General features: G+C 38.2%; 3 protein-coding genes across 5 annotated transcripts in view; 2 read left to right on the forward strand and 1 right to left on the reverse strand.

Annotated features, from left to right (window-relative positions):
• Nudt4 (nudix hydrolase 4) overlaps window positions 1-11229 on the forward strand; it is an 18608-nt gene extending 7379 nt beyond the window's left edge. Inside the window, exons 2-5 of one of the 2 annotated variants that reach the window (XM_047549270.1) lie at window positions 4649-4759; window positions 5962-6006; window positions 8176-8263; window positions 8446-11229. In XM_047549270.1, the coding sequence (XP_047405226.1) occupies window positions 4649-4759; window positions 5962-6006; window positions 8176-8263; window positions 8446-8648 (447 nt within the window). In that variant the 3' untranslated portion in view covers window positions 8649-11229. The remainder of the gene's footprint in view (window positions 1-4648; window positions 4760-5961; window positions 6007-8175; window positions 8264-8445) is intronic. The other variant, XM_047549272.1, reaches the window with a different exon arrangement.
• Window positions 11230-17470: 6241 nt separating this feature from the next.
• Ube2n (ubiquitin conjugating enzyme E2 N) lies at window positions 17471-52713 on the reverse strand. 2 transcript variants are annotated; one of them, XM_047550683.1, is made up of 4 exons: window positions 52536-52713; window positions 19322-19568; window positions 19000-19140; window positions 17471-18238 (listed from the first exon to the last, which is right to left on the reverse strand). In XM_047550683.1, the coding sequence occupies exons 1-4, from the start codon at window positions 52563-52565 to the stop codon at window positions 18198-18200; spliced, it is 459 nt and encodes a 152-aa protein (XP_047406639.1). In that variant the 5' UTR covers window positions 52566-52713; the 3' UTR covers window positions 17471-18197. The 2 variants fall into 2 exon arrangements, with proteins under 2 accessions (XP_047406639.1, XP_047406638.1); XM_047550682.1 differs by lacking the exon at window positions 52536-52713 and adding an exon at window positions 36397-36474.
• A 14416-nt stretch (window positions 52714-67129) lies between these two features.
• Window positions 67130-72089, forward strand: part of Mrpl42 (mitochondrial ribosomal protein L42) — an 18082-nt gene continuing 13122 nt past the window's right edge. Inside the window, exons 1-3 of the mRNA XM_047551729.1 lie at window positions 67130-67149; window positions 67262-67406; window positions 69269-69429. Coding sequence (XP_047407685.1) covers window positions 69360-69429 — 70 coding nt within the window. The 5' untranslated portion in view covers window positions 67130-67149; window positions 67262-67406; window positions 69269-69359. The remainder of the gene's footprint in view (window positions 67150-67261; window positions 67407-69268; window positions 69430-72089) is intronic.

The raw sequence follows: 72089 nt of genomic DNA on the forward strand, positions 1-72089 counted from the left end.
CTAACCTCTTGCCTATGGACCATCTGTGGGAGACTCTGTTTCAAAACAAGATAAAATATAAAATATTCTGATAGAGTGCTTGCCTAGCATGTGTGAGGCCCTGGGTTCAATATTTAGTAGTAGGAGAAAAAATAAAAAACTACTTTCTCCAGAGTGTTTTTCCTTAAACTCAAGAATATATGTATACTTACTATATTTGACAGGAGGTAGTTTATTCTATCCATCTAAAGATGAAAGATTATAAAGATAAAAAGTAAATGGATTTAGGTTGATGCCATGTATACATTTCCTAGGAAGAACTAGGCCATTTTCACGATTTTGATTTTCTTTTGGAAAGAACTTTATAAAGGAAATATTTTTGATGGAAATTATAAGTAGATAAGTAACATGTTTTCCTTGGTCTGAAATGAATGTGCCTTTAAGGTGCCATAGATCTTGTCCAATTCACGGGCCTTGGAATATTACTAGTGGACCGAGAAACTGAATTTTAGTTTTATTTCATCTTAAAAGAGCCATAAGATGCTGCTGGCAACTGTGACAGTTCATGCTCAAAATGGCCTGACTAGGTCAGAAGTAGCAGCTGGGAATAGTTGGCAGATCAAGGGCATGTCAGTCCATGTTTAGTTCCATTTTAGGGTTTGTCAGTCAAGAAGAGTAGAGAATGACTTGATGGGTTTCCACTCTATCACCATCAGAGATGGATCTTAACAAGTCTTTCTTAAGTTAGTGGTTTAGATGTTGATCTTTCCTATACCAGAGATGGTAAGCATATTCATTTAAATTGATCAGCGTTTTTTGGGGATGTCTTTTTGGAAAGATAAACTTGAAGTTTGATCAAACTTAATCTTTTTTAGAATATCAAGGGACTCATTCTTTGATTAGGCTAAGTCACTTGTCCAGAATTTATGTAGATATGTTTTATGTAGATACGTTTACGTTTTCTAAATAATTTATGAAAGGGAGATGTTGACCCACTCAGGGGTTCATGGAGTTGCTGACTTTTGGATGAAAACCTAATCATATGTAGATGTCCTATAGATGACACAGGTTTGGTTTCAAAATCTGAGACTAAAATGTTAGTTTAGAAAAGCAGGTACAGTCTATACTAGTGGGGTTTTCCAACATTAATAATCTTATATAATTTAGCTATTAAAGACAGTCTTGGATAATAGAGAACATATAGTCATTGACCTAGATATGTGACACTTTGAATTTTATTCTTTTAGTACTCAAATATCAGTGGTTTTTAGACTCCTTTACTAAATGAGGATGTATATTTTTTGGTGGCATCCTGTTCCATTATGAAGGTAATCAAAGAAGTTGCTTAGTCAGGCCTGGTGACATATGCCTGTAATCCCAGCCACTTGGGAGACTGAGGCAGGAGGATTGTGAGTTCAAGGTCAGCCTCAGCAACTTAACGAGACACTCTATCCAATAAAATTTAAAAAAAAAAAAAAAAAAAAAAAAAAAAAAGGGCTGGGGATGTGACTCAGTGGTTAAATGCCCCTGGGTTCAATCCCCAGTGCCAAAAAAAAAAAGTTGCTTAGATTAAGCGTGGATCACATAGTAAGAATTTCATCCAGCAAGTAGAATCAGTTTATATCTAACTCACACCTGTGACTAGAAAAAGAAGCCTCTAACCCTGCAGTCAGAACCAGTAGTTGCCATTTACTTTCCCAGTAGCATAAGATATACCTTAAATATTTTTAGTTTAGCATTTAATTTGCAAAACTTAATATAGGACCAAGACCTTGGATTGCCCTAGATCCTCAATACGCACTCCCCCCCCCCCTTTTGCAGTGCTTAGGAGTAAACTTGAAGCTCTAACACTGAGAGATGTCCCCAGCCCAGACCTCTCTTTTGAATAAAATACAAAGGTTTTGAAATTTGATTTGCAGTTTTAAGAATTTGAACATAGCGACTTTTGTAGGATCTTAATGGATTTTACTTCCTTTCTCCCATTCTTTTCTATACTGGGGATTGAACCCAAGGGCACTTTACCACTGAGCTACATCTCCAGTCCTTTTCTTTATTTTGAGACAGGTTCTCTTAAGTTGCTTAAGGCCTTGCTAAGTTGCTGAGACTGGCCTCAAATTTACAATCTTCCTGCCTCAGACTCCCTAATTAGTAGGATTAAGGGGCATATACCACTGCTTCCGGAGTCCACAGTAGTTTTAATAGCCCTCCTTTAATGAATCTGTACAGTCTTTTTGATATCTCTTTCTGCCCTGATACCACTGTTATTTCTCAGTAACTTAAAACAAGTAGAACTAGAACTATTGGGGGATGAACCTAATTCTTGGTAAGCTGATTCAAGGCAATAAGTGGGGAGAACAAAGAACTAGTAGTGGCCAACAGTGACTGCCCAGGCCAGGATCTAAATGGTAGAGTGCTTGCCTTGCAAGCACAAGGCCCTGGCACTGCACAAAAGATATTCTTTCTTTCTTTCTTTTTTTTTTTTTTTTTTTTTTTTTTTTTTTTTTTTTTGAGTACTGGGGATTAAACCTAGGGGTGCTTTCCCATTGAGCCATATTCCCAGCCCTTTTTTAATATTTTATCTAGAGATAGGGCCTTAGTAAGTTGCTGAGACTGGTTTTGAACTTGCAATCCTCCTGCCTCAACCTCTGGAGCCACTGGGATTACAGGTGTGCACCACCATGCCTGGCTTTATGATATGTAATTCTCATTAACATTAGTCCTACAAGTATAGTTATTTCTCCTTACAGACAAGGAAACCAGTGCACTGAAAGGTTGCTTATTAGCAACCATGCCTTAAGTGTATCAAGGAATGAAACACCTTGGTTATAATCTTCTGCGCAGTCACAGACACTTTTGGATTCAAACCTGTGTCTTCTGAGACTTGCTACATTTCATTAGCTATGGCTCATTAGTTTCTGATTTTGCTACTTAACTCCTATTTACTATTATTTAAATTTAAGGCTGTCATACATTTCATTTTACCAAAATTGCTAGGTTTGGGCTTGCTGCCTTCAATGATAGGCATCCGTATTTCAGCTAAGGCCTAGTTTTTAGTGCTTTATCTGGATTTGCCACTGTTACACCAGTTACTTGCTTCAGGAATGATGCTGGTGGAAGCAATAGAGCCTGCCCAGATCTAAAGTGAGAGAAGTACTGCTGACCCCCTTGTATTAATTGATCACTGTCTGCGGTCAAGGTGTGTCCGTAGACAAAGGTGTACTCTTTTCCAGTAAGGGAATAGACACTCTCTTGTCTTCCAGTTTAGCAATATGGGGATTTAGGGGGAATGAACTACTGCCAGTCTGAACTTTCTAGTTGGGAAAGGTCAAGTTCCTGTTAACCTACCTCAAGTAGAAGGGGGCAGCTGTACTGGCTGTGAACTAGGGATGGAGCTAGGGTCTTAAGAACTGCTGGTGTGCATGTCAAAAAAAAAAAAAAAAAAAATCAGTACCCACATTGGGGTTTAAATTTTGTTTAAAACTTGGTGTGTTTTTCCAAGGAAAACTTTAAATTTACTTGAAGGCAAAATGCTATGATTTTGTAACGTTTTTGTTTTGGTTAAAACATGTTACCTTTGTAACATCATTTGACTTTGACTAAAATTTTATCATAGTCTTTTCTTTTAAAACTTGAGCGAATTTCAACTAACCTAGCCCACAGATTTTCATTTATAAGATTGGTATGTAATACTGTTCCAGGTACTATTAAATAGTTAACATCTAGGATACCTGTCTTGATAATATAGTACGGGTTTGTTGTTTTGAAGGATTTATATAGTTTGGGTTTAATGATGTTCTTGATCAGAGTTCTGTAGAGTGTTCCTGTAAAAGGCCAGATAAGTATTTTAGATTTTATAGGCTATACAGTCTCTGTCATAACAATTCATCTCTGCTTTTAGAGGACAAATGAGCCAGATGGCTATGTACAAGTAAATGATTGTGACTAGGTTCTAATAAAATTTTACGTATGGATTCTGAAATCTAAATTTTAAAAATAGAAAAACCCTTATTAGCTCACAGACTGTACCAAACTGGTGGTGACTATAGTTTGCTAAAACTGTTTTAGACCATAAGTTACAGCTGTCTGTTATCAAAAAGAAGCAAACTTTGACTTGTTATATATGGGTTTAGAATATGAAATGCACCTTTTTCTATCTAATGATGAGCATAAAAGTAACAATTCTATGTACCAAGCATTGATTCTACATGCATTTCCCTGTTCCTTTTTCACAGCATCTGTGGTCTTCCAAGTACGCTTTACATTTTATGTGAGGGAACAAAGTAACATGCCTATGATCATATCCTTATATGGAAAAGTAAAGATTCCCTAACTAAAGACTAACTAATAGGACTGCAAACCCCAGGGCATTCAACTCTAGGGTTAGTAAATGAAGTCTCTGCTTTTATCTTTTGTTAGTATCCAAAAACTGGAAAATTTTACTAATTGAATCTAGTAGTTTAAATTATCTCAGAATGATTTAGTAATGTGGTCATATTGTTGGATTTTTAGCCTTTGGGAACACAAAACCTAGTATAAGGTGTACTCTTAGTAATTTTAATGAAATTAAAGAATTTAGGAATGCGCTACAACCTTGCAAAGGTTTGAGAATGTTGTTTGTATCCGTAGTGCTTCTCAGGCTGGAAATACATGGTCCCGGTGGGTCTTGCAGGTGCTGTTGGTGAGCAGCAGTCGGTACCCAGACCAGTGGATTGTCCCAGGAGGAGGAATGGAGCCTGAGGAGGAGCCCGGCGGTGCTGCTGTGAGGGAAGTGTATGAGGAGGTGAGAGGGGTGGGTCTTTGTTCTCCTTCCACACACACCGTACTTCAGGGTTTTACAGCAGGTCTTCTGTGCAGGGGGTACAAACAAGGCATTTTGCTCAGCAACACTGAGGAGTAGGCAGGATTATCAGGTCCCAGTAGTGCTTTTTCATGTTGTCTGATAGAACACTTCTAAGCCTGTGACTGTCGTTAGCATTTTGCTAAACCGCTGTTTTTTCTACCTGATAAAATTGAGCTAACATCAGTGTGGAAGTTGCTCAGAATCATATTCATATGTAATTCCTGATTATCAGACTAATTATTCGATCAGTGATCAATGTGTAACATGATGGCCTTGGTTCAGCAAGGTTAGGATTACATGGAACAGGACTGCACGGAGGCATGAATCATACGCTGTAATTCTGTCTCAGATGAGTAAGAAGCAATTGCTTTTGTTTCACTATTTTTGGTATCGAGTTCAGTAAAATGTGACACTTCCTCATGCATAAAAGTGCGCATGGCCTGCTTCTTTCAGTTGATGACAGAACTTAACTTTTACTCACAGGCAAAACAACGAAGTGAGCAGTGGTGCTGTCTGTTGAAGTGGGGAGCGAGTGCAGAAGCCCACCTCTCAGGCTTTGGTGTACCTTAGGAAGGGTTTCACAGACAGCAGCGGGTCAGGCCAGCCTCCTGAAGGAAGGACACCTTAACAGAGGAAACAGCATGTCCAGTGTATTCATGTGTAGCATGAAATGGGGAACAAACTGAGGTTGTAGTCAGTTGGTCACAATGCTGGGGGTGTAATGAGGACCCTGTAGTAGAAGGGTAGTGTATAGGAAGAACATACCTCCGGGCCATGGGAAAAGAAGAAAGGAGAAAGACGGGTCTTTAAGGGGAAGAGTCTATTTACAGAAGTCTGTTTTCATTCATGTTTGACCCAAATTGGTAGAAAATCTAATTTTTATCAATTCTTGCCTCTTCTTATAAAATAATAATCCAATCAGTAAGGAGTTGCATGTGGAAAAAATGAACCCATTATTTTATAGCAAACCACAGGTCCTGAATTTTGGTGTGGCCAAAAAACTTCACAGAATTAGGAAGATAGTGATTTGGTATGGGAAGGTCTATGGTGTTTAGATTCAAAAATTGAAAGAGCCAAAATAACTTATATAAATTACAGTATTATGAAAACAAATATTTTGCATTTCATCTTTTTTTAAATAGGCTGGAGTCAAAGGAAAACTAGGAAGACTCCTGGGTATATTTGAGGTGAGTTACAAAAGTAATCCTCACCTTGCTGATAATATCATTTATTTCTTCTGAAGATCAGCCAGATAATCTGGCAGCAAGCTGAACCAGATATTTCTCTAACACTGTCTGTAGTCATAAGGATCAGGAAGGAAGGAGGTAAGTAGAAGCCATTTCACTGTTTTTTATATTCCATCCATTTTATACAGCATTGTTATGGTAGTAATTACTCCCGTTGGCAGTACAGTGGAATCAATGCTTTTACAGACCTAGAAACATGGGGACATTAGCTTTTTCAAGATAATTTTTAAGGGTTAGCTCAGTCTTTATGATAGAACCATATAATTTTATTTTTATGCATTTAGGAAATTCAGCACTTGAGAGAATTGATGATTCCTATAAGTATACAGAGGTTGAAGAATAAAGGCCTAAAAGCATTCAGACTTTTCCAGAATTCAGCACTTGTTTTACCCAGTTTCATAGCACCATCTCCTGGTTAAAATGGAAAAACATAGGTTTTCTGTAATTCAGATTTCATGGTTCAAGTAACATTTGTCAATATGCTGACAAGGTCTTTGAAGAAAACTCACATTATAAAGCTGAAAATATTGGAAGACAACAGTATTGTTTTCAAAATACTATTTAACAGAAAATGTCAATCAATACATCTTTTCCCTTAGAAAATAAAATGGATAGTTAGAATTGTCTTGCCGTTAAGCCCCAGTGATTTCAATGAATTTATTAATGTAGTATAATAAATAAATGTATTATTTGCTGGGCATAGAAATAAGAAAAATGATGTTTAAAAATAAAGAAAAATAGGACTGGGATGTGGTTTAGTGTTAGAACACTCTTCTAGTTTGTGTGAGGCCCCAGGTTTTATCCCCCAGCACTGAAAAGTAGCAGATGATGATGATGAAGAAATAATAGTAATAATGAAAACTAATGTTATAAGCAACACGTTATGCCTCTAATTTGCTGTTCCTATTCCGTCCCAAAGACACAGTACACTAATTGGATTATTCCAGTTATTTGTGGTAGGAAAAAAATGTAGTCTTAGACTACAGCAAACATCTAATTTAATTGGACTGAAGGTGAGTCTGTTCATCTTAAAACCACCTTGTATTCAATTTTTAGAGACAAGACTAGGTGCCAGTTTTAGTAAGGATAAAATTGAGTTTCAGCATATAAAACTAAAAGATACTTTTTGAGAAGGGCATTAAGCCAGGTATTCTCAGACCCGGATGTGTATATTTCATCTGGGAGCTTATAAAATTTCAACACTTAGGCTTTATCCCCAACAAATTGAATCTGTCTCTTAAAACAATTTTTTCCCCATTCTGAGAAATCAGATATATCCAAGTTCAAGAAACCCCAGTCTGGGTTGGTAGGCTGTGCTTTTCTGTGCATCTGGGTAAACTCCAGAGTATTCTATAGGAACTGGGATCTTTTGCTCTACATAGATGCGATGGAAGCAGTTTTCTATAGCACTGAATGGTTGTCAGGATCAGCACCAGGGAATAGGACCTAGTGTAAAAAGAATATGGTTGTTTTAATATAGGTTCCATTCAAATTATAAGGTTTTCTTTAAGAAAACAATGTTGAATATATGTACATCAGAATGTTAAAAGTTTACTTTAGGGCTGGGGAGATAGCTCAGTTGGTAGAGTGCTTGCCTTGCAAGCACAAAGCCTTGGGTTCAATCCCCAGCACCCCCCCAAAAAAAAAAAAAAAAAGTTTACTTTAGGCCAAGTGAGGTGGTGATGCACAACTATAATTCCAGGTACTCAAGAGGATGAGGCAGGAGGGTCACAAGTTTTCCAGGTCAGCATGGGTGACTTAATGAAAGCCTCTCAAAAAAAAAAAAAAAAAAAAAAAAAAAACAGGACTGGCGATATAGCTCAGTGGTAGAGCACCCATGGGTTCAATCTTAAGTACCAAAAAAAGAAAAGTTTAATATTAGGAGCTAGTTTCACCACTGGTGAAGCTCCAATTCTCATCATTTAAATTTTTTAATTTTTTTTTCCATTCATAAACAACTCCTGCTGGACTGTACAACTGAGAATAGTTGACTCTGTTGGGAAATATACTGTGCTAGTCAGCACTATGCCGGAACTGTTTATTTTTCCCCTGAAAATACATCCATGGCTTGTTCCTGTAGATTAAAATGCCTTTTCTTTTATATTCAAGCAGAACCAAGACCGAAAGCATAGAACATATGTTTATGTTCTTACAGTCACTGAAATATTGGAAGACTGGGAAGATTCTGTTAATATAGGTAAGGTCCCATTCCTTTTTGCTGTCTGGTTTTTTGAATTATCTTAAAACTCTTTCCCAACGCATTATTGTTTAAGCTATTTCTAAAAAAATTTATTCTGGGGGGAGTAAGAGGCCATTGTTAGGGTGCAGCTTGCTATTTAAAATTGACTGTGTAGTAACCATTGTCATACTATTCTCTAGGGAGGAAGAGAGAGTGGTTCAAAGTAGAAGATGCAATCAGAGTTCTCCAGTGTCATAAACCTGTTCATGCAGAGTATCTGGAAAAGCTTAAGCTGGGTTGTTCCCCAACCAATGGAAATTCCACAGTCCCTTCCCTTCCAGATAATAATGCCTTGTTTGTGACTGCCGCACAGACCTCTGGGTTGCCATCTAGTGTAAGATAGAGAGAATTGGGAAGACCTCCCCCACCAATTGTGTGATCTCCTGGGGAGAGGCTTCTTCACTTTCCTTGGCAAACATCTGAATGATGCTCACAAACTGTCTGAATTTGCCATGCAGGGATTTCAAACAATTTGCATGTTTTTCAGATGCTTTCAAATCTTCTTTAAAAAAAAAAAAAAAATGTAAAATATTTTAATAAGCCAAAGCCATGTGGAATTTTTTTTAGATGCCTTAACTGTGCCCCCTCATGTTATTTTTATCATTTTTTTTCACAGCATTTTTTTAGATTTTGTTTTGTTTTGTTTTGTCCATTTGGCATCAGTCTTTTGTCAGATCAAATTACTTGTGGGTATATTCCCCCTAAATTGTTTTCTCATTTGCAGCATTAACATATTCAACAAATCTTTCTGTGGTGGGAATTAATGGAAAATATTCTTAGTATTAAAGAAATCCATCCATTCTAGAACTTGCTTTGTAGGGTCAGAATTTTAAAATATAAATTGCACATTTGGGCTGTCTCTGTATGGTCCTTAACTGTTTGAACAAAGGACTTCAATTTGATATTTTAGGAATTTGCCAACTCTTGTCTGAATTTGCATAACTGGTATTATGTCACTGTCAACCTAAAATGGCTATTTTCCCTAAAATTCAATAGTAATTTAACACAAATATTACTCTGAGTTAGATTTTTTAGGGAAATATTGGCAAAATTCATGATGTAGTAAGTATGTCTTATCATGAAGACAGTGTTCACGGAATTTATTTAGCATGCTCACTTGCCAGTTCCCTCTATCTATGATCTCACTTTACATAGAATACCTCAGAAGCATATTTCCCTCAATGTAAATTGCTCTTAAAACACTTTATAGTAGGGACCCATCTTCTGTTAAATTTGCGTGCTTACCAAAACAACAGGATTGGAGTCTTACCTTTGGGGCCAGTCAGTGATAGCCGCACCACAGTGAAGTGTAACGGTCACCTTGCTGTTCAGCTGTTGTGGGCTTAAGATTGTTAAGGCACCTTCAAATGTATCATCATTTCTAGGTTGTCAGTAATTACTGCTTGTCACATAACTTTTGGGGCACTGGAACACACCTGAATTAAGAATTATTCATCTTACCCTTTATACTTAAATCAGGCATCCCATCTAAAACACATAAGTACCTGAATTAAAACTCCTGTACTTCCCCCAAGAAGATCAGAAATAAGGGGGGAGGGAAAAAAAAACAGTGACTAAGATGTGGAGTTGGGAGAGTGAAGAAAGATCACTTTTTATGTAGACAGTAGATTGTTGTAAATATTATAACTGGTGAGTATGAAGTAGAAAAGGTATAGTTAAAATATTGCTATGTAAAACTGCTAACCTTTAAAAATATAATTGCTGCTAAAAATAGAGTTCTTGTATTTCAGGAAAATTGGTGCCATTTTGAAAATGAGATCTTGTGCCATAAATGCAGCTGAACTAAATGTAAACATTAGTTCACAAATTAATGCTGTCAATGGAAGGAGTAAAATGGAAGAAGGCAGAAAAACTTAACCAGTGACATTTTATCCTAAATTATGTAGTATAATAAAATGTGATCATCCAGAATTTTTATATTTTTCTTTGTACAGAGGTTATGTATTCTGGGTGTTTTTAAAAAGGAAACATTTTAAATCCCACAAATTGACACTTTGTATCAATCACCAATGGACTAAGATTTTTTTCTCAGTAATCTCTGAAATTTGTTTAAATTAAATACTTAACACAGCAGACAAACTGGATTGTTTTTGTATATAAGACTGCTTCCACCTGAAATGCTGTCACAAGTACTGGGGGGTTTATCTTGTACATGATATTCTTAGAGGTAATAATGCATGAACTTATTTTATAAACTCTTGGACTATGTATTTGACATGTAAAAAATGTACAGTATTAATGTCAACCATCTCTTAAAAGTCAGCCTATAAATATTGTTGTATGATTTCCTTTGGTCAGAAACATTTGGTCTAAGTAGTGCTGTCAGGATTTTCTTCAGTGCCATTTAGCAAAAACATCTTTAGCCTATGCAACTAGCAAAAATTTGTATACTACAGTACCTTACAGTTTTCACTTTTAAAATTTCTTCACTATTCTTGTGGAACCTGATCTAGCAAAATTAGAAGAAAGGCCCAAGGAAATTTACTTGAAAAGCCAACATTTCCAGGTTAAGTAGTGGAATAATGTCTACCATCTCAACCCTCCAAAGTTTGCCAAGTGTTGAGGCTCTTATTTGTGCTTACTTGTGGGGTAGCTGAGTAAAATTGGGCACTTAATTTTTCGGTTCCATGTCCCTCATGAAAAAGAAGCAGTTACTGTAAATTGACTTGAAGACAAAGTAGAATCTGCCCTGCATGTTTTTATAAAGATGACATTTTTTCCATCCAAGCACATGCGATCCAATTTCCTGTCTATCACACTATTGTATAAAGAGCTGCAAAAACTGAAGGGGAGAAGTGACTGCTGTACACACTGAATTGCTCTGCATGGTCTTATTTGAGATAATTGGTGTAAGAATCTTGACTTTTTTATATTTGGAAACATCAAATAAAAATGGAACAATCCGTTTGTGTGTGTGTGTGTGTTTTTAATAAATATAAAATTTACAAATGATCGGCTTTCTGAAGCTTAGAGTCAGGTAAATGCTCTTGACTTTGAAATGGGTAAAGTACATTTTTTTGCCTTAATGTTAAGTGACTACCCAGAAGAAACCTACATCTCATTTATTTAGGGATAATTTTTTACTTAAGGATTCAGCAAAAGAGAAGCTGTCCTCAAGTTACAGTTCTTTGAACATTTTGTAAGACAGTCGCATCTGTCTAGGTAATCACTAATCGTTTATTAAAGTATGATTTTGTAATTAGTATGGAGAAATTTCCTCAATCAATGAGTTTACATTCTGGTGTGGTAGAGAAAGTGAATTAGCTTATAAGTTCCTAAAACGTCTTGAGGCTTTATAGCTTTTTATGTACACTTCAATATAGGTTTTTTTTTTGTTTTTTTTTTTTTGTTTATTTTTTCGTACCAGGGATTGAACCCAGGGGCACTTAACCACTGAGGCACATGCCCAGCCCTTTTTAAATTTTGAGACAGGATTTCACTGAGTTGCTGAGGCTGGCTTTTGAACTCAAGATTCTCCTGCTTCAGCCTCCGAAGCCACTGGGATTACAGGTCTGCAGCACAGTGCTCAGTTCAGTATAGCTTTAAAAGCAATAAATTTGTAAAACATCTCCCACCAAGTACCAACATTTAACATGGAACTTTACAGCAAGTGCTCTTCTACTGAGCTACAACCCCATCTCCTCCCCTCTTCAATACCACCCTGACTGACACCATTAGCTATATTCTAGAAGCATGACCAGTTTCCCCAATTCATACCTTAGCAAAATAATTACATGGCAAATAAGCAAGGCTCTATTTTTTGGTGGAGGAAAGGGTAGGAATTTGTCTTAAATTCTCTGATTTAAACATTATGATCCCATAAGCTACTTTACTGGAATTTATTACTTGACATGTCCTAGTACCTACCACCCTCTGGATATCACACTTTCAGGTACTTGTCAATGACAGTGTCGGGCATTAACAGGATAAATCTTCCAGCTTTTGTTTTTACTCAAATTCATTCCTTAGTCAAAATAGTGAAATATTTTAGCCACATTTTACTATCAGTGTGTATGAGCCTTAAACACAAGTTTTTACCAATACTAGGAATTCAACATTTATGGTATGTGGACAAAGATTGTACGTACCACAATAAGGCAGTAAAATATTCAATAACTTATGGAAGTAAAATGCCCAGCTACAAAGGAGTAATGGTTAACTTGCAATATATTCATATTATGAGCACTACACAAACATCAAAAATGATGTGCAAAGAAGAATATGGGTGTGTAAAACATCCTCTTTGGGGAATCGAGTCAAATATTCAGATAAACCTCACAGCTGATGCCTTGGTGAACACCTGTATTCCCAACAGCTCAGGAGGATAAGGCAGCGGGGTCACAAATTCAAAGCCACCCTCAGCAACTTATTGAGACTCAGTCTCTAAAGAATACATAAAGGGCTGGGGATGTGGTTCACTGGTTAACTGCCCCTGGGTTCAATCCCCTGTACCAAAAAAAAAAGTATGGTCACAGATTTGTGTTGCAGAACACAAATTGGTATGAATGTGCAAATGGAATTAAATTATGGCAGTCTGTGCTGTTCCCATGGAGAGGTACAGCCACATGAACAGTTGTTCAACAGGTGCTAACTGAAAAGAAGTCACAGCATGTTTTGTACAAATCTGATTATATTGGAAAAGCCTAACAAAATGAAAGGTCATTTTAAAAAGGAGGTTGTACAGATTTCAGATTTTCTATAAAAACCTAGATTTTCAAAACCATTTTGAGAAATGTCGATGTGACACACTTTTGGTACTGGAGCTTGACCCCAAGGCCTTGCATGTTAGGGATATTCTCTACCAGTCAGCTACATTCTTTGCCTTTATTTATTTATTTATTTTTGAGAGAATCTTGCTAGTTGCACTGACCGGCCCTGGAATCTCTTCCTTCTGCCTCAATCTCCCAAGCAGCTGAGATTACAGGTGAATTCTTAAAAAAAACTTGATAAATGCTTGATCTGCACACATCATTCACGAAAACATGCATTAAAAAAATCACTATTACCTGAGTAATAGTAATGTGCCACTTTAGAAGGGAAGGACATATTTGGTTCTAACACAAGAGCAGTAATCACTGTAGAGGGTTCCACACCACACCTAAGTTAATTTTAGTTCAGATCCCAGTTTTGTAGCAAGTGGGAACTATAGCAAAGCCAATTCTGCAACTACTATTCTTAGCCTCAGTTATAAAAATAGAAAATGCAAGAATGAGTGTATAGTTGAGGAAATAGGTCATTTGGTTGAACCACTGCGACAGCCTACTGGTCAAATCCAGTCTACCACGTGTATCTGTGTAGTCTACATACTTAGAAATGAGGGGCTTGGGTTTTTTGTTTTTATTTTAGGTGGCTGGAAAAAACCCCTTTTTGACAGGTGAAAAAGTTTTATGAGGAGCCCAGCATTCCCAGCTGTTTACAAAATGTCTACGGGTTCTTCCTCAATACAACGGCAGAATTGAGCAGTTGAGACCGAACTGTGGCTCACAGATCCCAAAATATTTAGTTTTATTAGGGGCAGAAAAGAATTGCAAAAATCTGGCCCTACTCCCTTAGTCAGGCTTATCCCTTCCTGCTAAAACTCAAGAAAAACAGCATCAAGTTCAAATCTGGTGTAACCAGGGCGAAGGGTATAATAGCTCAGTGGCAATATGCATGAAACATGAGACGACCCTGGATTCGATCCCTAGAATTGCAAAAGGAAAAGAAAAAAATTGGTGCAATCATCTTGCTTTGCCACGGCTGTCTTGAGTAGCTTACTCCAGAACTAAAGCTGGAAGACCTTGCAAACTTGCAAGGTTATACTAAAATTTAAGTACTACTAGCATTTACTAATCAAGATCATATTTCAAAAGCAGTCCTGTGGGCATATCAGAAGTATCAAGATTATGTAAAAAAAAAGGAGATATGCTAGTTAATCTGATAAGATGCAGGAGGTTATTCATCTTTTCTAATTTTTAAAACATTGTCCCATACACAAAATGATTAGCAGAGGGAAAATGCTGCAGCTCCTCAATGAGCACCATAAAACTGTACTTACCCAAAGAAAGATTTCAATTGATGCTGTTAGGAGACACTAAGGTCTAGGTATTAGGGTAGTTAATCTACATCCACAACCACAGAGTCAAGGTTGCCCCAAGATGAACAAATGAAATGAGATCAACTCAAGATGGCAAAGACAGAATTGGAGTAAAGGGAGAAAATGAATTCTTCACGTTGAGTTCCACACCTAAATTAATTTTGGTTCAGATACCAGTTTTGCAGCCAGTGGGAACTTGCCCAGTTGGTGTCATAAAACTATAGCAAAGACAATACAATTTTTAGCCTGAATGATGAAAACAGGACATAATGCAGGAAGAGGTGTATAACTGAGGAAATAGACAAAGTATGACCAGTTCAGTTGGTGGATTACAGATTTTTATTATATTCAAATTATTACATTCAACATGTTTTTGCTTTTGTGTTGTCATATAAACCCTGATAGAACTCCTTAAGATAGGCAGCATGCTAAATAGCTAAATGAAATGTTACTCAGTCCCAGAATACATTATTTGAGGAAATATTACATTATTCTTAAATAGATCAATGTACGAGATGCCCTAATTTTCATTGCATCTGGATTTTTGGGATAGCTTTTCTAGATAAGGTAATGGATATGGCTAGAGTAGCCAGAAAACATTCCTAACCATCAAATAGAAAAATACAGTTTCTGTTGTCCCCATGACACCACTTAGTGCTACTACTGGCTGTTTATAAGGTCTTGTAGGACCAGATTTTCTTCCCCATTCTTACATGCTAAACCACAGCACCTGTGGCTTTTACAAACTGATTTGTATTTAATCTTTAAATGCATCTTCTGAAATTTACAAGTACATTCCTGGTTTAGAGTAATGTTTAAGTTCTATATACATCAGGTCTAAGAACTTATTAGGTAGACTCTAACAAGACAAAGGATAACTGCTCCTCTCAGTAGAAGCAAATCACAGCAAAGTAAACTAAAACAAAACAGTCAAATAAAAAGCAAAAGCCCACATCAACACCTTAGGATTTCAGAAAAACCCCAAGTGGTGGAGCAGATTTTCAAGAAGTCACTTCTAGATAGCTTCAGATCCTTTGCTTCTCTCCTGGAGTTTTGCATACGCTGTTCCCTCTGCCTGGGGGTGTTCATCTGGCTTGAATCTGAGAATGCCCTCTCCAAATACTTCCCTTCTCCTTGACAGAGCTGTGACCCCTTCCTTGTTAGGATCATAAGGTCCTCAAAAGGAAATCCCTATGCCATTCCACCTAATCACCTAATCATCCTCAACTTGTAGTAGGTACATATTAAAATACTTTTGTCAAACTGTTTTCTTTGGCTTGGGCTACAAAGTCAAAGACTTACAGGAGAACAGGAATACAAAAGGATCAAGTGGGCTCTGGGAGGGATTCTAGGACAGGAGAAGCAAATGGGTAAGAAGAAAATGACATGCTCTTCCTTGTAATGACTGCCACCCAATTCCTCTCAATAGGTGTCAGGCACAAAGTGGGTCAGCTCTGCTAGTGCCAGATCTTCAGGTCATTCAAAAATTACAAATTCTGTATTTCCAAGGGAATTCCTGGAGTTAGCGGGGGCCGCGGGGGAAGGCCAACCACTTGGCATGGGCCAATGGAAATAGGCCCATAGGCCAAATATAGCTGCCAGTTTTCAGCATTTGCCTAGGCCTCTCCCAGATCACTAAGTCCTAAGAAATCTTCGTTATGCACTGGTTCTTGCTTCCCCCCACTGGATGAGAAGATAAGTTTTAGCAAAGCAATGGTGGGGAGGGGCTCTTAACTTTAGACAGGTTTTATAGTGCAACAAATTTAAATCTGGAATTTTATAACTTGAAAATCACTGCGTGACACTAGCTACAACCATGAACAATGCTACCTGTAATTCCAATGCCGATCTTTAATTACCTGTTAAGTCTTTTGGAGTTCAATCATTTTCTAGAAATGAGATTGTTTCCTTAGCCAAGATGTCCTCAGCCCAAAAACTGTTGTGACAACTATTAATAATTTCTAAATTTATATTAGTTATCAATAATTTTATTATTCTGAATTTAACATTCATTACCAAGCAATGCCTTTATTCGGAAGGATACCAGTTATCAGTCATAGAAAGCTTTTGTATGTTGAAAACGTAATTTTAATAGATAATTCTTCATCTTACATAGGAGCACAATAAAATACACCACATTCTGAAGAAACTCCAGAAATTATGAGAATAAGAGTGAGGAAAATTCAAAATGGGCTACAATATCCATTACCTTAAACTGCAAGAGACAAAAGATTCCAACCTGAAGGTTAACATTTACATATTTATGACTTGGCTACATTTATGACTTAAAAATAAGAATCAGGAATTAGATGTGGAGAGAGATGGAAAACAACAGTTTTGTGAGGGGAGGAAACTGTCAGTAAAGAAAAATCTACTAATACCAAATTAAAGAATAAAAGGAGCTCCCACAGCAAATACTAGGAGGTGAAAGCAACACATTAACTTAAGATTTGATGCTCTCAAAGGAAGAAACCTTTCTGGTGACACTTCTGCAAGCTGGTTGCTTGAGATACACTCTTAGGTCTATAAGGAAGACTCAAATGCATCAGCAAACCCCAAATGAATATCAGATTGGTGTTTCCTAATAATACACACCAGTGGCCACATAGGAAGTTTAAAGATAGGAACCAAGTAAAAGGTCATAATCCACATTTGAGGTAAAAATGTGGCACAACATGTGAAAGTCCTACATGTCAGTCACTAATGCTTTCTTTGCTGTGACTGTCCCTGTACAGTAATTTTTAAAACATTGTGGCAAGACACCAACAATAGCCTAACTAATCAGACAACACACATTTATTTTGTATTTCTAGGAGGTTAAAAAAAAAACAAAAAGGTCAGATACTGATGCTTTATGCATGCTCAGGGCCAATTTATAAATACTCCATTCAGTAATATCTTCACATAAGTTTGCATCAGTGAAAAGAAACTGGCAAACTCTCTTGCCATTCAATTTGTCAGATGGTGAAGACCAAAACAGAATGTTTCATCAGTTTTAATTTTTAAATACGATTGTCACATTGGGAAAATGAAATAAACACAGTAAAATAAACTGTACAAAGGCAAAGTAGAATAACAAAAAATATTTTACTAAAACATAAGATTTACAGAAGTTTTCAGACAAGCCATACAAAATGGTCACAAGTTTTTGCTTTTCTTTTTTTTTTTTTGAAGGGGGGAATCTACACCTGACAGTAAAGTCACAATGTTATTAGTGAGGGCTGTGATGTTTGTTTAATGTTCCCATTTTGATTCAAACAATCAAGCTTGTCCATCTAGAGTCTAAATAAAGTTAGACATGGCTAGAGAGCATATTCTGAAGAACTGGTTAGCTGCTTTTAACCAATGCAATTAGATCACCATAAAGGGGGGGAGAAAGGAGCCCATAAAATTAAAATAAAACTACCTTTCCCCTCAAAAAAAAAAAAAAAAAAAAAAAAAACCCACAAAATAAAAACACCCATACCCCTGGCAGCTAACCCTGACAACTACCTTCATTCACAGTGCTTTATACTTAAACCATGATGGGGGAAATGAATAAAAGCAGAGAGCCACTGCTTTTAAACGTTCCGCAACAATCCAGATGATACTTCTAGCCTCGGCTCATGCTTTACAACAGTAAATCAGGACAAGACATAGATTTGCTAATGTGCATTTAATCACCAAAGGACTGAAGATGTCTGGGCTTTTATTCTGTAATGTTTCTATTAAGACTGTGTCCATTAAATGCAAACAAAAAAGGAAGAAGTCTTGGCAGAACAGGAGAAGTGATGCACACTTGATGATCGGATCGATTTAAATATTATTCATGGCATATAGCCTAGTCCATGCTCTAGCTGCAGACAAAAACAAACATACATGATTAAGTCAACTGTGGAAATGTCATGCCTTAATCTTTAATTTATGTCATCTCCTATAAACTGAATCAAGGCTGAAAGATTTTCTATATGTCTAATTACATTAGATTACAATAAAAATAAAAGTTTTAGAAAATTCACCAGTATGAAAACACTTGTGTCCCCTTTATTTCTGGATATATAACTTTCCTCACTAATTTTTCCCACTAACAGGGAGAAGCCTGTTGATTAAAGTATCTAACTAAAAATTGCTGTGCACTTTAATCAAATGGATTAGAAAAACAGCATAAAAGAGTTCAAGTTTTCCAGATGAATCATGCATAATCATTCAGTAGTGGTTAAATTCACTGTTGTTAACTCCAGAGTCCAATATCTCCCAATTACAGGTTGTGTTTAAATTTGGGGGTTCCATAACAGACCATGAGATGGAGCTTGAACATCATATTTGCGTACTGAAAACAGTATCTAATTTAATATAACTCTTCCCCCTTACCCTTGCCAAGAACTTTAAAAAAAAATTTTAAATGGTAGCACAGATTTGTTTTAAAAAGTGGAATCAGGGCCTGGGACTGTATGTAGCTCAGTGGTAGAGCGTTTGTTTGCCTCACACATGTGAAGCACTGGGTTCAATCCTCAGCACCACATAAAAATAAATAAAGATACTGTTTGTCCATCTACAACTAAAAAATTATTTTTTTAAAAAAGCAGAAGCAATATAAAGGAGAATGAATATTAAATACCTGTTTCTATGGCTTGGGCTTCGTTGGTCTTCCACTGCTCCGCTACATCATTTGCTAATGGATCATCTGGATTAGGAGCACTTAACAAAGCCTGGATCGATAGCAGAACTGTGCGGATCTGCAGTGCTGGGGACCACTTATCTATGAAGGCAACAGGCCCAGTATGATATATGATATGATATATGATATAATAAAGCATGAAAAACAGGCCCAGAACTGCTGCACTGCCCTCCCACACACCACTGTGGTCTTAATATTAGGCAAGATTACAATATTTACATTCTAAATATGGAATGCTTAAGAAAGAAATCATACTACTTACCTTTCAATATATCTAAACATATTCTTCCCAACTTGTCTACATTAGGATGATAAATTTTGGTCATGAAACGTACTTTAGGTGCTGCCATTGGGTATTCTTCTGGAAGAAATAGTTCGAGTTTAAAAGTCCCTCCCTCAAAGGGGGAATCCTGGGGGCCAGCAATGACCACATGAAAATAACGGGCGTTGCTCTCATCTGGTTCTGCTTTAATGCCAGGAACTGGTTCTGCCAGCAAACGCTGGGTTTCCTAAAACAGAAAAACACATTTGTGAAACAAGTGTCCTGTCACTGGACACCAAAAAGTTAGAAAGTTCATCTCTTGGACTTAGACATAACAGAACCTCTCCAATCTCCTGATGGGTTATTTGGTGTTTATAAAATACAAAATTCAAAGAAAAAACCATATTAGTCATTACAACCAAAAAATGTAACTGCAAGACAACATAGATGGCTTATACATTTTAGCTAGAAATATGCAGATAATAAAATTAGGTTAATGAAACTGATTTTATACATCAGTAAAAGAAACACTAGGACTACCATATAGGTGAGGCAACTCTACCAAAATCAAGGTGTTTACAAGGTAAAATTAGTTTTCAAAGTATTAAAATCTCCCTTTTGAAAAATAAATGGTTATTCCTCAATATATGAAGGAGGACTGGGTCCAAGACCCTCAAGGATACCAAAATTCTTGGATGCTCATGTCCCTTATATAAAATAGCACAGTAATTGCTCATCCTCTCATATACTGTAAACTGCTAAATTCCTTATAATGCCTAATACAATGTAAATGCTAAATGAACAGTTTACTACATTGTTTGGGAAATAAGACAAGAAAAGTCTGTATATGTTCAGTACAAACCATCTTTTAGCAATTATTTTTTCCTTTTGCAGTAGTGGTTTGAACCCAGGGCCTTGTGCATGGTAGGCAAGTGTTCTAACACTGAGTTACACACTTCCTGCCTCCCCAATATTTTCCATCTGCATTTGCTGGAACCCACAAATATGGAGGGCCAACTGTAATGGAATAAAGGAAAGAGATAAGAACAAATGAAGACCAGTGCTAGAGGGAAAATACACATCTCCATGCTCACTGGTCTCTAAATTGACAAACCTCAAAAGGACCCTTAATAATTCCCAATATAATCATAGCATAGTTCCAATTTTCATCATTTTCCTGCTCTCCTAAATAACTCTTATCATTCTTTCTCTTCAAATCTCTAAAATTCTCCATCCTCACCCTCACTTCTGGCTGAGGTCTTGCTACCTGTCATGAGACAAAAACTTCCCCGAGTTCCCAAGGCAGCATTTGGGCCTCTACTTGCATCTGCATCCAAATAGTCTGCTATGGACACACTCTTTGTTTTGTGGTGCAGGGGATTGAACCCAGGGCCTTGTGCTTGCAAGGCAAGTACTCTACCAACTGAGCTATATATCCCCAGCTCTGGACACACTCTTGACTAAGGTCAACCTCTCCTCTTAAGCACTAGATCTTGTCTCCTCACCTTCTCAAGGATGTTATTCCAGCATCTCTCTCGTCTAATAAATTATCAGCTTTCCTCTCTTTACTGAATCTTTTCCTAAGCCATATAAACTCCCTATTTCGCCAAATAAGAGGAGGAAATGACCATGACCCACTGCTCCTCCCACCCGCCCAACATACCAGCCCCACTGCTTTCCTTTTCTTTCAGAGTGATGTATAATTGATTGCTTGTTTTCCATTTCTCTCCTCCCCTCCTGTGTTGAACACTCTCTAACTGGGGTGCAGCTACTAACCTGCTTAAGGTGACCAATGATTCCCACAATGGTTAGATCAAATGGCCAATATGTAAACTTTATTTTACTTGACCTAAATGCAATCTCTTATCCAGCTGGTCTGCCTTTCTTTCTTTCAACCACTGAACTACATCCCTAGCCTTGAATCTCTTTTCTAAGTATCCAGCTTCAGATATTTTGCTACAGCAACAGAAAATGGACTAATACAGCAGCCTAAATTTAACATGACCAAAACTGAACTTCTCCCCCATCCCATCTCTAAATTTTTCCTTCTCTAAAGTCTTCCCCATATTAGTTAACCCCATTTCATCCAACTGAACCACCTTTTTTTTAATATGCCACACATCTAATGTGATCAGCAAATTCTGTTCTGAAAAACTTCAAACTCCTGCTGGGGTACAGCTCTGGAGAACTTGTCTTCAGGTCCTGGGTTGAAACCCCAGCACCAAAAAGAAGGGGTTTGGGAGAGGAAAGAATGAAGAAGGGTGGATTTTAAAATCTACCCAATTCTCACCACTCTATTACAACACCCCTGACCCAAGCCACCATCAACTCTACCTGGCATACTGCAATAACCTAACTTGTTCTCCTTGATCTGATGTTGCTACCTGCTACCTCCTGAATCTATTTCCTACACATATTTAAAAAGTCAAGACCCTTATCATAGACACCCCCCAAAGAGGTTTAAGATGATTGCCTCACTGTCTACCTCTCTCTAACTCATCTTCACCTATTCTCCTCCCATCCCCTTTGTTCCAAATTAGTTTCCTTTTAGTTCTTTGACCTACTAGACATACTTCCATCTCAAAGGCTTTGCACTTGCTCTCTTCCCCCAATTTTCTACATGGCTTTTTCCCTCAGATGCTAAAGATCTTCAATTAATTGTTTTTCTCAGTAAGCTGCCATAACTGAAACTGCAGACCCCATTCCACCTTAACCCCCACACTCCCTGTCCCAACTCTACAGTGTGACTAACAGATTATATCTCACTTTTATTGGCTCAGAAGAGAGAACTATAAGAGGAGGATCTGAATATATTCACTGCTATATCCTCAGCATTTGAAATGATGCCTGTTAGTGACCATAATGGATGTCAATAAATATGTTTAATTTTGAATAAATGAGTGAAGAATAAACTATCAGAATTGCACCTTTACTCAATAAAGCGACAGGAAAAAAAAAAAAAAAAAGAAAAGAATCACATCTTTAATAAAGCAGGGTTTTTTCCAAAGCAGGCTGTGTACAACATGAGAGGAAAATAAAAAAGTTCATTCAGGTGTGAGAAGCAACAGTCTAATTTCTATTTATATCTAACCAGAAACACATTAATACTTAAAATGCAAGCTGTTCAATCCCCAGCATCACCAAATAATAATAATAATAAAATGCAAGCTGAAAATAGTATACAACATATATTAGTAATGTATTTTCAACATTTTTTTTTTTTTTTTTTTTTTGCGGTACTAAGGATTGAACCCAGGGCCTCTGCCATCTGAGCTATATCCCCAGCCCTATTTTCAACATTCTTAAAGACACATGTAAACTACACTATTATACTCAAGTTTTTATGTATGAAAACCAATGAATAAAAATATTTTATTTACAATGCTTTCACTTAAGAAAAATTATACACCTTACCCTTTTGTTTTGCAACTCTGTACACACACACACAGCTTTTCCCTCAACATAATAACATACTAAGATAGCTATCAGATGTAAACACAAATCATTCTTCCCTCAAATGTAAGAGACCTGTAGTCATTGAAAGTAATGCCTTTGGTATTTCCATTCAAGACTTGTTTTTGTTATCATGATGGCAATGCAAGGACAATGAGAACTCAAATGTGAACCACTTTCAGCAAAGTATTTATTCTTTAGGTTCAAAGTGAAACACCTTCGGGGCATTAAAAAGTTCAAGAGGCTGGGCATGGTAGTGCACACCTATAATCCCAGCAGCTAGGGAGGCTGAGGAAGGAGGATCACCTTCAAAGCCACCCTCAGCAAAAGTGAGGTACTAAGCTACTCAGTGAGACCTGTCTCTAAATAAAATACAAAATAGGGCTGGGGAGTGCCCCTGAGTTCAATCCCCACAAAAAGCTCAAGAGACGATAAAGAAGCCCCCCCCCCCCCACTGAGAAGTCAACATATAAGTAGAAAAGGGGAAAAAGTACAAATATTTAGAAAGGAGTACAAGAATAGAAAAAGAACTAGATAGGAAGATTTACTGAATTCTGGGGCCTACTTCTCACCTCCATCCTCCTTTATTTTACCTCCAGTTTCTAAGGAGGGGGCGGGTTCCAAGAATCCCAAACTATTCCTCCCTGGTTATACAAAGTACAGCATTTCTATTTAAAGCTATAAAAAGCTACCAGAAGGGCCTCCAAGATCAGATCCCAAAATAGCTTCAAAATCACTCTGAGTACACACTGGCAGAGAGAGATTCAACACTCATTAGTTTATCCTCAAAGTCAGATATTCTTCCTGAAGAATGCAAACTAAATATATAACTTGATCAATCTTAAGATTTTACTGGAACACATTCTAGGATACACTTTTAGGTGTGGAAAACATTTTGAAACAGTTTTTATATGCACCCTCCTTCCAATGGATTTGACACAGTGAACAGATATATAACTGAATAAACACTGTTGATTTTCCAAACCCACAGCATAAACTGTGGGAGGAGAAAAGAATAAAATCTAAACCAAATGGAACCAGACAACCCTATGTTAAAGTCTTAGCCACAGAAGTTAAAGGCAACTTTTTCCCTAAAAAGGGAAAGACTAGGTAGGAAATAAAATTCTTTCTAGCAGATTTAACCAGTTAACTGTGAAATAAAGAAAGTTTTATATTATTCTTTGGCAGAAAGACAGAAAAAGTGTAGTATGATTTCTTTAAGTTCAAAGGTAAAAAGGTCTCAAAAATTCCTACTGCTTCACTTATTTAATTATTTTTCAGCAAGCTTACTCTTGGGTCAGAGCTTCATCACCTCTCATGCAGGGTTACAACAGTCCCCACAACACAATTTGTCCTTTCATAGTTCTAGTTGCCCTGGAATGTCAATCTTAGTCAAAAGAGTAAATGGAAAATTCTAGAAATAGAAAATTTTAAGTTTTAAATTGTGCAACATTCAGAGTAACACGATGAAATCTCATCGCTTCACTTGGATGTCAATCATCCCTCCTTGCCCAGCCAATCCACAAAGAATGCACTCCTGGCCTGTTAAGATATTTAGTAACCACTTACCAGCAGTCTCAGTTACCAGATCAACTAATACTTGTCAATCCACCAATACTTGCATTTATGTAACCTTCATCTTACTTACTAATGGTCTCAAAGTGTATCAATAGCTTAAGAGTAGTGATGGTGGCAATTAGGACATCTCAAAGAGAAGTCACATAAAGTGTTTCCTATAATATAGCAAAAGGTTCACTACTTAAGTGGGGGGGGCCCAGAATCAAATGCTGAGGTTGCCAAGATTTAGAGTAAGAACTAATCTTCCATCCACAAAATTGTGAAGGAAAAAGAATCTGTACTAGTTTTCCTGTCACACTCCAAACTACAAAAGTTATGGTGCTTCATTAAGACAGTGCATATTAAGTTCTTAGTTAAGATAGAAAGGGTAATAAGCGTGTGTGTGTGCACACACACGCATGGGGGGGCATTAAATTTGTGTGGATAAAGAAACAGCATATATGCAGAATTGGGTACTATTTGTAGTTTCAGGCATCCATAAAGGAGAACACTGCAAGTATTGAATACATTAAAAGGACATCATAGAAAAAGGCCACAGTCAGACACAAGCAACTCAACAGAAGTATAGGGTACAAACAAAGCACAACAACAACCTTAAAGATCTGTTAGATATTCTTTGTTTTTAAAGAAAACAGAATAAGGTCAGGTATGGTGGTGAACACCTGTAATACCACTCACTCAGGAGGTTGAGGCAGGAGGAAAGTTTGAGGTTAACCTGGGCAAGAGCATGTCTTTCAAAATGAAAAAAAAAAAAAAAAAAGAATAAAATAAAATAAATAAAAAGAACTGGGGATGTAGCTTAGTGATAAATTGCCCCAGGTTCAATTCCCAATACAAACAACAACAAAAATCCAATCAGAATGCCCATTGGCTGTACTTTGTGATCCACTATGTTTAAAAGCAATCCAAGGGTGAGCCTGGGTAGAACTTAAGCTTAGGGCCATGAATAACAGGACTGCAGAAATTCAGGAAATTAGTTACTAAAAAGTAGAGAAGCAAATATGCAAAAGAGCAGAGTATGAACTTAAATGGCAATAAGATTCAAAGGAAAATATCTCATCTTACAAAATGTATACACAACAGTACATGTCACAAATATTTTTAAAAGGAGTTGAATACTGCATCAAATTGATCTGATAATCAATACATCTATTAGGACTTCAAAAGCAAATCCTAGTATCACACCATCACACAACAATAAATCCAAACACATGACATTCTGTCAACCAATTTCTTTCTTTCATTTATCACAGTACTGGAAATTGAACCCAGGCTCTCATGCATGCAAGGCAAGTAAGTACTCTACCACTGAGCTACACCCCCAGTCCTTTTTTATTTTATTTCGGGATAAGGTTTCACTAAACTGTCAACCAATTTCTATTAAACAAAATTGTTCTCATTTTTAAAGTTCAATAATACTTTGGGCTCACTATGAAGTGATATGAAGTCTTATAAGTTCTGTGAGGCAATGATTAAAAGATGAAACATTAAATACTACTGTAGAAAAGGAGGTAAGTTTGTGTGAGAAATGGTGAAATTTGTTAATGAACATCTATTTAAAATATTATTCCAATATGTAATCAACATAAAAATTATTGACATACCTTATCTTTTTTTTTTTTTTACCTTTTTTCATACTAAGTCTTTGAAGTTCACTATGTTGTTCACACTTCTAAGACATATCAAAAACCTAGCCACATTTCAACTATTCAACATGGCTAGCAGCTACTATGAGAGTGAACCACAAGACAATCATACAATGATGTTACTGACAGACCATTAAGAATAATTTAATTTACATCATAAAGTGGGCAAATTTTTATAGAGAAACTTAGACCACAAGTTTGGGGCCAACCTGAACAACTTAGAAATACCTTGTTCAATAACAAATAAAAAGGGCTTGATGCTCAGTGGTAGTGCATCTCTGGGTTCAAATCCCAGTATCACATGCATACACAAAGTAATGCTGCAACACTTGGAATCACTAACAGGAATACATGTCTGAGTTACTGTTTGCTACAGTCAAAAAGACTCAAAATGTTTTATAGTAATTTAAAAGAAACAGAATGACAAAAATTAATTTCAAACAAGGCAACTGCATGATTAAATAATGGCTAATTATCCAGAAATAATTTTAATTTTTACAGTGCACAGTACCCTCTAGTGGACACAAGGACTTTCTACTTCAAATTTTACGCCTTACGATCCTTCCTACAAAACCAAAACAAAGCTTAGCATTCATCTGAACGTCCTTGAAAAAGCGCTATCCTGATATAAATTCCAAAAGCAAACAAAACAGAAATAGCTTACAAAAGTTGACACAAGCAGCAAACCAGGCAAAATTGAGTTAATTTTGTATTTCTTTCTGCTTTAGCTCTTTCGTGGCACTTTGTCACTAACCACTTACAATCCCCACACAAGCTACTGGGGCCATGAGAATTTCTTGAAGTACTCAGACATCTATCCTGAAGTTGAATGAGAAGAATGGTTCAACACACATACGTTCTCTACTGTCAAATACTTAAACCTCACATTGGGAGGCTGAGGCAGGAGGATCATGAGTTCAAAGCCAGTTTCAGCAACTTGGCAAGGCACTTAGCAACTCAGCAAGACCCTGTCTCTAATAAAATATTTTAAAAGGGTTAGGGATGTGGCCCAGTGGTTAAGCACCCCTGGGTTCAATTCCCAGTACAAAAAAAAAAAAACCCTTAAATCTCACAATTTTTCAGGTGGCAGATTCAACAAAAAAAAAAAAAAAAAAAAAAAAAAGAAGGGGGGGGGAGGCTGTCTGCAGAGACACACACCAGCTACTTAGAGGGGGCAGGAGGATTTCAGTTCAAGGTCAGTTTGTAATTTAGCAAAACCCTGTATCAAAATAAAATTAAAAGGGCTTGGGGATATGGCTCAGTAGTACCACACAAGCTTAGCATGTGCAAGGCCCTGGACTGAATCCCCACAGAGGGGAGGAGAGAAAGAAGGGGAAGAAGTGAGGGGGGAAAATAGAAGCTATTTTAACCCATCTCAAGCTTTCAATTCTGCAAGTATTTCAATGAAATCAACACAGGTACATCAGATTGTAAATGACAATTGAAAGCTTACAGATATTATATTAACATTAATGTCAATATTACAATTACAATATTATATAATTATATACTATATATGTTTTTATACATGTTCCACACATCTAGGATGATGGGACAAAAATAGGTTAGACTATGGGAAACAAGTACCAAATCTTGGGAAGATTTTTGGACCAGGAAGGGTATTCCTGTGTTGAAAAGCTTTATTTCCAGAATGACAGGTTAACAAGTGGGAAAGTACTCTCTATTCCGCTTAGAATAATTAAGAGATGGGTCAAGGTAAGTTGGATTAGAAATTCATACCCTAACTTTTCTCCTCAATGAAAAACCAAACCAATACTTATATGAAGTTTAGGAGAAAGGAATGAAGACTGGGGAGCCAGAAGAACTTCTGAAAGGCTGAAGATACATGTGACCAGGTTTTTTCTTCTGGGGTCTAAATTAGTACTTCCAGTTTCCTGTTCATTATCACCACTCCACTTATAACTAGTATAATAATTGGTTTACTTCTCAGACATTAAACTATCTGAAGACAGGAATCCCACCTAGGAAAAGATACTAAGTGTTGAAGTAAATGTTTGTTCCAAATACCACACAGAACTGATCAGGAGGATGATTATTCTTGCTGTGTTAGTTGGTATCCTCCACCTCAAGAAAAGTATTTAAGATCAATGTAATCACTAACAATGGATAAAAATTGGAAAATACTAATAACAAATTGCCCTCCCAGCAAGAACAGTTAGGCTGAATTCCTTGACTTTTTTGTCTACTATCTCCCAATTCTTTTCCCCCAGCTGAACACAAACAAACCTAAACTAAGCACACCTAAACACACCAGGGCTCTGTTTATACCAAGCCCAATAGCCTGCAAGCTCCATAAGGGCAAGGACTTTATGTAGTTATCAAGCATTATTCCCAAACATTGCAGAAAATTCATATAATTTCAAGTCATAATATAAAGAACTGCCAAATACTTATCTAAGCACTCTATGTATGTGTTAACTTATTTAATCCTTGTACTAATTTTATAAATGAGGTAGTAAGAGTAACCAGTTACTAAAGCCAGCAAAGGCAGAGTAAAGATTCAAATTCAGGCTGTTAGGCTCTCCTTCCTCTGGCTTTAGAGCCTGCTTTTTTATCTCAAAGACAAATATATGGGCTGTAAATGTCAAATATTGGGCCAGGGACAGTAAGTAGCATGAGTTAATAAGAAAGGGCTATTTTTACCCCTTCATAATCATGAAGAAGTATGTCATAAGATGTAAATTTAACACACACACCCCCAAAAAACAAATAATCCAATCAACAAATGGGTTAAGAAACTGAACGAACACTTCACAGAAGAAATACAATCGATCAACAAACGAAAAAATGTTCATCATCTCTTGCAATTAGAGAAATGCAAATCAAAACTGCTCTAAGATTTCATCTACTATCAAGAATACAAGCAATAATAAGTGTTGGTGAGGATGTGGGGGAAAAGGTACACTCATACATTGTTGGTGGGACTATAGATTAGCGAAACCACTTTGGAAAGCAGTATGGAGATTCCTCAGAAAACTTGGAATGGAACCACCATTTGACCCAGCTATCCCACTCCTCAGTTTATACCCAAAGGACTTAAAATCAGCATACTACGGTGATGCGGTCACGTCAATGTTTATAGCAACTCAATTTACAATAGCAAAACTACGGAACCAACCCAGAAGCCCTTCAATAGATGAGTGGATAAAGAAAATGTGGCACATATACACAATGGAATACTATTCAGCCTTAAAGAAGAATGAAATTATGGCATTTGCAGGTAAAAGGATGGAAATGGAGAGTACTGTGCTATGTGAAATAAGCCAATCCCAAAAAACCAAAGGCTGAATGTTTTCTCTGAAAAGCGAATGCTGATCCATAGTGGGGGACCCTAGGGAAGAAACTCTGGACTGGGCGGGGGGGGGGGGTTTATAAGGATGGTAGATTAGGGGACAGACATTATTACCCTATATACATGTATGAAGACGGTTTTTTAAAAAATATTCATTACTGTCAAAAAAGTTAATAAAAATAAGTTTAAGTCATAATGTCACTTTTTCTTTTAGATTGGGAACTAAAAAAGTATAGTCTTAAGGCAAATAAAGCAGAAAAAATTTGCTTCAATTGAACAACTAATATGTATCATATTGACCTGGAATTGTGTTATACACCCAAAATGACAAACCATTTTGCCCATCTTCGATACTTATCAAAACCATTACACTCTTCTGAAATGTTCCTATGACTGACTCACAAATTTATTAATAAATATTGTGTATATCAAAAGTCAGTCTTTGAAAGATGTATTTTAGAATTGGTATGGAGAAGGTAAGAGGTGTGATGAGGATAATATATGAATAGCAAGACTAGATTGGGGGCCTATTCTTGTTTATTTCTAAAGACATTTTAACTGAGTGATACAGCATTTGTCTAACATGTGCCCTGGATTAAATCCCCAGTACAAAAAAAAAAAGTTTTTCTGGAAAGATATCTTTAAGGTGGGTACAGTGGTGCACACCTGTAATTCCAGCAACTGAGGAGGCTGAGGCAGCAGGATTTCAATTTCAAGGCCCTCGCAACTTAGCAAGACCCTGTCCCAAACTAAACTATAAAAACGACTGGAGATGTGGCTCAGTGGTTAAGCAGCCCTGGGTTCAATTCTGGCACCCAAACAAACAAAAACAACAAAAAAACCTTTAAATCCCTCCATCTTTTTGCTTTTGTTTTTCTGAAATATTTCCAAATACTGACAGTTAAAGACAGTGTAAACTACTTCATAAAACACTTAAACACTTAAATTTTTGGGGGGGGAGGGGAGGAATTGAACTCAGGGGCATCTGACCACTGAGCCGCATCCCCAGCCCTATTTTGTATTTTATTTAGAGACAGGGTCTCACCGAGTTGCTTATTGCCTTGCTGTTGCTGAGGCTGGCTTTGAACTCAAGATTCCTCCCTGCCTCAGCCTCCCAAGTCGCTGATTACAGGGGTATGCCACCACACCTGGCAACACTTAAATTCTTGGTGGTAAAAATGGCCTTTGAAATACCTGGCTCTATAATTGATTCATGGCAGCAAAGCTTCTCTATTTTCCTGACTTGATGAATGATATAATACTTCACTGCTTGGGCTTTTTTTTCTTAAGTACCAGTTCAAAAAATAAAAATAATTTTAGTGATTTGTATAGTAGTTATCTTTCTGTTTTCATGAACTTCTCAGGAATGATTTGACCAATGCTGATAGCTCAGAACCCTCAATGAACAGGACTTAGCTAAAACACTTGACTGAGACTGCTGTGTGCAGTGTCCCTCAACAGAAATAACAAACCTGCCAAAAAATCATTTTTTTAAAAAAACTTTCCTATTTCAGATTCTGAGAGTAGAAAAGAACACATTAACTTATTAGGTGGGAAAAGGTTTTCTGCACTCATATTGAATGAAAACTAAGTAAACACTTTTAAAATGCATTTGAGTGGTAAACACTAAAATCATGAATCATGCATGCAAAACCCAGTGACGTTTGCTGGTAAAAAATTCCTCAATTCAGTCATACATTTAAAAAAATTCCTTAGTATAATTGTTAGAGTTGAGAGCTTAGAAATATGAAAATGTGAAGTAACTGTTGCAGAAAATAGAAAATTTTACCTATGCACACACAAAAGGACTGTCAGGCAGCACTCAGGAGAAACTGAGGTTTATAGCAGATACTTATTCCTTTTGGCCAATTCACAGGTAAAACACCCTTGTTTTGGGAATGAGCACCCCTTCCTCCCACACCCCAACCCCATACACTTTTCTGGGTCCCCGTCTCCCTGAAGGAACTTAAGGAAAGTCTTTTTATATTCTTGCAAATAAGTATCCAGGTTCAGTCAATTATCAGCAATTCTAAACCCTGTAACTCTTTCTGAAGTTCCTGAAGATTTTGAGGTGGTACCTTTAACACTGAATAAGTACTGTTTCTGCTCAAACTAGTCAAAAAATTTAGTTGTATTTCTTACTAAAGATTCAAAATCTAGCCAGTCAGGGTGGTGCACGCCTATAATCACAGCAATTTGGAAGGCTGAAGCAGGAGGAACCCAGATTCAAAGCTAGCCTCAACAACTTAGTGAGACCCTGTCTCTAAATAAAAAATACAAAAGGCTGGGGATGTAGTTCAGTGGTAAAGAGCTCCTAAGTTCAATCCCCAGTACCAAAAAAATACAAAGTCTAAACTAGACAGGGAAGAAAAGAGGGTTATCAGACCAGGGGTAAAAGAACTTAAGGTAAATTTCTCTTTAGGACTAAATGGTGACAAAGAAGAGCACCAAAGGTGAAAATGTGTAATCTCTCTCTCTCTCTCTCTTCCCCTTTGGTACTGGGGATTGAACCCAGGCACATTCTTATGTTTGACCTATATTACCAGCATCCCCCCCCCACACACTTTAATTTGGACACAGGGCCTCACTTAATTGCCTAGGATAGACTTGAGCTTACAATTTTCCTGCCTTAGCCTCCCACGTTGATAGGATCACAGGCGTGGGTCACCCAATCTTTTTATCAAAGAACGTCTCCCTGGTTTAAACGTCTTTAAAGATGGTACTAATTTTGTAAAGAGAGCCAAATATAACCAGGCAAACAACTGGTATACCATACCTTGTAAGGAAAAAGCTCAAGAGCCAGGACACTGGAATTTAATTTCAATCTTAATTGGACCAACCTGCTACGCAACCCTCCACAAGTCAATTACCTCTCCAGCCTTCAAAAAGTTCTCTTGAATATTTCAAAAACTCTCTAGTATTAAACTGACCACACATTTTATTATTATTAGAATGCTTTAAATGTTGATTGTTATTGTGAGGTCTCCTTTTGAAACATCTTTAAGGCTTATAATTACTGTTCAGTAGTTTTCCCTGCTGAGGACAGTGATATTTTGGGCTGTATCTCCAACATCTATGCTAACACTCAATATTTAGATAAGGAAGTAATGTGTTGCCAATGGCACTTTCCCAAGTTGTTTTTTACTCAATTAAAAGAAAATATGAAACGAAATTAGCCGCACTCCTAGCAACCAAAATCCAGTGTTGTTTTGTTGTCGTTGTGATAAAGACAAAAGCCCTTAAATACTTTTTTTGTTTGTTTGCTTGTTTGCAGTGCTGGGGATTGAACCCAAGGCCTAGTGATTGCAAGGCAAGCACTCTACCAACTGAGCTACATCCCCAGCCCTCTTTAAACACTTTAATGTGTACATTTTTTACTCACTGCATTACCGCTGCCTGCTTTCCTCACAGCTGCTTATTTTATAGATAAATCAATATTCTTTGGAAACCATATGGCATAAAACAGGTAATTTTCCTGGCCTACAGGCTAGTGGCTCTAACTTGTAGACAGCTATATCACATATTATTCCTTTTCCTTCAGGTTAATTCCAGTCTCAAATGCAGCAATCACAACAAAATGTAATGCCTAAGGATCTTAATAACAGAAGAAGCCTGTACTAGTATTAGAAGACACAAACAGATGAAATAGAGATGAATTTTCAGACAAACAAAGAAAAGTTAGTTGGTTCAGACTTGCATTCTCAATCCAGTTGTGCCACCACTGGCACAATTTAGTTCCAGGAAAAGAAAAATCACATTCTGTATATTAATTGTGAGATGAACTAGCAAGAGTTGAGGTATCGGAGGATTATCTCCCTCCAAATGAACCTCCAGTAGCAGGGTTGCCACACGGCACAGTTTCAGGAGAGGATCACTCACACTGCAGTCTGCATTAACAGTACACCCCCCCTGGAGTTATGCAGGTAAAGAGCCTGGATACTTTACAGTACTGGGGATTAAATCCAGGGGTGCTACATCCCCAAACCCCTTAATTTGTTTTTTATTTTGAGACAGAATATAGGTAAACTGCAGACAGTACTAGCCTTGAAATTGTGATCCTAGCTGGGTGTGGTGGAACATGCCTGTAATCCAGGGCTTGGGAGGCTGGAGCAGGAGGATCCCAAGTTCAAAACTGGTCTCAGCAATTTAGCAAGGCCCTAGACAACTTAGTGAGAACCTTTCTCAAAATAAAAAAATAAAAAAGGGGGGAGGGGCTGGGGATATAGCTCAGTTGGTAGAGTGCTTGCCTTGCAAGCAAGCCCAAGGCCCTGGGTCAATCCCCAGCACCACAAAAAAAAAAAAAAAAAAAAAAAAAAAAAAAAAAAGGGGGGGGGGGTGGCTGGCTTAGTAGTTAGGCACCCCTGGGCTCAATCCCTAGTATAAATCAATCAAAGAAAGGAACTGCAATCTCCAGCCTCAACCTCACAAATCTCTGGGATTACAGGCTTGTACCACCTGTAATCTGATACTTTATAGAATTCAGTTTAGCAGCTGCAAAAGTCAACTTTATTAGTTTAACTCATGAAAAACTAATTAGACACAATTTTTTTTTTTTTTTTTGGGCAGTGCTGGGGATTGAACCTCACTCTATAACTGAGTTTTATACCCAGTGTGATTATACATAATTCTAATAAAATCAAAATGTATTTACCCAAAGCATTTCATTTTCCCTACCCAATGTTGATAAACAGGCATTTGCAGTGCTTTCAAAATTTTTTGCTTCATAGGCATGTATAAAATTTTTTATTTTGTGAAACTAATGCATAAATGACACACAATTTTTCCTCTCACTAGAAAGCATTCATCTTTTATGATGAAGTAGCATCTTTGCAAATTCAGACAGCACTAATGGCCAATGCCACATAAGGCTCAGAACTGTTGGGCTCTGTTCTTTGCACTCTAACCCTTCCAAACACCCTAGACCTAGGTTTGTATGACCTACACTTCTCCACATTCCCTAAAATCAGTATTTTGCTCTACAGAACTAGGAGGTACATCTAAGTCATTTTGGCCACAAAAAACAATGTTTCTGACACTGGGTTTTTTTTTTGGGGGGGGGGTACGGGGCGGGATTGAACACAGGGGTTGCTTAAATACTGAGCTACATCCCCAGTACTTTTTGAGATAGGGTCTCCTAAATTGCTGAGGCTGGCCTTGAACTTGCCATCCTCCTGCCTTAGCCTAATTGCTGGGATCAGGGTTGTGTGCCAACCTCCCTAATTAAGTTATGGAATTATGGGAGTGTGCCACCATGCCCTGCATGTTTCTGCCATCTTGAAAGTTAGTTTTCAATTACCAGGTAAGCAACAGAAACCACACTCCACACCCACATGGAATTCCAGCTACTTGGGAGTTTGAGGCGGGTGGTCCTCCTCTAACTCAAAGTCAGCCTAGCAACTTGGTCAGACTCTGATTCAAAGTTTTTTTAAAAAGAGCTGGGGAACTGAGGATATAGCTCAGTTGGTAGAGTGCTTGCACAAGCACAAGGTCCTGAGAGTTCAATCCCCAGCACTGCAAAAAAAAAATAAATAAAATAAAATAAAATAAGTTAAAATTAAAAGGAGAGTGAGCTGATGGTGTACCTCAGTGAAAGAGCACTTGTCTACCAGTTGCAAGGTCCTGGGTTCAATCTCCAGTACTGGGAAGAAAGGGGTAAAAAAAGAGGTAAGCAACTGACTAAATGCTACCAAATAATGCTGGGAAGTGGGGGTGCGTCTTCTGTAGAAAAACCTTCTCTTGCTGGGCATGATGGCACACACCTGCAATTCCAGAGGCTGAAGGAGATCACAAGTTCGAGGTAAGCCTCAGCAACTTAATAAGGCCCTAAGCAATTTAGCAAGACTCTGTTTCAAAAACGAAAAATAAAAAGGGCTAAGGATATGACTTTGTGGTAAATCACCCCTGGGTTAAATCCCTGGTGAAAAGAAAAGAAAAAAGAAAAGAAAAGAAAAGAAAAGAAAAGAAAAGAGAAGAGAAGAGAAAAGAAAAAGCCCTTCCCTTACACACACCTTTTGCCACCTTTTTCTTTATCTCCACAACCAGCCTGGGTCCAATGCTGAGCCCCACAGCGTGTCACATGCCATACCAGCTGAAAGAAAAGATCAACTACACAATCACTGGAGACCAAAGAAGAAAGAAAATTACTGACTTGATCAAGTGGAAATTTCAAGAATTTCCAAAACTGGTAGGCTTTAAGAAGCCAGTTCAGAAAAAGGAAATTTTCTAACTTTCACAAACTATTGCACACTCTAGCTCAAAAATGTCTTAGCCTTTATATTGTCCCTATAGTTGTACACTTTCAAAGGGACCAAATGCTAAACACCAGAGATATGTCTTAGGTTTCTTCTGCCCTTTCCTGCAGCTTTGAAAATCTTGCCATCATTTTCCTTTCATTACTTTAATAATGAGCACTGCACTCAATACTAAAATGGTTGACATATTAGAGATTATCCTCTGCCTCAAGGTTTTTAGAAGAATCTGAAATTAAATTGATCAAGAAATCAAATTCACACAAGGTTAGAGACATTATTTCAGAGATTATCGGGGGCTGGGGAGATAGCTCAGTCAGTAGAGTGCTTGCCTTACAAGCACAAGGCCCTGGGTTCGATCCCCAGCACCACACAAAAAAAAAATTTTTTTCAGAGATTATCAATTTGGTCTGAAAGCGAAATAATCTTAAAAGCTCAAGACAGTTAAAAGTTGGCAGATTCTGTATTCTTCTGTGATTTCAGAAGATTTTTTGCCTTTGCTACTAAGGCAGAGGAGGAAACGATCCAGGCAACTTAGATTTTATTATAACTACCCAGGTTAGGTGGCACAGGACTGTAATCCCAGCAACCCGGAAGGGTGAGGCAGGAGGATCACCGGTTCAAGGCCAGTCTCAGCAAAAGTGAGGCACTAAGCAACTCACTGAGACCCTGCCTCTAAATAAAATACAAAATCGGGCTGGGGATATGCCTCCGTGGTCAAGTGCCGCTGAGTTTATTATAACTAATTTTATTATTACATATTATTATTTTTATTACATCATATATATTTATACTAATTTTTATTATTATAACTGAAGTAAGCAGAGATTTACATACTGTAGCAGATGTATTATAACAGAACACTCCTGTACGATACTGGGTCAAATTCACCCACTTCATGTGGATAGCTTGAGTCTCTGAAACAATGCAACAATATATTTTTAAAATATGACTGTTGTTCAGTTGTTGCTAGCAATGTAAGCCAGTAACATAAGACTATGTTAATAACAAACTACAAAAAAATTACCTTTAAAATAACTGATTTAGATAGTGTAATTGAACAGAGGTTTTTAAAATTATTTTATAGTTTTACATAGTAATTGTGTTCATCCTGAAAAACTCTGACATGCATGCAATTTGATTTCAGTTCATGATCCCTTTTCCTTCCCATCCTCCCTCCCTACTCCCCCCTCCCCTATTCTCCTTCCCTTACTGTACTAGCCTTTCTTTTCACTTGTCTATTTAATTATATTTGATTGGTTCTTTTTATTTATACATAAGGTAAATAGTGGTTTTCTTTTCTTTAGAGACAGGGTCTCGCTAAGTTGCTTAGGGCCTAAGTTGCTGAGGTTAGCTTTGAACTCACAATCCTCCTGTTTCAATCTCCCAAGTCACTGGGGTTACAGGTGTACTGAGCCCAGCAACAGTAATTTTCTTAAGACAGGGAATTAGATGGCTGAGACACATAACTGGAAGATATTTTTCAATGAGTACCCTTTTTGTTGAATTTTGTAATTTTCTTTATCAATAGAAGAAAATAAAATCACCTAGGAAAACTGAAGCAGCTTTCTAAACAATCCCACAGGACATCTCATTATTAAGACAACTGATAATAATCAAAATTGACCAATATAAATAAAACTAGTATTCAGTGTTAAGGGGCAAATTGGTCCTTAGATACACAGTTGGTGAGACTACAAGATGTTCCAATCTTTAACAGTTCTACTTCTTGGAATTTTTCCTAAGTAAAAACTCTGAACACACACACACACAAAGATATACCTCCAGGAATAATGATCACACCAAGCCTATTTTCAGACACTTTAAATGTCACGTGCAACATCAAAGAAAAGTTTTACAAAGTGAAAGCATACTTCAAAAACAATATAAATCTTTTAATGAAGTGTTGACTGTTGTAAGGGACTATTTCATATTTTAACTGAAATGGTGATTTCACATTTGTAAACATTTGCCAAAACTCAAACTGTAAACTTGGGCTGGGGTTGTGGCTCAGTGGTAGAGTGCTTGCCTACCACGTATGAGACACTGGGTTTGATTTTCAGCACTACATAAAAATTAATAAGTAAAATAAAGGTATTGTGTTGATCTGTAACTTAAAAAAAATTTTTAAACTGTAAATTTAAAAAATGGGTGCATTTAATTATATATAAATTAAATCTCAATAAAGCTGATTTAAAAGAAAAAATGTTACGTGTATCTTGGGTTCACTGAGGGTAGGAAGTATTTATTAATTTGAGAAGAGTAATTGGATTTGGGGGTTGGGGGCTATGTTTGGCTCAACATTCTGTTGAGAATTTGAGCAATGGAGCATTACAAGATTAAAGAAAGAATAGAGAAAAAATACCGAGAGCCAATGTAGTGGCTTATGGACATTTGCTGCACTGTGTATGCCCAACCCAAACCCCTAAAATTTCAATGAAATCACTAAATTTGCAAAATGCTTGCCATTAATGGATTCTGCGGAAACTGTTAAAAGAGCTAAGCAAAATGTTTGGTTAACAGCATGGGCAATCCCAAGAATCAGAGATTAAAGGAAACTAAGATTTTAAACTACTTGATAAATGACCAAACATAAGCAAGGCATTGGACTTTCAGAGACTAATGAATTAGAAAGACAGATAAATTTAGCCAGAATTTCAAACTGAAGGGCTTGACAACTGAATTAATCCTTAAAATTGATTTATTTCATTTAATCTGCAGAACCAAATCTGAAAATATTTTTAAAGAAATATGCACAGAAACCTCCCAGCTGACAGAACACGGATTAGAATCTCACTTCAGAGTCAAGGTTTCTTTGGAGATAGGGTCTAAGTTGCTGAAGCTGGCCTCGAACTTGTAATTCTCCTGTCTCAGCCTCCCGAGTTGTTGGGATTAGAGGCATGCACCACCGTGTCCAGCTCAAAGTTTCTTTTCAAACGTCACCAGTTAGAACTCAGAATCTTCAACAACCACACTATTTTACACCTATGTTAACTATGTTTGGTGAATAACAGAGTTATAAATGAAAGGTGTGTCAGAGCTAAAAACAGAAAACGTTTCTTAATTTGTTCTGACCGCCCTTGGACTGATGCAGAAGACAAGAGTAGAGGAGGGTAAACTCAGCAGGCATAATTTGCTTACCTCCCATGGCATTTTCTCCCTCTAATCCTTCTTCCATCTCTAACACCCTAATTTAAAGGCAGGAACACAGTCCTGTCTTTTCTCAAGTTTGAGGGATGCTACAATAAAGTGAGAGAAAAGTTCAACTCATGAACAAAGACATGTCTCTATAACATACTGACACTTAAAAAAAAATTTTTTTTGCAAATCAGCCAGGTGCAGTAGAAAACACCTCTAATCCCAGTAACTTGGGAAGCTGAGGCAAAAGGATCTCAGCAACTTAGTAAAACAGTGTCTCAAAATAAAATAACAAGGGCTGGGGATGTTACTCAGTGGTTAGGTGCCCTTGCATTCAATCCACCGTATGAAAAAAACAACCAAAAAACCTGCAAGTCAAACAAGAGCGAAGGGAGACTTTCTTCTAAACATAATTAAAAACAAAAAACAAAACAAAACAAAAACTGTAATCTCAGCTACTTGGAAACAGAGAGACTGTTTCAAAATAAAAAATAAAGAGAGCTAGGATGTGGCTCAGGGGTAAAGTACCAATAGGTTCAATCCTCAATACCACAAACAACAACCAACCTATAAAATTCTCAATTCTATAGAACTTAAGGTCTGGCAGTTTTCCACCTTTAAAACCTCTACACTTGCCAGGCCTGGTGGTGCATACCTGTAATCCCAGTGGGCTCAGGAGGCTGAGGCAGGAGGATCACCAGTTCAAAGCCAGCCTCGCAAAAGCAAGTACTAAGCAACTCAGTGAGACGCTGTCTCTAAATGAAATACAAAATAAGGCTGGGGTGTGGTTCAGTGGTCAAGTGCTCCTGAGTTCAATCCCTGGTACCCAAAAGAAGGAAAAAAAAAAAAAAAAACCCCACCCTCTACACTGGGAAATTAGTATATCAAGTATAAAGTCAATGTCACTTATCTGTCTATATACTTTAGGATTCTGGAAATTAGAATCTGCCAGGGGCCTCTGGTTACAGTCTACAGACGGGGGTACTAAAGGGAAACTACAAGAGACTTGCCTCTTCCAGGATTGTGTTGTCTGCTTAAGATACCTACAAGACCACCCAGCAACTCCGCAGCACATTAGTTCAATTTGGAATTTATCCAACACAGAATCAACTGAGGGCCAGACAGGGATAACTCAGGAGTAAGGAAATTCATCATTGTGACTGATAAACACCATCAGAGACTGCACAAAGGAGGGAGTACAAGGAAGGAAATACCAACAAAATAATTATGATGAAAACACAGTCTGTGAAGAATACCAGGTTAAGTCTGAACCCAACAGAGCTCATGATCACATCTGTGTTTTCAGAATAACTTGTCAATATGAAAAAAAAGTACGTGTGTGTGTGTGTGTGTGTTAGTAAGCAAAGAAAAGGGGATGAGTTCTGAGATCACTGCTAACAAAATCCCGAAGAGGAATAACAGATCACACACAAAGAGTCTGGAGAAGGGAAAGGGATCTCAGGCAACTGGGTTTTCTGTTTTCTGTTTTTTTTTTTTTTTTTTTTTTTTTTTTTGCGGTGCTGGGGATTGAACCCAGCAACTGGGTTAATACTAGTATCATGAATAGAGAAGTCTCTGTCTCAGTCTCTGTCTGTCTCTCTCTCTCTGGAGGTGGCCCCCATTTTCCCTTGAATGTGTATTCTTTGCTTTACCACAAACGTTTCTCACTCAAGGTGGCCTGCATTCTCCCTGGAATGTGAAGCTGCTTTCCTAAATAAATCTGTCTCAAAGAGAAAAAAAAAGAGAGAGAGAGAACAATACCAGTACTGAGGTATATAAGAGAGCGACAGCAAAATGAAAACATTCTATGGTAAAAACAAAGTTATTTTTCAAATGCCTGCAAGACATCTAAGTGGAAATAAAAAGTGGGCAATTGAGGAGACCTAAAACTCACTGTTAGAATTTGGAATCACTGACTGATGTGGACTGAAGTCAAAGAAGTGAATTAGTGTGTTCAAGAAAGTAATATAATAAAAAAAAAAAAAAAAGGTCCAGTCTGAACCCCATGAGAACACAAACACTCAAAGGATTAAAAATGGAAGTAACAGATATGACACAAGTCTTTTACTTATTTTGGAATACCAACATTCTGAACATTTGTAGTTTTTGGTTTGTCTGTTTGTTTTTGAAGTACGTAAGGATCAGCTTAAAAGGCAAAAGGCAAGATCAGTTCCAGGATTATATCACAGCCTCTTATTGTTTTAAACTACCCTACTGGATCACAGAATCACCATTTATTTTTGTGGTATGGGGATAGAACCAGGGGGTCTTCCACAAGCTAGTCAAGTGTTCCACCAATGAATCACATCCCCAAGTCCAGAATCTTCAAATTTTAAAAAGGTATTAGAAATAATTAAGGCCCAGGGAGTGATGTGGCCAAAGTCACAGTCTCTTTAATCAAAAGATAAGATAACCCAAATTGGACTTCTACCCATTATTCAACATGATTAGCTCAAATTTTCTTGGCCTACAGCAATCAAATCTACTCTATAAATATTTACTACTGCTGAAGACTTATTTTTATATATCTCCTTCACAAGGTTTGAAGAATATTTCTTAAATGTTCTAAAACAATGCAGGGTTCAAATGTGACTGGTTAGTTTTATGGAAGCCAATACAGACTATCTACCTTCTATACTGCCTTGTTCTTTCTGTCATTTCTTTATTTAGAAAAAGTGTCAGCTAAAAAAAATTTACATAGGAATGGTACAGTATAGATGACCTTAAAAATACTGTTAAGAGAAAAATGCCAGACAGAAAAGGCCACATAGCGTATGAAATATGCAGAAATGGCAATCCAGAGACTGAAAATAGATTAGTGGTTACCAAAGGATAAGACATGGAGATGGAGACTGACTCCAGTGTGTACAGGATTTCTTTTTGGAATGAGTGGTGATGGTCACACAGCTTTGTGAATATATTAAAAATCACTAAACTGCACACTTTAAAGGGGGTGAATTTTATGGTATGTGAACTATACCTCAAAAAAGTGAAGTATTTAGGTTTTCCTTCAATATTCAGTGAGGCAGTAGTATTTTGCCTAAAGATTGGCAATAGCAAAAGAAAGTGAAGGAGTAATTTATTATTTTGACTCCTTTTAGTATGTAACTTATATGGTATATTAACTGAGATTTTTAGTGATGAATATGTAATTCATCAACTACTCTGAAGAAAAAAAACTTCTCAAATTAAAATTTGATCTGTGATCCAAGCACAGAAGAGCAGTCTCATGTTATAGTTTTAGCATTACTCAAACATCTCCCTAGGGTTTGATATGTCTAACTTAGAATGACATACTAACCCCTGACCCCACTTTCCTACTTATCCTTCAAAAATTCAGTTCTAATGTTACCCTTAAAAAAAAAAAAAACAAACTCTTTCCCTAAAATAAGCTTAAGGACTTCCTACCTAATCTGTCGCATTTTTGGTGTTCCCGCTTTTTTGCATTTGTATTCTATTAAAGGCAACACTGGCTATATGATTGTGTCCCCCAAATTCTACCCATTTTTGCAGGGAATACAAGCACACACAAATATCAGTGTTTCTGCCAGATGCACACAAAAACCATTCGGAAATCTTAAAATTAAACAATGTTCTGGGGTTGGCAACTGTAAAACTTAACAAAAAACCCCAGATACACAAGTGAATTCTGCATTTGAAAATGTAAAATTCTGATCTATAAACTGATCACTCAGATTATAAACAAAGTGTTCAGAGAAAATATCACAAAGTCCCTACCATTGTCATCAATTCAACAGCAGCCCTACCAACTAACCTGGGAAAAGATTCTGATAAGAAATAAGCAAAATTTGGCCACCTCTAATGGAGCTGTGGCAGGCACCTAAATGGAGCTCCCAACACTTAGTGAACCTCAACAATAAAGACAGGGTAGACACTGCTTTATCTGAAAAAGTGTTACTTAATGAGAATAGCTCTTACGGCCAAGCATAAGAAACGTCAAGCGTTTTAAGTGTAAATTATTATGTCTTCAACTGTAAAAAGAAATGTTTTTTTCTAAAAGTCAAAGCAAGAATTATATTTGCAGGCACAGGGGAACTATAGAGGAAAAGCACTTTTCCTTATTCTCTCCAAATGGGAGTGAGGAAATAAGTCAGATACAAATAAAGGTACAAATACCATTCCCTGAACTGAAAATGCAAAATTCATTTTAGGATCTAAGTAAGTGTAAGATAATTCTAATCTATTTTTGGGCTTACTGAGTAAAAAAATTCTTGCTTAAAACTACTACAATGTTTTTAGTATAATCCAGTAATACCACAAATACATTTTGCAGGTAAGAAATAACAGGAAAGGGAGGAACAACTGCTCTCTATTTTATGGTTCCACAGAACCATAAAAATTCACCCAAATCCAGGGACCTGATAGGGCAGAAGACTATACCACCTGACCCGAGGCATTCCACCTTAAGGACAACTATATGACTGAACTATATTATTAAACATGTTCTCATACTTATGCAAAAGTCTCTAATTTAACTGTAGTGACAAGATTTCTAATAAGAAGAAAGCTAAGTACTTAGAACCTGCAGTTAGACACGCTTCTACTCCATTTGTACAAATGATGTAAAAATTATACATGCATTGCCAATTATTACCTAGGGGTAAGATATGCTCTAGCACATTCTATGAGCAACACCTGAATGAGTTCAGACAATGAGACCATCTGGATTCAAATCACAGGGAGAATTACTAATGTTCACATCACAGGATTGTGTTATAATTAAATCAGTGCATGTAACATGGTTAGAATAGGGTCTACTTACTATATACTGTCAATAAAAGATGTCATTATTTAAAACTATGACCAAGAGCATGTGCCATAATCTCAGTAGCTTGGAAGGCTGAAGCAGGAGGATCAAGAGTTCACAGACTGCCTCAACAACTCAGCAAGGACCTAAGCAACTCAGTGAGACCCTGTCTCAAAATAAAAAAAGGGGTGGAGATGTGGCTCAATGGTTAAGCCACCATGGGTCAATTCCTGGTACCAAAAAAAAAAAAAAAACAACCTCACTTCAAGAAATCACTGTACTACACTCTAGTGAATATAACCTGAAGACTAAATCTGAATTTAACAACTTAAAAATCAGCATTGCTTTGTTTGCCCAACAGTTCTTGATACCAATGTTCTTAGCTTAGTAATTGAACAGCAATAGTTTTTCACAGCCCCCTAAGAATTGGAAGGCATTATCTATCATACATACTGGATTTCTGGAATATACCATGCTCATTCTATCACTCCTTTCAGCTTTTGTACTTGCTGTTATTCCCTTTGCCTTTCTCTTATCTTGGTCAACTCTTAGTTTTCAAGTTTAAAAACACTGAACAGTCATCTTTCCTTGATTGTTAAGATTATGGCAAAACCCCTGCTTTTCCTCTTTCTTTCTTTCTTTCTTTTTTTTTTTTTTTTTTTTTTTTTTTTTTTTGGGTGCTGGGGATCGAACCCAGGGTCTTGGGCTTACAAAGGCAAGCACTCTACCGACTGAGCTATCTCCCCAGCCCCTGCTTTTCCTCTTTCTTAATATAACTTAATTTGTTTTCCCTTAAACAGGGATGCCTATCTTGTTGACATGGCTTAGTGCTGAATACATATTATGCACTTAATAATTGTCCAATTAACTTAACCAAAACACATCTTATGAATGGGTAACAGAAAGGCAAACAAGTCACAAAGTTAAGAAAGTCTGAATCTTGGCCTTGGGCTCTTACTAGCTTACTAAAGTCACTTTGCCTCTACTTCACTTTAAGATGATTATCCAACAGGCCTTTACGTATCACAAAACACCACAGATTACTTGTGAAATAACACCCTCCTGAGTGTGAACTCTAAAGGAACCTTTAAAAGTTGTAGAAAAATTTTTTAAAAAATCATCCACATAAAGACATAAGGATAGTATGTGTTACATTTCTTACTAGTGATTTCTTAACTACAATGCTAAAATCCCTAGATTTGCAAAGACTAAAAAACACACACTGATTTGCCCTGAACTATCAAACTGAAAAGACGTGATGGTACTGAGAACCTGAGTGTGTGCAAAGTTGATGATGAAATAGCCTTTTTGTAAAAAAAAAATAAATAAATGTGTGTGTGTGTGTGTGTGTGTGTGTGTGTTAACATTAGATTCTGAAACCAACATTTCAAAATACTTTAGGGGCTGGGTTGTAGCTCAGTAGTAGTACTTGTGCTTAGCATATGTGAGGTCCTAGGTTCAATCCCCAGAACCAGAAAATATATTAAAAAAAAAAATTAAATTACAGCATACTTTTAAGTATTTAGAAACATGAGTTAGAGGACAATTCAGAATTATAAAAATGTCTATACTTGGGGCTGGGATTGTAGCTCAGTGGTAGAGTGCTTGCCTAGCATGTATGAGGTCCTGGGTTCGATCCTCAGCACCACATAAAAATAAATAAATAAAGGTATTGTGTCCATAATAAAAAAATTAAAAAAAAAAGTCTATACTTCAATACCCTTAGGGAATTTCAAAATAGCTTCAATTGAGATTTTAAAAAATATAACAATGATCCAAATAGGGTCATTCAGCTCTCAAAAGAATGAATAACAATTTTTTTCTGGTGATTCTGAAGTCTCTTATCCAGTTATACTTTCTTTGAACAGTGCAATCATGTTTCTGCCACAGGACCCAAGGAGTCACAGTTTTCAGTCTCTTGGACTATTTTGATTCTACAACTTACATAATATACAAATTGAATATTTAAAAAAAGCTTTACTTGAGAGGAACTTTTAAGGTTAAGAATTTAGCTGATGTTAGCTGACCATCTGATTTCCTAATTTGCATATCCATGACTATTCCTTCATATACTTCTGCAAAAAAAAATTTCAACTGCAAATAAGCAAGAGTCCAATTCATTTTTCACACAAATAATGCTTCATATAACATTACTATATTAGCACTTCAGACTTATTTTAGAAAGCTATACTGTATACCATAACATCAAAACTGTGGATGACTATAATTGTAATGTCCAAAGTCCCTGCTGGATACTACTGTCCTCATTTCCTTGTTTCTGGTATTTATGTCTATAGGACATGTGCTACCAAAACTCAATATAAAGAATTTAATGTATGGTCAGAATCCATACTATTTCAAATTGTAGTATAAGTTATTGTCTTCTTAAATGCATTTACACAGATAAATCATTCTACATAGTACAGAGTAACAAAAGAAAAGGTATTGAACTACCAAGTCAGAAATCATGGTCGTCCAACTTATTTGGCCTATTAGTTCCTCATGAAGAAGAAAAAGAAAAGACATTCTCTACTACAGGAAAGTCTAAGGTTATAGAGTGGTCATGACACATGTGGAAAAAAATTCCAAACTTCAGCAAAGCAAATGCTTCTTGTTGCTTAGTATGGTGGATACTCACGAAGTGCTTGATAAATTCAATTTCTACTGTGTGGGAGTTGATCAATCTGAACTAAAAGAAGGGCTTAATACAGACCTAAAAAACTCAACTGCCTGCTATTTTTAATTTATTTTCAATTTCCTCACATTTCATAATCAAAACATTAGATCTTATATTTTACAGTATCTTGCAACCTAAAAGTTTAATCACTACTAAAAGCAGTCCAGGGATTCTTAACATGAAGCCCAAGGAGACCTAGGAAAGCCACAAATAAACTTAGCAAGAAATTTAAATTCCCAGAAGTCATATGTAAAAATATTGGTTTATTTTCCTAGGAAGAGAGTCAGAAAATTTTCTATATGGGACACCAACCAAGAGATAAGAACCACTGTTTCTGGTCAAATTTTTACTATACAAGATTATCTGTTTTCAAAGGTGATTTTAATTATAACTGATAACTCATTAACCTTCACCATAGTAAGTTTTTCATGCTTTCTTTTTTATAACAGGGGAAAACCAATTATCAGTCAAAAGGTTTTCAGGGCTTAAAAACAGGACAGTTTTCTGAATCACTTTTATTACTAAGCTATACACTACAGTATCTTTCAAATGAGTGACTTTTAAAAAGTGACAGGAAAAAGTGTCTTCTTCAAAATCATAATTATTAAAAACTAAACATACAGAACTCTACACAATACAAAATCAGATAATGAAGAATCTAAAACTAGCCAAGTACAGTGGCACATACCTGTAATCCCAGCGTCTCAGGACGCTGAGGTATGAGGCTCCCAAATTCAAGGCTGGCCTCAAAAATTTAGCAAGACCCTATGTTCTCAAAGTAAAAACTAAAAAGGGTTGGAGATGTGACTCAGTGGTTAAGTGCCCCTGGGTTCAATCCCTGGTTACCAAAAGTAAAAAATAAATTTAAAAAACCAGAAATTGATCCTTGGCTAATAGAAAAGTAAATGTGTGCAGAAAGGTGAAATTCTAATCTCAGTCAATTGGCTTGCTAGGTTTTAATTAAGTAGATCAACTCCTTGAGTTCAACTATTTCCTAAGACTGCATTTTATTGTTTTCATGATTAATTTGTAAGATGATTAAAAGAATGCCACTATTCAATGTAACACATAAAGGCCATAACTAGAGATCCCATTTGTTCCCAAAGTAACTTCATGCATTCTAAGCAAGCACTCTACCACTGAACTACATCCCCAGCTCCCAACTCTGATTTTTCTTTATGAAAGATAGGGATAAAGGAGGATCTCTCATTTTAGAGATATTTTATCATATTTCACTGGCATAATGTCACACCTTGTTTTTTCCAGTCCAAAAATTGGTTTTTATGCTGCATGGTATAATTTTGTTCATCACTCCCCTTAAAAGGTTAACAGAGCAGCAATATAGTCACCAGTAGCACATGTCTGCACATTTGTCTTCTCATGCCCAGTAGTTTCAGCCTAAAATTCCCAGAGCATGCACATCCTCCTTGGTACATTTCCGAAAGTCAACCACCTGGTTTGTTTGGAGCACTATGCTACGATACTAACCATAAACATATCTTGTATGAGTGGCATGGCATTATGTGGTGCATTAGATCATGAAACCAATGAGAGCAGCACAGAATTTTGACACAAAGATTAAATTTTGTTAAGTCCATGCTTCGCAACACTGTAGTAAATTTTCTCAAGTGTAACACTTAAGACTATAATACACAAATCAATAACAACTTAATGTACTAACACTTTTTTCCCACACCAGAAAAATATATGCTAAACTGTCATGAAGAGATGATGTACATCAATTTGGTCTACTCAATTTTAATGTATGCTCATGAGTATTCTGTGCATCTTAATCTTGCACCAAAGACAGTTTGGTAATAAATAATAAATGAATTTTAAGTAATACAAGCACAATTTTTTCAAAAAATGCTTCCCGTAATGGTCAGATACCACTTTTTTGGAAAAAAAAAAAAAAAAAAAAAAAAAGGCATAAAATCTGTGACAATTATGCAGTAAAATACAATGGGTATCTTTGAGCTTTTGTAACCCTAAGCTTTAACTGCTCAGTCATTCACATTGAAAGAGCTTTGGCCCAGATGACCAAAAACAACAACAAAAAATTTAAATCTCTAGCTAAAAACAGAACTACCAAGACTCAAGACTCACACAAAAAACAATATATATTTAACCATTCATCATACCATTTTTTTTTTTTTTGATAGCACAATTTTGGGAATAAGCTAAAAATTATCAATAAACAATTAAAGTCTAACTGCAAAATTTCACAAGGTCGCCCTTAAGAAAAATAAGTCACCTTGAAGATATATTGTTGGCTGGACTGGGGGAGGGGTTGGAGAGGGGAACCAAGGTATTTGCATGAGGAGGGAAAGAAGCCTAGAATACATTCACTGAGACTCTGGTCTTTCTGGAAGGATTTACAATAAAAACAATGATTTTCTGAGGAAAGGAAACCAGAATGCTGAAGACGGATAAAGGAGTCTTAATTTTCTACATATACCTTTCAGAGCCTCTCACATATTATGCTTTATGTCCTGTTCAACAATGTAAAAGACTGATATATTTTGTTTTTTAGTGAATTTACAGATGGAATAAGACTTAACTGTTAGCTCAGACCACTGGTTCAGGGAGAATCTACCAAGCAAAACAATGTCAAATTATGATATAGAGTAACTTTCCGGGTTGGGGAGATAGCTCAGTTGGTAGAGTGCTTGCCTCACAAGCACAAGGCCCTGGGTTCAATCCCCAGCACCACAAAGTACTTTAAATAGAGTAACTTTCCTAAAACTTTTTTCCAAAAACTAAGGCTCCTTCATTCTGTCAATCAATATTTCAGTGCTTAGAATTAGTCTAGGCATTAATGAGCAACAACCAGGTCTCCTGAAGTCCTATAACTTTGAGCAGTAATCAAAGCTATACAGAAGAAAGGGGATAAAGGAGATAAAAGAAACTGATTTACATAGGACAGGTAAGGTAGATACTGGTGAGGATACAACATGTGAGGCAGATGTTTAAGGCAGACAACACACCATGTGAGCAAGAATAAAACAAAGGCAAAGTGAGCATCGCAGCAAACAGGAGTTAAGTCCTGTGACTGTAATAAGCCAGTGATTGTTCAGGGTACAGCAAAGCAACAGTGTGACTACAGAGAAGAGGAGGAGATGTGTAAGAGATAGGCAGAACTCAGGTACATCTGGGGGAGGGAAGGTGTCAAGAGTTTTTAAGTGAAATGGAGAACCTCTGTAGAGTTTTTAGCAGGGGAGTAACAAGATCTGTATTTTTAAAAGATAACACTAGCTGCCACTTAGAATTAGGCTAACACAGGTCAGGTAAAGAATGATGGAACTGAACAGGAGTTCAAGAGATAAGGATATGTCTGATTTAGAATATATTTTAAATGTAGATCCTGAAGAATTTGCTACTGGATTAGATATGGAAATCTGAGTGAGCCAGCCACTTAGTGAACCGTCATTCAAGATAGTCATATTCTTATAATTATTTACAGTTAGCAAGGTACTTGTACATACCTTATGTCATTTCCCAATAACAAGAGACAGGGGAAGGTCACACTGGTCAAGATCCAAGTTCTGCCTCTTGCCAGTTTTAAGACCTTAGAAAAGTCATTTGAATCAGTTACTAGAATGTATAACATACTGTTCTAGATCACAAAATTTTTTCAAGGATCAAACAGCTGATGAAAGAGAGCATAACATAAATCCTACTTGTCAGAATCAAGCTATCTCATTTTACTATTTCCATCAGATGAGAATAGTTACATTGATATTATAATCAACACTAAATATCATCATTTGAAAGTCAAAAGGTTGTGTAATCCCAGCTGCTCGGGAGGCTGAGGCAGGAGGATCACAAGTTCAAAGACACTTTGAGCAATTTAGCAAGGCCCTAAGCAATTTAGAGACCCTATCTCAAAATAAAAAATAAAAAGGGCTAGGCAATGTGGCTCAGTGATTAAGTGCCCCTGGGTTCAATCCCCCCAAAAGGTCAAAAGGTCACCAAGAAATAAATTAATAATTCAATAAAGCAGGGCACAGAGGTGCACACCTGTAAAATCCTAGATCACAAGTTTGAAACTCGTCCTGGCAACTTACACCATGTCACAAAATAAAAATTAAAAAGAGGAAGGTGTCTGCATTAGTGGTAAAGTGCCCATGGGTTCAATCCCCAGCACTGCAAAAAGAAAATATTTTCTTACAGAACAACCTATATAACACATGATGGACACTAAAAAGTTATAATCTTATAAGTCTTTCTAAGGATTGAAAAAACTGTCCTTTATAGCTATAAATATATTAACTAAAGTCACCTAATTTTAACTTTTACGTGACAAAATCAAGGCAAATTCATTAGAGAAGTTATCAATAAGATATTGTAAAGTTAAGATTGTTATGAGTTATTCTTAAACAGTAAAATACAGATGCTTAGCATAAACTTAACTAATGTATGCAAAATCAATTTAATTATGAGAACTTCAACTTATTGCTTTCAACCATTTCTGTAAATTTATAAAGAAATTCACACAAAATTTATTTTTCCATTCAAGGCTTTTGTATTACTGAAAAACCTCTTCGAAATCAAGCAAAAATGGAAAAAAATGCATGTTAAATGTTTAGTTCACTATGTATTTTAGGAAGTTACCTTCACTGTCCATTTCTACTATGTACTTAGACCATAACTTAAGTAACAATAAATAAAAACTAGAGGATATCTGGTGCAGAGAACTGGGGTCTCAATTAATATGATCGATAAACATGATGGTTGGTGACCATTAACTGCATCATAACCTAAACCACATTGTAAGGACCTTCCAAAGCATGTGATAATTAAGCCTCCTTGGACAGAGTCTAAGACAAATCCATAATAAAGAAGGTTCACATTATTAGACTCCAGTGCTGACAATCTGTTCTTCCCTCATTTCTAAGAATGTCTACCTTATAGAAGTGTTTTGGTTTGGTTTGGTTGTTTTTTTTTTTTTTTTTTTTTTGCAGTACAGGGGATAAAACCCAGGGACACTACCACTGAGCTACACCCCCAGTCCTTTTCATTTTCCGTTTTGAGACAATGTCATTAAGTTGCCCTGGCTGGGCTCAAACTTGCGAACTCCTGCTTGGGCCTGAGTCGCCGGGATTCCAGGTTTATTTTTCTAAATCAAGCACCTTTTGGTCAGTGACACACGATCCTCCATCTCTGATATATTTAATCGTGATTGCCTGAAACACTACACAATACATCCTTCGAAGACTAACAGGTCTCCCACCGAGTATCATCTACTCCCTAAAACTTAAGAAAAAAAAAAAAAAAAACACGAATAAATGTGTTCACCAGTTCATCTCGAGCAAAAAAATGAAGCTACAAATTCAGTCATTTGCTGGCACAGTGAGCAATGCAGATGTTCAACTAATTTCGTTCATGAAAAAATACAAATTTTAGTTTTCGTTGGATGCCAGAAATCTATCTGGTCTGAGGACTCAGCGATGTTATGTAAAGACTTTACAAAACCAAGACATCAAAATTTTTCATGATTCCATATGTACTTGTCCAAGTATAATAATCATAAACAGCAGAAGGGCGGTTTAAACTAATAAAGCACACAAAATCGAGAGGCAAAAGATTTCATGAGCTCTCCCTAACTGCGGCCCTTCCGCAGCCTTGAGTTAAACTATTTCCCCGTAACAGACAGCCCAAACAGGAAAGAGTTTGCCAACCAGAGTAAAATCACTTCGCGGAGATAACGAGCGGAAATGTATTTAGGAGAGAAGATCGCGGAAGACAGGGCAAGCCGACGCCGAGCGCCCCCGTCCCGGACCCCGCCAGCCAGAAGCCAGCAGGGGCCGACCGCGGCAGGACGCGAGGCCCTCCCGGAGCCGCCTCCCGGGACGCAGGGCCCCGCCCGGCCTCACCCTCCCGGTTCATTCATTCTGCACCCGGGGCTGCCGCACCCCATCCCTCCTAGCCGGGCAAAACGGGGACTCCGGGGCTGAGTGCCCGCGGTGGGCCACAACCCCCACCCAGAGCCCGGGTCACGCCGCGATTCCCGCGCGCCCGGGGCCTCCGCCCGAGGGTGGTCTAAGAGACCGTGGAGGCCCGCGCCGGCCCGCGCCCAAGACCAGAGCCCCGCAGCCCCGCAGCCCCACCCTCCGCCCGGGCGCGGGCCAGGCCTCCCCGCCCGCGGGGTGGCCTCCTGGGAGCCCCGGTCCCCGCCGCCCGGCTGCCCCGCCGCGGCCGGAAGTCTCCCCAGCGCCCCCTCCCCAGCGCCCGACTTCCCTCGCCGCGGCGGCCGGACCCTGGCCGCGTTGCCTCGGGCCTCTCAGCGACGGCCGCGAGCCGGAGAAAGCCAAGGGCCACACGCCACGCCACGCCACGCTGCGCCGGCGGACCCAAGCAGAATGAAAAGCCGGAGACCGGCCTGGCGGTTACCTTGATGATCCTGCGGGGCAGCCCGGCCATCTTGTCAGATCCCGAGTTCGGCCTCTGGTTTCGTCTCCGGCTCCGCTCGCCTCACGCACGAGTGGAAGTCCCGGGCTCCACTTCCGGGGGACGTTGCCGCGCCCGCCGCCGCCGCCGCCGCCGAGGCCCCTCGGGAAATGTAGTCCCTGCTCGGGCGCGGGTTCGGGCGGGTTTCCCCCGGACCTGGCCCCCTCCCCCGCGCTCCCCGCCCCTACCCCAGCTGGGGGTGGCGGAAGTGACGCGCCGCGGTGGGGCAGGGACTTGGGGGAGGCGGGGCGGCGCGGAGCTCCGGCCCCCGCAGCCGAGCCTGCGGCGCGACGGTGAGACTGAGCTACTAGCTCCCGCAAGCCCCTTATGCGGGGCCACGCCCGCGCCGGTGGACGACGTAACAGAGGCCGGGCCTCCGACGTAGCCCATTCACTCGTTCCATCGCTCATTCAGCTTGCCTGCATTGCCGCCGCCCGCTGTTGGTGCTGAGACGCACACTCGATGGCAAACCTTCTCAGCATGGGTCTCGCTAGTTAGCTAGATCTTGGCGAGGGAGTCTTGATGTTTAATTTGCGCATAAACTCGACCTCTGGGAAGGCTAAAGGAAAAAGGGTTTAGAGCGAGTTAGACTCAGGAAGATGAAATGGCTTCCGAACGCTTGGACCTAGCAGTTGAGATGTAGAAATGCTAACTTGGCGAATAACCAAGGGGAGATGAATGCATTCTAATCCCCAAAAGGAGGATTAGAATGAGGGTGCCCGAAACGGGGACTGGGGAAAGCATTTTACTGTTAGGCATTGTCACTTGCTAGGCATTTTACTGTTTGCAAGTATTTTACTTCATCTTTACAGCAACCTCAAGAAGGTATTGCCTCCATTTTAAAATGAGGTTTAGAAAGAAAACTTTTTACAAGATTGTGGCAGAAGAAAGTGGAGGTGTTTTGTTCCTAGACATGGGCCTTAACTACTTAACCAGAAGGTCTCCTACAATCATAACACAGAAAATAGATGGTGAATGAATGAATGAAGATGTGCCAGATACTCTGTTAGGGGCTGAGAATACAAAAAAGAAAAGGCTGACCATGCCGTCCAGTGTAAGAGAAAGACATGTATTTAATTACAATCCAGTGTTAAGAGCTATAATATAGGTTCCTCCAAGACACTATTATTAACTGCATTAGAATTCAGAGAAGGCATCTTAAGAAGTAGAGGCCTGAATGATGAGTAAGCATCTACCATATCCGGCAGGGAGAGCATACAAGGCATAGAAAATAGCCTATGAAATAGTACTGTACTGTGAGAAAGAAAAGAAAAAAAATGATGCATTAAAGAAACTAGGAATGTGAATACAGGAAATCTAGTAAGAATAACGAGAAACATTTCAAGCTGGGCACAATACTAAAGGATTACATGGATCATCTCATTTGATTTATGAATCATACAAGGAAGGCTTTATTATTCCCATTGCCTTTAAAATGAAAAACTAAGGCTCAGAGATAATGAGAATTTGAGAATGAGACTTTCACATAACCAAAAGTCTGAAATGGGTTGTTCTGTGACTAGAAGAATCTGAGAAAGTTAATGACTGGACAAAGATAATTTCAGAATATTTTAGAAAGGACTCAGGGTAACTCACCTTCCTAGAAAAAAAGGCAGAGCATCTGTTGATTTAGAAGTATGCAAATCTAGCTGGGTACAGTTGCACAAGTCTGTAATCCCAGTCACTTGGGAGCTCGAGGCAGGAGGGAGGATCAGGAGTTCAAAATCAGCCTCAGCAAAACTGAGGCCCTAAGCAACTCAGTGAGACACTGTCTAAATACAAAAAAGGACTGGGGATGTGGTTCAGTGGTTGAGTGCCTCTGAGTTCAATCCCTGGCACAAAATAAATAAATAAATAAATAAAAATAAAATATATATATATATATTTATTATAGGGATATATAGATAATATATATATATGAATGCAAATTTGCAATTTGGGTTGGGTTTGGAAAGGAAGATACATCTCTGCTCCATGCTGCGTGTTATGGTTCAGGTCTGGAGTGTCCCCTAAACTACTTACTGTCTTGAAAGCATGGTTCCTAAAGCAGTAAAGTTCAAAGGTAGGACTTTGGGAAATTATTAGATCATGACAGGTGAATGATCCATTTTTATAGATTAATAATTTGCATGAACTACTGGGTGGCAACTGCAGGCAGGTGTGATGTGGCTGAAGGAAGTGGGTCACCGGGGGTGCGCCCTGGAAAAGTTATCTTTTCCAGTCTCTCTTTCCCTCTCTCTCATTCCCTCTCTGTCTCTGTCTCTCACTCTCCCTCCCCGCTGACAAGCTAAGCAACTTTCCTTTCTGACTCTCATTTGGGGCCCAGAGCAATGGAGTAGGCTGACCATCAACTGAGACCTCTGAAACCACGAGCCAAAATAAATCTTTCCTCCTTTCCAGGTTGTTCTTGTCAGGTATTTTGGTCCCAGCAACAAAAGGCTGACTAATACAATGTGTCAGCCTGGGCAGTTGACAAGGGCCAGAAGATCCACTTTCAGGATGCCTCACAGGTCTGGCAAGTCCTTGCTGGTTGTTATTCCATCTCCATGAGGGCTTCTTCCTGGCATATCATGGCCTTCTCCACTGAGCTGGGTTCCAAGAGTGAGTGGTATGGCAAGCAAAAGTGGAGACTGAATTGCCACTTTTGACCTAACTGTGAAGTCACATTAGCATCACAATCACCACAATCTATTGGTCAACCAGCAACAAACAAAAGCCCACCCAGTTTCAAGGGTAGAAAACATGGAGTTCACTCCTTGAAAGGAGAGTGGCAAGATTCTAGAAACTAGCAGAATATATGTGATGGAAGGTTTAGTTGTAGCCAAGTTTGGAAAACACGGTCACATGTACAGCGTTTGTCAGAGTATATTTACATTCATTTATCTTTGCATTGCCCAGGGTGCTGGTAAAATAAAAACATTTCCAGAGCCTCTCCCCCAGAGATGTAAATTCTCTAGGTCAGTAAGCAAACCTAAAAATCTTCATTTAAATATCATAGGTTATTTTGATATATCTTAACATTTGTGTGTGTGTGTGTGAGTGGTATTGTGGATCAAACCTAATGCATCATACAACTGTTCTAACAATAAACTACATTCACCTTTTAGGTTTTTATTTATTATACTCATGTTGTTTTTATTTTTTGTTTATTTATTTATTTATTTATTTTTGGTACCAGGGATTGAACCCAGGGGCACTTAACCATTGAGTAATATCCCCAGGGCCCTTTTTGTTTTTTATTTTGAGTCAGGGTCTCACTAAGTTGTTTAGGGCGGTGCTAAATTGCTGAAGCTGGTTTCAAACTTCTGATCCTCCTGCCTCCAGCCTTTTGAGCTGCTGGGATTCCAGGCATGGGTCACCATATCCAGCTTTAGTATTTATTCTGAAACAAGGTCTCACTAAGTTGCCCAGACTGGCCTCAAACTTGTGATCCTCCTGCCTCGGCCTCCTCAGAAACAAATTATAGATGTAGGCCATTGTTGTGACAGTATCTTAACATTTGAAAATAAAAGATTTTTGAAAAGCAAGAATCAAAAAAAGTATAAACAAAGAACTGTTGATTGCTTTATTTTAGCTATCCATCAGAACAGATAATGACTACCATGCAGACTAAGAATAAGGACTCTGGAACCTCAGCCTGGGTTTGAAAACCTACATTTTACTTAAGTTTTTTGTCCTTAATTGTCTTCACCTAAAAAATACATATAATTTCATACAGTTGCGAAGTTGAAATGACATAATATATAAAGTACTAGGAATAGTACTTAGCACTTAGTAAGTGTCATATTGTAATTTGATAGAAACAGGTATAATTTTCTTTAGGAAATCAGATTTTTAAAGCTTGACAGTATAACTTTGGTAAAGATTTGTTTGATGGTATGAAATTCTCTTAGAATATTAACACTTTAAAATGTATGTTTGTCACGTTTCTTCTAATTATTTTCTCTATTCTTTTCCCCCTTGATAACTGCTCGCACTAAATTCATCTGGAAAATAAAATCTAAATCTCAGTTTCATATTAGTCCTGTAGCACAGCATATATTCTAGATGGATGATTGCCACAGGGCTGAGATGAGGTTTATTCTCAACTAAGAAGGCTGGTCTAGAAGCCTCATTACTATATCCTATATAGAGATAGAGAACAAAACAGCAGTGGGGGAGGAGATATAAGTCAGAGGATACTAAGTAGCCAGCATTTAGGATGAATAAGTCTAGAGATCTAATGTATAACATGAGGACTGAAGATAATAAAATTGTGCTGTCTATGGGATTTATGCTACTAAAATGAATAGGTTTTAGTTGTATTTGCCACAGAAATGAAACAAAAATGTGAGTCAACCATGTGAGATCATGGATATATTCATTTGCTTTACTATAGGAACCTTTTTACTATGTATATGTATCTATAGGTATTTATATGCCTTAAACATACACAATAAAATTTAGTTTTTTGATTACACAGATATTGTTGCCTTCTCCTGCCACCTGGTGCTAGAGTTTGAACTCATGTCTACTAAGCAAGCACTATAATTTTGAGCTATATTCCCAGCCCTAAGAAGTATATTTTTTTTAAAGGATCTTATTTACACAGGGCATGGTGGTGCATGCCTGTAATTCCAGAGACTTGGGAGGCTGAGGCAAGGAGGATTGTGAGTTTGAAGCTAGCCTCAACAACTTGGTGAGAACCTGGCTCAAAAGAAAAAATTAAAAAGGGCTGGTGATGTGGTTCCGTGGCTCAGCACCCTTAGGTTCAATCCCTGGTACAAAAAAAAAAAAAAAAAAAAAAATCATATTTACTATATCCCTACAATATGGATAAAATAGGCATACCTAAAAAACAGATTTAATCCATTCATCCAGGGAAGAAGTATTGGGCAGCTGGAGAACAGAGATAAAAGGCAAGTTTTAACTCTATTGTGTTAGTAAGCTTTCTGTTACTGGGCCAAATAATGATAATGAACTTTAAAAGAGGTAAGTTCTACTTTGGTTCACAGTTTTGAAGGTTTCAGTCCACGGTCAGTTGGCCTGTTTCTTTGAGGCATGTGGAGAGGCAGTATATCATGACAGGAGCACACAACAGAGGAAACTGCTCTTCTCATGGCATTAGGGAAGAGGAAGGGCTCATCTCCCAATATCCCCTTCAAGGTTGTATCCCCTGACTGAAAACATCCCACTAGGCCTGACCTCTTCCAAGTTTCCCCACCTCCCAGTATGTACCCATGGCGGGGGGACCAAGCCTTTAATACTTGGAGCTCTAGGAGGGGACTCAAAATTTATCATCTGTCAGTCTCAGTTGCACTTGTAATCTAGCAACTCTGGAGGCTGAGACAGGAGGATCTCAAATTTGAGGCCAGCCTGGGCAACTTAGTGAGACCCTGTCTCAAAATAAAAAACATTTTTAGAAAAGGACTGGGGGTATGGCTCAGCAGTAAAAGTACCACTGGGTCCAATCCCCAGTACCAGGAAAAAAAAAATAGCATCATTACTCTAACTTTTGAATTTTGAACCTTATGAATATATAATCTATTCAAAATGTAAAATATTAATTCGCTAATCCAATTTACTAATTTCAACAGTCCACTCTAAAAAGAGCTCTTTCAATGCCGTTGAAGAACAGTATAATATACTCAAAACAGCAGAAAGGTGCTAATTCATGGTACCGAGTAAATGATTACAGTGGCCAGACAACTCTGCTACACTAAACAGTGCTGGGTAGAATTCTTAGCTAATTACTATATATATATATTTTTAGCTCTTTGTCATGCTTCATTCTTACTTATTTCTTTCCTGTCTCTCTTCCTTCTGGATCTCAAACTGCAGGTGCCTTTGCAATATGATGTAGAAGAAGAGCAAGCTAGAATGCAGGCTGTGTTGGAGGAATTAAAGCAGTCTTGTTCTACGTAACTCACTCCCATGAACACTATTGTTACTGCCTCCTGCTTGTTACTCCCCCACCCCCACCCCAAATATTCTTGGTTTTCCACTTCAGTCCTACCATAGCACATGCATAAGTACTGTTTACTCTGCAGTCAATAAGTCAGGACATTCATGCCTGAGCTCTCAGAATCAGGGATCTCCTCCATGTTGGTCCCCACTGTGTCCCTAACACAGGATCTGCTACATGGGGGCTCTCAAAAAATATTTGTCGAGGGAATTGATCCATGAATTCAGGCTAAAAATAAACATCACAGAGATTCATGATCCTTAAGCTAGCACTTACAGAAACACAGGATGTTTATGTTCGTCACCAAAATTTTCAGCTGGACTTCCTAAAGAGTAACAAAGATTTTCTATAAACTTTCTCATCCTTTTCAAAGACAAAAATAGAGTAGATCAGTTTGGAAAATGGTATATCAGTCACCATTAATAGAGGCCTTGTTTCAGTTCACAAGCAAGAGTCATCAGGCAGAAGTATTTGTTTACAAGTTCCCTTATTGTTTCTTGCAAGGTAGGAAAACTGTTTCGTGGGCGATCCAGACAGAAGTATCTGTGAGAGGAGGGTTCATGAATACTGACTCAGGCAGGCAGTGGGTGGGGAGGAAGAAAAGGCTGAACAATGATTTAAAAGAGAGAAAAAAAAAAAAAAAGCCTGCTGCCTTACATTGAGGCCTCCAACGTAAGTAGCTGAGCACCATGTTAACCACCACAAGGCCACTGTGTAATAGAACCTGAGTGGGATTGGTCAGCGTCATCAGCTGTGCCTAAGGAGCATGATTCCCAAGATTGAAAGATGTGGGAAAAACAAGACTGGAGATTCAGAGTAATAAAGGCTTACCTTTGTTTAGTGCTTTATGCTTTAAAAAGTGGTTTTGAATGCTACCTCACCCAGGGAGAACCTTTAAGTGCTGTACCACTGGGGTGATTCTATAAAGTCCCTCGCTGATTCTACCACGTTCCTACAGAGGTAAAAGGAGAGGTATTCCCCATACACATGGGTCTTCTTCCTCTGAGCCAGTTCCCAATGGAAACAGGATTCCGGAGGATGATGACTCAGAATATTTGGCCAGAAGCCTGGCAGGAGCAGGTAAAAGCAGGACTCTTTTCCCTGCCTCCGTGCACCACCCTTTCAGGTTCCCAGCACTGTTGGTATGTCATGGCTTTCGGCTTCCGCCTGTGACTGCATACTCAGCCTGCCCAGCCCAGGCTGTGCTCTCATCAACTGCCACCTGGAATACCTGCCCAGGTTTGTTCTCAGTGCCCTCCCCTCAACTTTCTTCTTCCCCCACCATTGACTGTCTCTCTCAAGGTCTATCTATTTCTCTTATCCTTCCCAGTTGTGAGTCACTATCTGCAGGGAACTGTCCAGTTGGTTCTAATATGGTTGGAAAAGTTTCTGAACTCTTTGTTTTCCTCTGAGTACAATCATTTGAGATCAGATATACGCCAGAGCAGAGTTTTTTCAAATTTTGGAGTGCTTTCTAACTCAGAGGCTGTTACACATACAGGCGAAGGGGCCCAATCCAAGACCTTCTGAGTTCACGTCACAGGCCTTGAGCATTTGTGTAGCTCAGGGATTGTGATGGGCTGATAGATCTGACTCCATGAGAATGTTATTGGCCAGATTGTAAGGGAAATGACTAAACAGACTCCATTTTGCTCTGAGACTCCATATTATGTAGGAAATAAGCTTCTCTCATGGGAACACCCCACCTCTGTGCCCATCAGTTACTTGGTGTGACATGTTTAATAATATACAATGGCAACTCCTATGTAGTAAAGAACTGCTCTCTTTTGGTTCCCATTGCTCCTAAACAATGTACCATGTGAACAGTAATTGTGTGGATGTTAGCAACCATTCTTTAGTTTGTACCTAGGTAAGGATCATTTTGACCCACTTCCCCCTCTGTCAATGATCTCATGATGTTAATGTGTAATTTCAAATCATAGCAACAGACACTTATGATTAATGTGATTTTTGGTATAAGAACCCCTACAATCCTGTGGTCGGAGCTGTTCTCCCAATAGCCATTTTTTGGGGCATTGTGTGAGACAGTCAGCTGGCCAGCTTAATAAAGACTCTCAAATTTGGACTTCTCAGTGGTGATCGGTCTGTTCTTAAGTTGCACCCCATAACAGGATCACTGAAGGGTCAAAAACTTGGAAGTCAATATCATACTCTGATCCAGTCGAGAAAAAGAAAACAGTTCATCAGCAACCTTGACTTACACTTTACTTATCCCTGTATTTCTAAACTCTTCTGAACTACACCTGTATCTGTCTTCCTGCTCAGTCAAATTCTCTTGGTCCAGTTGTTAGATATCTTAGATCCTTGGCATTTAAGTTGGCCCCCAAGTGTTCAGTATTCCAGATTGTAGGTTTTTGGGAGGGGGAAGAATAAGTAACACCCACTCTTCCCTTGTGAAATTATAACAAGCTGAAAGATTACATGCAGGTTTCAACAGATGGAGAACACAATATTGCCTTCATTATCAACAAAGCTGATCAGAGAACACAACTCTAAACCTGCAGTCCTCTGACTGGACAATATTCCCCACAACAGTCCTTTAATTGCAGACATAGCCACCCAGTCACTTAGCACATCCAGACACCTGCAGGCCCCGTAACCCAGGGCAAAACAAATGGGAATGTGAGGGGGCACAAGGCAAGTAGAAGAAGACGGAGATAGATGAGAAGGAAGAGGAGGAGAAGATGGAGGAGGAAAAGGTAGAGGAAGAGGAGGAGACAGAGAAAGGGGAGAGGAGAAGGAGTGGGGAATTGGAGAGAAAGAAATACAGAAGGGGCTCGGGGTATAGCTCAGTGGTACAGAGCCAGCTTAGTGTTCATGAGGACCTGGGTTCAGTCCTCAGCACTAGGGAGGGAATGGGGGAGGAGGAGACCGGAAGAGTCGAAGCAGACCCAGTTCATTGTTCAGTCCACCAGTTAGAAACATAATCTTTTCTAATTACAAAACCACTTGCCTCTGACTTTGGTTTCCAAAGGACAAGTTTTTTAACCTACTGCTGACTTTCTAACACAACTCAAAGGCAATCCTGACCACGGCCTGAACAATCTTGTTGTTGCTTTGTTGTTTTGCGATGCTGGGGATTGAACCCAGATCCTCACACACACTATAGAAGTGCTCTACCAGAGCTGCATCCCTAGCCCCTCACTGTGACTTTGATTATCCTATGATGTTTTACCTGCACTTTCTCTAATGCCATAATTTTCACATTTTACTACCTTTTGACAATGAAGTTCCCAGCTCCATTGTCTGCTGGTTTCTCATTTTCTTCCATGAAGTCTTCCCATCTTCTTCAAAACACCTTGTACATGATGTTCTAACACATGTCCACTTCTAATAACGGTTACCTATTTTCCTTGCCACACTGTACACCCTTTTCAGGCATGGAGCCCCATCTTCTTTGCTGTGTATTCAGTGGGAACATAATGCCTGGTATGTGTTCCCTCCTTCCTGCCTCCATTAATTCTCTGCCTGTATGTACTGGATCCTACCTAGGAAGTGATTTCTTTTTGTTGTTGTTGTTGTTTGTTTGTTTTTGCAGTGCTGGGCAGTGCTGGAGATTGAACCCAGGGCCTTATGCTTGCAAGGCAAGCACTCTACCAACTGAGCTATATCCCCAGTCCCCCCCCCCCTTTTTTTTTTTAATGAAGGTAAGACTCTGATCTTAAATCCTTTCTTGGCAGGCGGTGGGTGATCTTAAATTCTATTAGTCTTTGATCTTTTATTCTAATAGGGAAAATGCATTTAAACAAATTAATTCACTTTGATGTGACAAATTCTGAAACTGAGCTATATAAGATACAGTGAGGAGTATGTATAAGTGAGGAGTAACTATGATATGAGGAAGGCTTCATCCATTCAGTTATTCAATAAACATTTAGTGAGTGCCCACTAAGTGACAGGGACTATACCAGATTCTGTAGGCAAAACGATGAGCAAAAATTAGACATGGAGCTATCCCTATGGGCAGGGGAAAGAGACATATCAATGAAATTGCCATATAATAAGTGTGAAATATTATTTTAGTCAGGGTTTTTGATTGCAGATATAGAAACTGACTCAGGCTAACTTAAGCAGAAAAGGAGTCAGGTGGGAAGACATGGGGGTAAGAAACAGATCTGGCATTCAGGAGCTGCGCAAGGGAGACAACCAGGGGACTTATCTCCATTTGTTGGGCACGTCCTCTACCCTCTTCTAGGCGGTGTTCCTGAGTCCTGAGCCTCTTGGGTTTAGATTCCCATTTCTGATTAGGGTGGGCTGATGGGTATAGAAGTCTGAGGTCCAGCTGCACCTTATACCAACTTTCAGACATTTCATTAGTCTTCAGCCTCCTCCTCACCTGCCTTCCTAAACACTTGGTAGCAGCAATTCCTGAGCCTTGGTGCAATCCGCAGGCTTGAGTTTGCTCTATTCTGCCAAGTCAAGTGCCTTCTGTCTCGGTGGATTTCCACTCCTGTTCTCATTGCTTGGGTGTGATTTTTGAAAGATGAGAACAAAAGCATCTATAAGTTGATGCATTCTGGTGTCTTTGAGACAGTTTTCCTGCACAAGGAGAGCATTCACAGATTAGTTTTTAATTAAAATTTAATTTATTGAAAACTTCAACAATTAAGGTCTTGTCAGTCTTAAGCTTTCGAGTTCAATTTATAAATCTTATTAATCTATTTATAAGACTAGCAACTACAATATTCCTGGAGTAAATTAAATACATGTACCCATTTAAAATTGTATTTGTAAATTTAATATATTCATTTTTCAAGTTCTTCAATTTTCTGATAAATACTTCAAGTACCTAACTAATTCTTATACATTTAAAATATAAATTGAAACATGACAACTCTTATGGTTTGGATCTGGAATATCCTTTGATGGCTCTTGTGTTGAAGGTTTGGTCCCTGTTTGGTCCCCAGTGCAACACTGTCCAGAGGTGAGACTTTGGGGAACTGATTAGATCATAAGGGTTCTAATCTCATCAGTGGATTAATTCATTGATGGTTTCATAAGCTAATGACATTATTGGGAGGCAGTGGAAATCATAGGAGGTAAGGCCTAATTGGAGGAAGTAGGTCACTGGGAGTGTACCCTGTAAGGGTATTTTTTGTCCTCTCCCCTTTCCCTCCCCACCCCCAACTCTCTCTCTGGGGGCTTCCTGGCTGATACGAAGTATGAAGTATTTAAATACAAAATATACATAGCATATATATAGAATATTCTACATATACATATGAACAAATATGTGTGTGTTTGATTTACTGAAGTAAATCAAACCTATCAAAGCCACCTAATAATACTATTGTCCAGTTGGGTGGATTTGAGAATATATTACCCACATACACTACATCTGTATTTATATCTAAGTCTCAGATTGGTATCTGAAGTGGAGGACAGTCTTGTGGGACTGAGTCTTAATTCATAGAAGGGGGGAAGAAAGGAGAGGTCAGGGTAAATATTCTCTGAAGTACTCCCATAATGTCACCTCATGCTGGCTATGTTCCTCATCTGAAGATTACTGCTCCTCTCAAGGGGTCTGGCAACTAGTGCCTCTGTCTCTTCAGGCCTGGAGGGGACATGAAGGAATACCTGGTGCAACTAAGTGGGGGTTAACTACCGTGACTTGTGATTTCCTTGTATACCACTCATACCTCTGTGAAGAATCCCTCCTGGAATTATCCCAGCTTGAGTATGTCATCTGTTTTCTGCTGGGACCCTAACATACACCAACTTCAAGTTAAAAATAATTATTGTTTATTTTATACTAAACTTATTTTTTCTTTTTCTTGGTACAAGGGATTAAACCCAGAGGTGCATTACCACTGAGTTACATCCCCAGCCCTTTTTCTTTTTTGTTTTATTTATTTTTTTATTTGCAGTGCTGGGGAATTGAACCCAGGGCCTTATGCTTGCAAGGCAAGCACTCTATCAACTGAGCTATCTCCCCAGCCCCTCTTTTTTATTTTGAGACAGGGTCTCACTAGATTGCTTAGAGCTTCCCTCAGTTGCTAAGGCTGGTCTTGAACTTACAATCCTCCTGCCTCAGCCTTCCCAGCCACTGGGATTACAGGAATAAGCAGCTGTGCCCAGATATACTTTCATTTTTAATTACATTTGTTATATTATTCCTAATAGTCAAAAGGGAAAGATTTTATTTTAATGCCTTAGAAATAAGATATCTCCTTGGGGTAGATGTTCATAAAAATTTATTATTCAAGTTTTTATTAAGCACTTACAAGGTACAATTTTAGCTAGCATGGCATGCTTACTACATACCAAGTACATTGCTAAGCGTTGTACATACTTTCTGCTTTTTGATCCACTCAATTATACTGTGAAGTAGAGAACATCGTAATTATCCGCCTCTCACAAAGAAAAAACTGAGACTCAAAAATATTAAGTAAATAAATTGCCCAAAATAACATAGTTAAGAAGTGGGGGAATCAAGACTCAAATTTAATGCAATGGAGAAAAGATAGCCTCTTCAACAAATGGTGCTGGGAAAACTGGAAAACCATATGCAATAGAATGAAATTAAACCCCTATCTCTCACCCTACACAAAACTCAACTCAAAATGGATCAAGGACCTCGGAATCAGACCAGAGACCCTGCATCTTATAGAAGAAAAAGTAGGTCCAAATCTTCAACTTGTTGGCTTAGGATCAGACTTCCTTAACAGGACTCCCATAGCACAAGAAATAAAAGCAAGAATCAACAACTGGGATAGATTCAAACTTAAAAGCTTTCTCTCAGCAAAGGAAACTATCAGAAATGTGAAGAGAGAGCCTACAGAGTGGGAGAATATTTTTGCCAACCATACCTCAGATAGAGCGCTAATTTCCAGAATCTATAAAGAACTCAAAAAACTCTACACAAAGAATACAAATAATCCAATCAACAAATGGGCTAAGGAAATGAACAGACACTTCACAGAAGAAGATGTACAAGTAATCAACAGATATATGAAAAGATGTTCAACATCCCTAGTAATAATGGAAATGCAAATCAAAACTACCCTAAGATTTCATCTCACCCCAATTAGAATGGCGATTATCAAGAACAGAAGCAACAATAGGTGTTGGCCAGGATGTGGGGAAAAAGGAACACTCATACATTGCTGGTGGGGTTGCAAATTAGTGCAGCCACTCTGGAAAGCAGTGTGGAGATTCCTCAGAAAGCTTGGAATGGAAACACCATTTGACCCAGCTATCCCACTCCTTGGCCTATACCCAAAGGACTTAAAATCAGCATACTACAGAGATACAGCCACATCAATGTTCATTGCTGCTTAATTCACCATAACCAGATTGTGGAACCAACCTAGATGCCCTTCAGTTGATGAATGGATAAAGAAACTGTGGTATATTTATACAATGGAATATTACTCCGCAATGAAGAATGATAAAATTATGGCATTTGTAGGCAAATGGACGAAATTGGAGAATATCATGCTAAGTGAGATAAGCCAATCTCAAAAAACTAAAGGACGAATGATCTCGCTGATAAGCGGATGAGGACATATAATGGGGGGTGGGAGGGGTTAGCATTAGGTTTAGGGTTAGGTTTAGAGTTAGGCTAAGGAGAGCGGTAAGAATGAAGGAAAGAAGGACTGTATAGAGGGAAAAGAGGGGTGGGAGGGGTGGGGGGGAAGGGAAAAAATAAACATCATTACCCTATGTAAACTAAAAAAAAATAAAAAAAAAATTAAAAAAAAAAAAGACTCAAATTTAGGCAGATGGGAGTCTCAGAATTCACTTGATAATTTCTATGCTGCCTCCCTAACATTCACTGAGCTCCTAGGAGCTATTCAAATGAAAAGTAAGATGGTCCTATCATAGGGTAAGGTTTTAGGTTAAGGATGGAGAAGATATAAATGTCCCATTTGGAGTTTTCCTAATAGAGCTTTTGAAAGGAAAGTGAATTATAATTTGTGATCTGAATTGTACTTAATAATGTGGAAGACCTTACATTTTCATCGGTACTAATCTTTTTATTTTTATTTTTTTATTTTTATTCGGCACAGGGGATTGAACCCAAGGGTGCGGTACCACTAAGCTACATCCCTTTCTTTTTATTTTATTATTTAATTTTTCTTTTAATTTCGAGACGGTTTCATTAAATTGCCTGCATCAGCCTTGCGAGTCTCTGGAATTACAGGCGCACGCAGGCAGTACTCATCTTTTTCATGTATTTTTCTTGAAACATCTGTGATTTGAATTATGCTGATTCTGTTATTTAGATTAGTATTAGATTGTTAGTAAAAGACAATCAAAATAAAGTGGTTTACACAAGATAAAAGTTTATTTCTACCAAGGAATAACCTAGCGGTTTTCTGAATATTGACATAGTTAATAAAATAGTACTTGTTACTGTCTACGGATGCGTGCTGGGGCAGTGATTTAGTTCTTCTGCGCATCTCTGGCAATGGTGAGTCCAAGGGGCTGCAACCAAAAGCGGGAGGATCGCGGCGCGGATCCCCACCTGTCCTTTGCGCTCGAGCCACTTTCCCGCGGGACTACAGTTCCCAGAGTGCTCCGCGCGCCGGGAGGGCGCGGGGGCGATGACTCACAGGACCCGGATTGAGGCAACATGGCGGTCTCCTGGTGAGTAGCTGGCAAGGTAACCGCTGCCCTCTCCTCTGGTGGAGGAGGTTCTCCAATTTCGACAGGCCCAGAAAGCTTATCGACGGGTTTTGAGGTCTTTCGCTTGTCATAGCCTGCAGGACGAAGCTGTTGGCATCTCCAGACTCCGTCCTCTAAGAGGGCCGGCATGCGATCGCGTGCTTCCTGTAGCGTCTCTAGTGCACTGACCGACACCCGGCTGCAGCTGATTGACCTTGCGGCTCCCGGGACTTCTCCAGGTCGACGTCTTTCGGATCTCTCCCTGAGAGCTATTCTCTGTGCTGTTGGGAGTCTGTTCCTCAAACCCCAGACCCTCTGAGGCTCTCAGTGGCTTTTGCTTTGGGGTGGAATTCCATGCCAAGGGACTTGCACTCTGAAATTGACTCCTTGGGGTGAATAGTTTGACCCTCGACCGGGTGTGCCGGCCTCGGGTAGAGGGAACCTAATGACTCCCAAAGTGTTAGGTTCTTGGGCTTGTGGTCAGAAGACTTGGTTTTGCGTTCCACCCATGCCACGTACTAAATGGTGAGAACAGAGAGCAAATTAATCATTTGAGGTTTGTAAGCCTTTGTTCTTAATCTGTAAAATGAAGATGCCCACTTTACAGATTTATGAGTGTCAGAACACATTGTGCCTACGAAAGTAGGTTGTAAGCGCTGGGGATAGAGCTCAGTTGGGAGCGTGCTTGCCTGGTATGTACAAGACCCTGGGTTCAATCCCCAGCACCACAAAAACAAAAGCCCTTAAGAGAAGGTAGGTTGTAAACTGTAAATAACACTAATGAACTCGGGGTTAGCAGTGCTTAAGTACTGACAGTGCCAGGAATCAGCCTCCATATTTTAGCCTGGCAAATAGGAGGATCTGTGTCTTTTTTGTTGTTGTTGTTCCAGGGATTGAACCCAGGGGCCCCTAACCACTGAGCCACATCCCCCAGCCTTTTTAATATTTTATTTATAGACAGGCTTTCACCAAGTTGCTTAGGGCCTCACTAAATTGCTGAGACTGAACTTGCAATCCTCCTACCTCAGCCTCCCAAGCCCCTGGGATTACAGGCATGCACCACCATGAGGAGCTATGTCTTAATTCCCTTCATCACTCTTCACTGGGGGAAGGGCAGTAGTCATTGAGGTCAATTAAACACAAGGGTACAATAATTGTATCATTTATTCACAGTAGTTCATGAAGATTATGCCGTTTCCCCCATTTTACCATTGAAAAAAATGGAGGGTCATTTAGTTAATAATTTGCCTGAAGTTTCCCAATTTGTAAGTAATCAACTCTAAAATTCTTGGAAGCAGGCCCTTCCAATTTTGTGTTTCTTCATGATTCAAAATAAGGAAACGACACATGGTTAATATAAGTAAGATGAAATGGTGGTGAAAGCACCTTGGAACCTTATGTACATAGAAGATGGTGAAATTTGTGTTTCTCTAGGCATGTAATAGGCCAAGGATAGGCCTTCTTGTTTAATATTTAGTTTAATCAGAAACAATACTACTCTAAGTGATGTAATAAGATCTTGTGTGTGGTACCTGGGAGGTTGTACAGACACACTAGTATGAATGGGACGCTCTGTGTACCCTGTGTAAGTGACAGATTCTAAAAATAATTACACATTTTCTGAGTATTCAGTAAGTGGAAAAAGCTGCACTGAGTGCTGAGATGTTTGCATTTAAGAAAAATAATAACAGACATAGTCTGGGGTTTCTCATCTTAGATTTTGGTGTTGAACTTTGTCCTATTATTAAGTTGTGTGGAAATGCAAAGTTGTTGAAGATCCTTGCTTCAAGTGACTGACCTGTTAGGTAGTGATTCCTGTCTTGTTCCTGTAGTTTGCCATAGGTAGCCCAGATTTTTCTTTTCTTCTTTTTGGTGCCAAGGATTGAACCCAGGGGCACTTAACCACTGAGCCACATCCCCAGCCCTTTTTTATATTTTATTTAGAGATAGGGTCTTTCTGAATTACTTAGCTCCTCACTAAGTTGCTGAGGCTGGCTTTGAACTTGGGATCTTCCTGCCTCAGCCTCCTGAGCCACTGGGATTATAGGCATGTGCCACCATGCCCGGCTAGCACTGATGTGTTTCTTTATCTTTTAAGCAGGAATAAAAATTGGTGTGCCTAGAAGCAGATTTTAAAGGTGGTTGCTCCTCAGAACATCTTTCGTCATATCATCTGATCATCTTACACCACCATGGCAGCAACAGCATTAAAATGGGTGATATCAAAGAGAATTTTCTTGAAGCATTTATTTCCAGTTCAAAGTGAGTTTTTTAAATTTTAATGCTTACAAAGAGTTTTAAACTTTTCCAAATATTTAACACACTTGTTATTGGTTATGCCTATTTGCAGGAATGTTTGCAATAAAGAAAAAGGGGTGAAAACCTAAATGTCAATCAAAAGGGCATGGATAAATTATGCTACATCTTAATTATAACTGTCATGCCACTGTTTCCCACATAGCAAGATCTCCAAATAGAAGAGGAAAAAAAGCATGTCAAAAATATCTATCATGTGATTCTGTCTGTTTGTTTAAAAGATAATCTACCATGTGTTTGTGTGCAGGTGCATATGTGCATATACACAAACGCAGAGGAGATATGGCCCCAATATGGTTATTTGTGCAGACCACAAGTGGTTTTAGGTGATGAACTAATAAAGGGTAACCTTCTCTCATTTGAAACATTTATACTTAGTATATTTACACCTGTAACTTTTTTACTATTTCTTAAATTTTGCAAAATAAAGGGCAAATTCACAGTCTAATCTTAAGAAAGATAATCATTGTTAATATTTTTGTGTATTCTTGGCTTTTTCCTGTGGACCTAGCTATTTAAAAAAGTGTAATTTCTACTTTTGTTTTCTAAAGAACTGTTTAACTATCTTGAATGCCTGTTAATACATATTTGGTACTCAAAGCATGGACCCATATATGTAAATAGAATATCAAAATCTTATTTCTCAACCAACTACGACTGTTTTTGCTTTCCTGATTGTTGTTGTTTGTTTGTTTGTTTTTGTACTGGAAATTGAACCCAGAGGTGCTTCCTCACTGAGGTATATCTCTGGTCCTTGTTTTCTATTTTGAGAAGGGTTGTCATTAAATTACTGAGGCTGTCCCTGAATTTATGATCCTCATTCCTCAGCCTCCTAATTAGCTAGAATTTTGTGTGCCACCATGCCCAGCTTTTTGCTTTCCTTTTCCTCTGTCTCATAGTACTGTTTACCCACTCTTCCCACCCACCTTTTTAGACAGTCTCACTATGCTGCTAAGTCACTGGCCTTAAACTTGGAATCCTCTTGCCTCAGTCTCCTGAGCCTCTGGGATTACAGGCATGCACTATCATGCCCAGCTTCCTTTTCCTATATTCTGTTCTCCCAGTTCTAAAGTAGATATGGTTAGAAAGCTACAGTAGGTATGCTTTTTTTATGTTTAGCTCTGTTAGCTAACTTTTTATACATCTCTGCCTGACTTTAATCTCTCCTTCATGTTTTCTGTTTACTACTCTTTGTAATTAAAAGTTTGTTTATTGAGTTAGGGGGAAAGATTTACTTGAAGATCAGGGCAAAAAAGTAATAAATAGGTAATTTGGGGGCAATCGAGGCAAGGAAAAAATGGTTTGCCTACTAAGCTCTTTGGTTAAAATAGTGTTCAAAAGTTTACTAAATCCTATTTTTGTTTATTTTTTATTTTTATTATTTTTTTGGTACTGTGGATTGCACCTGGGGCACTTTACCACTGAGCTTCGTCCCCTCATTTTTTTTAAATTTTGAGGCAGGGTTTTACTTAGTTGCTGAGAGTCTAGCTGAGGTTGCTGAGGCTGGGTTCAAACTTGCAATCCTCCTGCCTCAACCTCCAGAGTTGTTGGGATTACAGACATGTGTCACCACACCCTACTAAATCCTTTTATAGGAAACCTTGTGTTCCTGCAGACTGTTCTTCCACTCTCCCCCGCTTTATTAGGACTCTGAGCATTATAACATTTATCATTTCATTCAAACTATAATCAACTTATAATTAATTAAATACAGAAGGAGATTGCTCTAGATTAGCTATAAACTAAAATAAGAAGTCAGAACAAAAATTTCACTCATCTTTTGATTTTCTAGGAGCATTTTTGTTGTTGAGAATTGGGAGAAGGGCCCCTGCTGTTCAGCCTCCTATTTACCTTTATAAGAACCAAAGTGGATGAGAAGTCAGACCTAATCTGTTTTTACACAGCCCATGCCTTAAAACAGCAATTAGTCTTTATATATCTGAGAAACAGTTACTCCATTCCTGAATAACTAAAAATTATTATTAACTTTTCCCTGCATTTCCCCCTGCATATGTATTGTGTCTATTTTGGTATCCCTAGTGCCTAATATATATGATAGAGGGTAAATCAGTCATTATTGAACTCATATGAGTGGATTGGAATCATTGTCAGAATATCTAGTCAAAGTTAATTTAGGTTACCCAAGAAAATCATTCCATTATCATTTAGTCATCCCAGTAATCAGGGACTAACTAACTTCTTTTATGAAGCTCATTTACACAATTATTATCATTAATATTATTATCAAAGATAAAGTATCATTACTGATATGTTTTATATGAAAGGGAAGGACATTAAGATTGGAGGCAAAGCAAAACTCACGATTTGAGAGAAAGTACAAGGAATAAAAATATAAAAGGGCCTCCCCATATTTTAGAAGGAACATTTAAGACTTTTCCAAATATATGGTCAACATGGAAATGTAGAATTTTATATTTTTTTAAAACATATTAATCCATTTAGTTCTTATAATAACTAATGCCAAAAAAAAAAAAAAAAAAAAAAACCTAATGCAGTGGGGGAAAGGGGTTTCAAAGAAGATATCGCAATGTCATATGAATCATTGATTTAGGGACATGTAAAAGAGACTCCCCTGTGATAGAGGT

This window comes from Sciurus carolinensis, chromosome 4 (assembly GCF_902686445.1).
Source record: "Sciurus carolinensis chromosome 4, mSciCar1.2, whole genome shotgun sequence".
NCBI lineage: Eukaryota > Metazoa > Chordata > Mammalia > Rodentia > Sciuridae > Sciurus > Sciurus carolinensis.

Coding starts and splice junctions, on each gene's coding strand:
- Ube2n (XM_047550682.1), bottom strand. CDS start 36,459: ATGAAGTGGGTGAATTTGACCCAGTATCGTACAGGAGTGTTCTGTTAT. Junction 19,569..36,396: donor GTTATAATACATCTGCTACA/GTATGTAAATCT, acceptor TTTCTGTTTTAG/GAAACCCAGCGTTTGCTGGC. Junction 18,239..18,999: donor AGCCCAAGCCATAGAAACAG/GTATTTAATATT, acceptor TTTTGTCTGCAG/CTAGAGCATGGACTAGGCTA.